The sequence below is a fragment of the Salminus brasiliensis genome, chromosome 17, assembly GCF_030463535.1.
Source record: "Salminus brasiliensis chromosome 17, fSalBra1.hap2, whole genome shotgun sequence".
Lineage (NCBI taxonomy): Eukaryota > Metazoa > Chordata > Actinopteri > Characiformes > Bryconidae > Salminus > Salminus brasiliensis.
In genome coordinates, this window is record NC_132894.1 from 4,954,414 (window position 1) to 5,011,913 (window position 57,500).

The following is a 57,500-nucleotide window of genomic DNA, read 5'->3' on the forward strand; positions in this document are numbered from 1 at the left end:
GGTGTAGAGAAACTTACATGAGCTGCACTTTTACTGTTGGAGCGTCCACTTACCGGACGAGCTAGGAATCCAGGGGGAAATCTGCTCTGCTCCTGCGCTGTGAAGCTCAGTGAAGACGGTCTGAGACACTGAGGCTTGGTCTGAAAGTAAGGGGGGCAGGTCAATCAAATGAGTAGGTAAATCTGGCTCCACCTCTGGTCTCTGCTGCAAAGATTCTGGCTCTGTTCAAAACCGACTTTATATTAATGCCTAGGAGTTTAGAATGGGGTGTCATAAAAGCTCCTGTAGAGGTAATATAAAGGTGTCCCAATACTTTTGTCCAAATATATATATTTGTGTGCGTGTAAACGTAAATGGGTCTATTTGTCTTTCAGAACTATCGCTTTAACTGGTGAGCACTCTGCTGTAGAGTGGAATAATGGATGGGACAGTGATGATAGGATGGTTAAAATGGTCAGTCTACTTTAATCTGTGACCGCTCAGAAGCCCTCGAGGCCTGTGTGTGGTCTGACCATTAGAAACGGGACAGCAGCTTTTCTTGGAAAAGGGCTTTTTCATGGTCTGGATTAAATCTTATTTGGAAACTGATTCACTGTGGCTCCAAGTGAATCAGTGCAGTTTCTACATGACTCAGGACGATGTTTATTTGTCAGTGAAAATGAAACGTCCTGGTGATTCTTGTTATTATAAAAGGAGCATTTAGTGCATATGTAGAAATTAGAAAAAATAATTAATAACAAACTGACATCAGGGTTTTTCAGTGGCTATAACTATTTATGTGGCCTTTGTGCATTTTATATGTATATTATGGGTGTAAATATAGAGCACACCTGACCCACACTACAGTACATTTACTTTTTGCAGTTTTATAGTTTAGTTAATGTGTTTTTTAATCTGTTAGAGCCGATTTCTGACCCCACTACTGACCTACTGAACACCTGGGATCACCTCAGCAGCCTCTGTCTTGAATGCAACTCAGGCCTGTACGTACAGGAGCCTTGTGGCCTTAAGGTTTCTTCCCAAAAAACAAAGCAACCAGCATATCTGAATATAATATGTCATAAAAGACTCTTCATTCCTTCATCGTCTCCATGCATACTCACTTATTTACCACTGAAGGAAACTGCAGCCTGCTCTTTGCGCTTTAGCCCAAACATGCTTTACACCTCTCTACAGCTGTGTCAGTTTTCCTCCGAGCGCCTCTCCACCTGCCCGAAAACCGCACTCCACACCCTCCGCCTTCCAGCACTGAATGTGCCAACCACAAACATCAGGCAGCTATGAGGAAGGAATCTGGCCTGCGGGCGAAGATTTACCCACCCTGCCCGCCTCTGCAGCCGCTGCCATCTGTGTGGGGAAGATATCAGGCCAGTGTGTCTCAACCCTGGTCCTGCAGTAACTAGCGCCGCTCGCTTCCAGACGTTTCCATCGATTCTCTCAAATTCATCACAAGGGTCGATTCTACACAGAGCAGTGTTCCCAATTTCACATGAAAATCACACACTTTCCACCATTAATCTGCTACATTGCTCGGTTTAGCTAAACATATAGGCCTACCACTGTACACATATACTGTCTTAGGAATGGTATGCTGGTCCAGCTAAAGCAGCACAAGACCAGCATGAAGACCAGCATGAAGTCCAGCATGAAGTCCAGCATGAAGTCCAGCATGAAGTCCAGCATGAAGACCAGCACAATACCAGCCAGAAGACCAGCATGAAGTCCAGCATGAAGTCCAGCATGAAGTCCAGCATGAAGACCAGCACAATACCAGCCAGAAGACCAGCATGGAGACCAGCATGGAGACCAGCACAAGACCAGCCAGAAGACCAGCATGGAGACCAGCATGGAGACCAGCACAAGACCAGCCAGAAGACCAGCATGGAGACCAGCATGGAGACCAGCACAAGACCAGCCAGAATAAGCCTAGCCTGTGCTAGCCTGAATCAAACCTGTTAGCTAAGGTTAGCCTGTGCTAACCTGAATCAAACCTGTTAGCTAAGGTTAGCCTGTGCTAGCCTGTGTTGCTAAGGTTAGAATGTGTTGCCCTGAATTAATTGTGTTAGCTAAGCTTAGCCTGTGCTAGCCTGAATTAAAACCTGTTAGCTAAGGTTATCCTGTGCTAGCCTGACTTAAACCTGTTAGCTAAGGTTAGCCTGTGCTAACCTGAATCAAATCTGTTAGCTAAGATCAGCCTGTGCTAGCCTGAATCAAACCTGTTAGCTAAGGTTAGCCTGTGCTAGCCTGTGTTGCTAAGGTTAGAATGTGTTGCCCTGAATTAATTGTGTTAGCTAAGCTTAGCCTGTGCTAGCCTGAATTAAAACCTGTTAGCTAAGGTTATCCTGTGCTAGCCTGACTTAAACCTGTTAGCTAAGGTTAGCATGTGCTAGCCTGAATTAAACCTGTTAGCTAAGGTTAGCCTGTGCTAGCCTGAATCAAACCTGTTAGCTAAGATCAGCCTGTGTTTGTTTGAAGGAACTCTTAGCCTGTTTTAGGCCGAATTGAAACCTGTGTTATTAAGGTTAGCCTGTGTTGTCCTGAATTTATCGTGTTAGTTTAGGTTATCCTGGACTGAGGACAGAGGTTTCAGGGGTCCTGCTACAGGGGTTTTACAGCTGTGTGATGCTCATTGGTCCAGTTTTTATTTTAGGTCAAGGTTTGATTTGTGGAATCTTATAAAGTCTGACATGCAATAAAGTAATGATGGCTGTTATCACTCACTTTGCAGCGAGCATTATTGGTTCCACTGACACTGAGGATCTGAGGCCGCAGGGATTTGACACCACACTACTGGGTGTGGCAGACATCTGCAGTAAGCTGCCAGCTCTGTGTGTCTCACATATTTGCAATACTTTAACCCATTAATCTCCCCTTATGTGAAATTCCCTTTGGTCCGCTTAGTCTATTCTCTGAGCACTGAGCCGAACACATGGATAAAAAGTTTTTTTAGTTAAAAAGATTTTAAATTACTTGATCATTTACATTTGAAAATAAAATGCTTATAATTAAATGTTTAAAATACATTTTTAAAAAATTATTTAAATTTTATATATTTTTTTTAATTTAAATTTTTTTTTAATTGTAACTTTTTTAATGTATAATATAGTAGCCTTTATTAGCATTGTTACAATTTTGACTCTCCACTTCATATAACACATTTACATACTATATATATATATATATATATATATATATATATATATATATATATATATATATATATATATATATATAACCAAATGACCATCATCAAGTTATAGTGTCTAAAATGCCAGATTCAGGCTCAGGACTCAGATTAAGACTAGATTAAAGCCTAACACTGAACAAACATCATTTACATATATCAGTCTTAAAGGGGCAGTTACAAAAAAAAAAAAATAATAATAATAATAAAAAAAAAGAGATGGAGGAAAATGGAAAAAAAGGAAAATGGTCAGCTAAAAAGATGAGGACTGATTTTGAACACAAATGTCATGACTGGATCTTTCAAAACAAATGTATTATTATCATAATGTCAAAATATTATAATAGTAAAATATAAACATAATAGTGAGTTAATTGTTTTTTCTTTTATCTGTAGTTATTTTTCTCCAATTTTAGCCAATTACTCAAACCCACTCATTAGTACATCACATTACATTTAATGCATTTAGCAGACACTCTTATCCAGAGTGACTTACAAAAGTGCTTTGCTATTTACTTAAGATAAGTTTAGACTCTAGTCAGTGAGGTGACCACTGTACTATTCGCCCAAGTATTTGCGGAATATGTGACGCTCCCAACACTGGAAGGGTAAGGACTGACACATGTGCAACCAGCCACCGCCCAAACTGCTGCCAATGCAACAAATGCACTCTGAGGAAAGCGTCAGGTACCCAGCATAGAGAGAGAGAGAGAGAGAGAGGGAGAGAGAGAGAGAGAGAGAGAGAGAGAGGGAGAGAGAGAGAGAGGGAGAGAGAGAGGGAGAGAGAGAGAGAGACAACTGTGCTCTCTCTTGCTCCGGCTGCTGATGGCAGGCAGCATGAACCCAATGCATCACTTTCCCTGTTCCCTCGTCATACAACATGTAATTAAACAGGTTAATTACAACACCATCGTGATGGTAAGGAAGCACTTCACATGATCTTTCTTTTCAAAAACATTTATTTACCCAAAAATCTAACAACACGGTTTAGATGGAAAGTTGGAATCAGTAACAATTCAGTGTGTGTGAGAGCAACAGAACCGGAAAGATCTACAGTAAGGCCGTACAATTAGTTTAATGTGACTCAAACAGCTCAGTGATTTACAAATTAGGGCATTTTTCCCAATATGTCTTATATCTGAGCATTAAGCTGACTCACAGATGGTGGAGTGGTGGTCAGGTGGTCACTGGCTGTGTGTACTGTGTGTATTTTGGCGTGGTGCACTGCTAAACCATAAGAATAAAAAAAAACAACATTGGAAATTAGAAAAACTACATCAAAATATACAAACTCTCTTTAGAAAACGTACAACATGGACAAAGTAGGAAGATGCTCAGATCCAGTTTATCTGCAAATATTCAGAACAACTCATCAGAAACAGTCAGAATCTGTTAAATAGCGCTCTAATAAAATGAATATACATCAGATGGTCTGAGCCCAGACGAGCCGCCTGTCTTACAGTCCAAAATAAACACAGACAGTGGTCAGGGCTGTTGAGAGGCTTATCAGACTGTAGAACATGGAAATATATACAACAGTCATTTTTACTTATCAGTCATTAGAAAAATGTAAATTAAGAAATGTCACATCATAAAGTCCTGCTGAGTTAAGAGGTAAAAACAAAACCCTGGCTGTGATTGAAATGGATTTACGCTTTAGACAGAGGAGGAGGAAGTACAGGGGAAGTCCCATACTTAAGTAAAAGTACTTAAAAAGTACAAAAAATACTTTGGTAAAAGTTGAAGTATGGTTTACATTTTTACTTAAGTATAAATAAAAGACATGCTGCAAAATTGACTTATGGCTAAAAAGGGAAAGGACTTTTTGACTGAATCGTAAAGTGGACCAATTGTCAATTTGAGCATGATCTCCCACAATGCACTGGTCATTTCTAGTGAACTCGGTAGCTCACTACATGAGCTGAAAGTGGACCAGAATGCATTGTAAGTCACTTTGTTTCTAAGCAACAACGACAACGTTTGCTAATAAAAGCAAGAGACCGGTATGAGCCACTGGATGCCGTACATTTCAGACATTTTCCCCTGTAGTTCTGTAACAGTAGGTTTAGGCTGCTCAGCAACACAGCAGTCAATGATGATTCCATGAACAGCAAAACATTTTTATTAACTTTAATTCAGAATTAATTTTGTGTGTGAGGTGTGTCCGAATTTATTTACTGCTGATTAGTAAACTAAATATCCTGTCCATCCCTGTATAACACAGCACTGTTGAGGGAGTAGGGATCCACTTCAGTCACAGCCACTGAATATGAGGGAAATATGGAGGGTGTTATTGTCTGTGAAACTGGCTTGTATGCAGTCCTGTGTTCTAACTGCAGTAGTAGAAATCAGATACAGTGCTCATACTGGACTCTCTGGGCCCAGGCTTTCGTATCTCTCTTCCATGCTGACTTCAGAAAGAGCCGCTCAGGGTGTGACGCTACAGCAGAGTTAATAAATCACCGATTTCCTCAAATGGAGCTGATGGACTATAATCTTTTAAACACCAGTCTCAGACTTTGCTTCCTCTTTCTGACAGCTGGGTGGTTCCAGACTAAAGCCAGCCTTCATAAACCCAGCCTTCCGCACTCCGCCGGAATAAGAGCTGGCATTAAAGTGATACTTCAGCGTTTTCCATCCTCATCTCGGCCTGCTGTATCCATGTCACAGTATCGATTACCACAGACAGTGGGTTGAGCGTGTTTCTGTGAGCTTAGAAAAGAACAGAAAGGTGTGGACACTAATAGAAGTCAATGGGCAGTTGCTGAACTGTGTGAATAGATGTTTGAAACATGGGTTTATAAGAATTTGTTAACAGTACAAGAACGAGGATGAACCGGACTGAGAGAAAAGTCGAATCGAAGATGCTCTCATGACGTTTGACAGGAACAACCTGGTGCTTTTCCTAAGGCTGGTAACCACAATGATCAGGCAGAAACTGTGAAAAGTCCAGTAAAAAATTATAAATTATTCTTCCCCATCTCACCAAAAAAACTAAATTACGAAGATTTAAAACTTATTTTGGATACAATATTTTAATAAATGAATAAATGCTGTAATAAATCTTAAGATTATTTATTAATATAAATTCTAGTATTTTTTTCTAGTATTTTTTATAATTGTGGTATATTTGTATTTGTCAATGCGTAATTCAAATACTTTGTACTCCTTATATTTTCATTTAGACATAAAAAATTAAAAGTTGAATTTCAATGTATTTAATTGGTTGTTTTATTTATTAATTATCCTACCAAATGTGAATTATGAAATTCATGTTAAAGAAACTTTGTTAGACCCAACCCCACAGATTAATCAAAGCCACACAAACTACCCAAAATAATGATTAATGATAAAAATGCGTATATATATATTATTTTCAATTCTTTATATGTTTTCAGCTTCTTACCTTCTCTTTGAGTTAGATTGTGGTACAGTACCCATACTTTCACTATAGTACCGTTTCTGCTCTTTTCCCACCCCTGCTTAATTAACAGACACTTGACTGACGAATTCATGAGTCCTCTAAGAAATTCAGCAACTGCCCAGTCACTTCTACTCCAACAGTGTTTTCTGTTCGACAGACTTTCTCCTCCTTTGAAGGAGGACAGTGAAATGACTGACGTAGCAGACAGACATCAGGTTGAAAACCACTGATGCTCCTTTCAAAAGGTCCACTACATTATTTCTGCATTGGTCGGTGAAAGAGTCTCAGATCCTCCGCAGATCAAAGGAGGAGCAGCAGGAGGAGGGGCAGTCTTTGGTTGCCATGGCGAGCTCTCTCTGTCTGACCTTCCGCTTTCTTTTCTTCATGTTGATCCAGCCTGTGTGAGCTGGCCAGTTGCGGACCCCCTCCTTCTCCCCTGCATTCCACACACTCCGCATTCCACACACACAGACACACACACACACACACACACACCGGTCATCTAGAGAGAAGAGAGAGAGAGAAAACAGTCAGATGAAATGTAAGAAAAGGATTCTGGATGAAACCACTGTAAAGACAAACTGTATATTTTTGCTACCAAAAAACTTGTAGCTCTAACTTTACAGTAAAAATAAAAATAATTACGCAAAGATTTTTGAAAATACAGTTAAACAGTGAAACAGTGATGATATTTTATGCTGTTTAGAACAACCTGCTTACTTTTAGGTAGGGTTTAAAGAGCAAAAGTGTGTGTGTGTGTGTTAGATAACCACTGAACTCTGAAAAAGTTCACTGCTGAAATCCATCACATTTCTATGAAAAGGTCCACATGACTCACCACCTCGCCCCCAGCGGGGAAAATATTTACGGTATTTAAGGTCTGATCTGAGGTCAGCTAAACTCAGAGCATTTTCCACTGACTGTGGCATTCATTTACCTGTGACACATACACACACACACACACACACACACACACACACACACACAGAAACTGTTGTAAAACTGCCTCCCTTTTAATCGTAATAAGATCAAATAAAATGTTCACTGTAAAATAAAGCAGCACATTCATTCAAAACTCAAGATCAAAAGTTACACCAGATGTCTAAATGTTTGTGGACACCCCTTGTAATAAATGCATTCAGCTACTTTCATTTGCACCCATTGTATAGTCCCCGTAGAGAAGTACTGCCAGTAGAATGGGACTCTCTGGCACAGATAAGCATGAACCTATCGGCACCATGCTGCCTAATGCCAGGCGTGGGCTAGAGGGGTATAAAGTCCCCCAGCACTGAGCTGTGGAGCAGTGGAAGAACTGTGTTCTCTGGTGCTCCATCCAATACTTTCGGGATGAGCTGGGGATTCCAACCTCATAAATACTTTTGTCGCTGTATGCAATCAAATCCTCACAGCAATGCTTCATAATCTAGTAGAAAGCCTTTTTCCCTGGACAGTGGAGACAGATACTCCAACAAAAGCAGGAGAAAATATTTTTTAATATCCTTCATTTCAGAAGAAACAATAAATGAGCAAGCGTCCCAATACTTTTGTCCATATATTAGTAAATTGCTCAAAATGTGCTAACGTCTGCTATCCAGCTATTTTTGCTTTTAGAAATTCTACTAGCCCACGCCTGGCATTGGGCAGCATGGTGCCAACAGGTTCAAGTCCATCTGCTCCAGAGAGTCCTATTCTATTGTATTCTATTGTTTGCATTTGCACATCTGTGTCAGCAATGGATGCAACCTAAAGTTGCTGAATCCATTCATGAGAAGCAGTGTCCACAAACATTTGGACATAAAGTGTATAATGTACACTGTGTCCAAAAGTATGTAGACACCTGCTCCTTCAGAGTTTATTATATTATATTAATAGGGAATCTGCCCCCTCCTCTCTCCCTTGTAGCAGTAACAGTCTCTACTTATTTGGGGGGTAGGCTTTACACTAGATGCTAGAACATTGTTGTGAGAAAAAATTCAATTGCATTCAGCCCCTACTGATGCTGAATGACTATACAAGCTTACACAAGCTGTGCATGCTCATCTGACACCTGTGTCAGTAATAAATACACCTGAAGCAGCTGAATTCGCTCATTACAAGGGCTGTCTGGATACTTTTGGACATGCAGTGAGTGTGATCTGCTGGCTGAAATGAAACAAGCGTTTTTGCAGGTGTTGTTCTTCTCATTATGCAATAAACTATTAGAGGAGTGCAGACAGACTCGGTGGGGTTGCGTCTTGCTGAGTCAGCAGCAGACAGCTGTAACTACAGTGTGTGTGAGTGGCACCAGCGGGAAGCGTTTAAGCGCTTAAATGAGGATTCATTAGCTGAGCTGTCAGACCTGGATAAGCCAGAGGCTATAATAAACCTGCAGAAGCTTCTAGAAGCGGCTCCCCCTGCTAATACAGCGGTGTGTTATTATCTGCCTGCGTGTAAACAGAGATGAGCCTGATCTCACAAAGGCCACAGAAATCTTTCTTTTATATCTTTCTTTAATCGCTGACACACACCTGATTTACCAGTGAACAGGTGAATCACTTGCAACACGAGACACCAAAGAACTACAGGAAAAGTTTCCGCTCCAATCCACTACACACAAACACACATAGCTAGCCCTAGTAGAGAAGTACTGCCAATAGAATAGGACTCCCTGGAGCAGATAAATAAACATGAGCCTATTGGCATCATGCTGCCTAATGCCACAGGTGGGCTAGAGGGGTATAAAGCCCTGCAGCAGCACTGCGCTGTGGCGCAGTGGAACTGTGCAATGATGGATAGTGGTGCTCCATCCAGTACTTTTGTGATGAGTTGGGGAGTTGGGGAGTTGGGGATGAGGTGGGGTGGTAATCATCCAACACCCTGATCTCACAAACGCTTTAATCACTGAATGCAAACAAATCCTCACAGCAATGCTGCTCCAAAATCTAGTAGAAAGCCTTCCTCCCTGGACAGTAGAGACATTTACTCCAGCAAAAGCAGGATACACTGTTTTTTTTTTTTTTTTGTGTAATACCCTTGATATCAGAAGAAACACGGGATGAGCAGGTGTCCCAATACTTTTGTCCATATAATGTATATGTAATACATGCCCCATATGTATTAAATATGTGTGTATGTGTGTGTGTGTGTGTGTGTAATATAGTATTTGCATCCTATTGTGTAATATTATTATTAACCATTTGTGCAATGGTATGCAATCATCACAATGCTATCGTCACAAGTATAAATACGCCACATCGTTACTGTTATTTAGGGATGAACTGATACCACTTTCCGATGCTGGTACCAGATTTTCACGTATCTGCCGATACAGAGTACCGATACAAACTCTGAATTAAACACTTATTAAATATCTTATTATATATTCACAGTGTTTCACTTTTTATAGGTTGTACTTTTTATATCTTATCATTTTATATCTATTTTATATCTTATAAATAAGAAATAAGCTTGAAAGAACAGCACTTATTAGTTAAGTAACATTAGAAAAGTTTCAGAACTATGAAAATAGAAAAACTGCCACAATGCAGAAACACGTGCAGGTAGGGAAGCCTAATCTTTCTAAGCTTCACAAAAATTCACATTCCAAGTGAAAAAAACATCAGAAAGTGTTTCTGCAGCAATTTCACATTCAGGTTCACGTCTCTGTGTAAAAAAAAAAAACTACTAAACTTCAGTACGTTTCCTTTAAACAAGCTGCTAAACTGCCAAAAAAATAACACCAGAGAAAGAAAAAGAGTTAATGTACATTTTAATATAATGTGTGTTTAATGGTAATAACTATGTATGTCTGGCTTTTACTGGTTGTTTAAATGTTTGGTTTCATAAAGTATGTATATAATAATAATAATAATAATAATAATAACAACAATAATAAGCTTTATGGTATCTGTGGTATTATACATGTATGGTATTTATGGTATTGCTGATATCGATACTGTGTGTAAGTGCCAGTATCCGCGCAGATTTGGATACAGTATTGCTTATTTACTGAATTGAACACACTGATCTGGTAGAGTACATCTGTCACTCAGTAACCAGATTTCTATCTGAATATACGATGTGCAGTTTTACTGTTGCTCAGCAACTTGACTATAAACTCGCCAAAGCCCGACACATGAAAGTCTGCAAACAAAAATGCTCTATGGATATAATAACAGTATCTAGAACGTTCAGAAAAACCTCTACATGTAAGTTTATTTTGATGATTTGATCACTTATTTACATTTAAAACATCAACAAGTCATCTGATCTCTATATGTAATAATATAACGCGTCATACAGGTATAAGTGTGGACAGTCTTCACACCACCAGCATTAAAAATAAAAGCTGAAGCCTATCAGTGTTACACCAGTGCAGCGGTTTCACATTAAGGGAGTATAAATATACTGCTGTATGGCATAGCTGTGGGCTTATTTTCAGCATCAGGACGAACTCCACTCACTTCACTGACCGTCTTAAATTAAGAAGCAGTGTGGAATGAAACCCAGGGTATTCTGGGAGCTTGTCCTATACTAGTGTTGTGTACTGGGGACTGGGGAAAGTGTGGTGAAAACCCAAATGAAAATCAAACAGCTTTAAAATGTAATTCTAATATCTAATAATTCTCTGTTTACGCTCAGTAATTAGCTTGGTTTTTAAAAGTGCCAGAGGAAGCTCTACTGCTGCTCTCGCCCTGCAAAACACACACCTGACAAGGCTCCATGTTTACACAGTTCATCTGAAAAGTAAACAAAAGGGCCGGAGATCATTTTATGTATTTTATGAATATATATATATATATATATATATATATATATATATATATATATATATATATATGAGCACAAGTCCTTGTATGAAAATGAAATACACCTGCTAATGTAATTAAAGTTTTTTGGATGTTATAAAAATATTCCACTGAGTGTTTACACTATCACCAGTAATACTATCATTATCAGATTTCAGCAGTTGTTCAAATGCTCATGTACACAGCATACCACAAATTCTAGACTGAATTAAAGCCAATAAATTGGATAAAGGGAGCTGAATTGTAGATCAGCAAACAGATTTTTTATTTTTCACTTGATTTCGTTCAATTTTCTACACACCGCATGAAACAGATCCAGAGAAAGAGGAGTTCCTTAGGAAGCAGAAAACTCCAAATGTAGCTAAAACCACAAAATAATGACTAATGACTGAATTTGAGCAATTTGGAGTAATATAAAAATAATGTGGGCCCACATTTCTGTCATTACAACCATACTTGCCAAAATGCTCTATGTATATAATAATAATAAAGAATTATAACAATAATAAGCTTTATGGTATCTGTGATATTATACATATATGGTATTTATGGTATTGCTGATAACGATACTGTGTGTAAGTGCCAGTATTGACACAGATATGGATAAAGTATTGCTCTTTTACTGAATTGAACACACTGGAACAATAATGACATTAAAAATTAAAAAATATGTAAAATATTTAACATATTAGGCCCACATTTCTGTCATTATAATCATACTTGCCATCAATTTCATAGGCCCTAAAATAGAACCCTGTGGCACTCCAAAATACAGTAAACTAAACAGCTACCAAATAGCAGAATAGTTAGGATTCATACCTGATTAATTAACCTAGGGTTTACAAGGTTAATAAAAAGGACTCAAGTTGCTGAGCAACGGTAAAGCTGAACGTCGTATATTTAGATAGAAATCTGGTTACTGAGTGACAGATGTACTCTTGTAATCAGATTACTGAAGTGCTTGTAAACAGTTGAAACCGTGTCGAACAGATTACTGCCAAAATTAGATTTTCTGCCGTTATCAGATTATGTGCATGTAAACACACTCACTAATAAACTAAGTATCAATATAATACATGTGGTGAAGAGTGTATTTGGGTTTTTGATATGTTTTAAGTATATTTTTATAATATTGATAAAGACTGATCAGTTTGGTCACAGAGATCCACAAAATCCACAATAACAAATCCTCATATCACCCAATCCCTCGCTTTCCTCTGGCAGATCTAAAGGTTTTCGGTCATATCCTCGGGACCCTCAGCCAGACAATGTTTGTTGCGCCTCAGGTGTGTTACAATATTAAACAGAGGACTGACCAAGTCTCTCTCCATGGACCGGACTGAAAAGTGCTGCTGCAGTCGACCTTTGGCCTGATTCAAGGCCTACAAACCAGAGGTTCCGGTTGTGCAGGTCACTGAGACGTACCTATGAGTGAAGCTACTGTGTCAGACAGCCTGAAGGCTTTCATTAGACTCTTACAGCCAGCAAATCGCCTCATCCAGACTACTGCACGCTGCCACAGCCACACACAAGCCAGACTGACTCGTTTTCAGCTCTCATGGCCAAAAACAAACAAAACAAAGTTTGGAGTTTCAGCATCAGTATTTTCACACAGCAGGAGTTCACACTGAAGCTGACAACCTAAAGCTGCCCTCGGTAAGACTTGCCTGAATCATAGAAAACCATATTTCCTCACTTTTTAAAATATAAAATGCTATTTTAAAAATGCTATTACCTTCTCAGAGTATATATATATATATATATATATATATATATATATATATATATATATATATATATATATATATATATATGATTATTGTTTTTTAATTTGTTTTAATTTAGGTATAACTTAGTAAGTCTTTTTGAGATGTAAATTGTCTTCGTTGAGATAGATGTGGCCTGCTGGAAGCAGATTTCCTCTTTCTGCCGTCCTGATGGACTGCTGGCCTCAGGGGAGGTCAGGAGGGTGTGGAGTGGGGACGGCTGTGTCAATAAACTCAATAAACGTCCAGTAACGGTTGTCATGCTGCTCATTTGAGCCACGTTGATCACATCTGCTCCCCAGCCCCACCTCTTCACACACTCACACACACACACACACACACACTCTTTTGTACCTTGCCTCTGGACAATATTACGTATATATAAAATGCACATGCTAATACATGTTTTATATGTATTATAGACATGTTAGTATTTTTATGTAATATGTCTCATACATGAGATCCGATCTTGCACCTGCATTATATACTACCTATAACTACCTATATGTAAACACACACACACAAATATATATATTACACACATACACATATACACACATGTAATATACATTGTAAGTACTTAGTACTTGCTATATATTACATAACATTTAAGTAATATCAATAATATATCAATAATATCTCCTATATGTTAATATTGTAATAATATTGTAATAATATTATATATATATATAATATTGTATATATATATATATATATATATATATATATATATATATATATATATATATATATATATATATATAAATAAATCACCTATATTTATTTATGTGCCTTATATACATGTATATGATTTTATATATTCACACACACACGCTCACACTGGTGACTAATGAGCAGGTATAATTATAACATGTAGTCTGGAGTAATCATATATATCACCTAAATATATATATATATATATATATATATATATATATATATATATATATATATATATATATGGAGCTTTTTTTTCCCTTCCTTTCTTTTTACAATTTTTTCACAAACACACAGACACTCACACTGGTGACTAATGAGCAGGTGTAATTATAACTTGGAGGCTGGAGTATCCATCACTCACTGACAGGCCTGCTACTTCAGTGAATACATGAATTTGCATTAGGTCAGATGTTTCTGCAGAACGCTGGAAGGCAGAAGTAGCTGTTCTAACTGAGCCTAAACACAAAGGAAGCTCGGCCTTTTCACCGCTTTAATGTGTGAATCACACATAATTGTGATTAATTAGGGCAGGTGATGGTGTACCGCCCACTTCTCTGCAGGGAAATCCGCTTCTGACTGGTGTTCAACAACAATAAGAGGGTTTTTCAGGGTGAAGCTCAGCGGTAATAAAATCTCTATTAGCTTTATGCAAATCAGCTTGTGCTGGAGGCCATTGCTGCTGGCAAGATTGAATATGAATGTGCACGTGTGAGTGTGTGTGTGTGTGTGTGTGCCTGGAGGCCCGCCTGCACACAGATGTGGGAATAATGGCTTCCTTTCAGTTGTCTTCCTCGAGTGGCTTTTAAAACACATTAATAAAACATAAGTATTGAGTAAGTGGGCAACGCAGCAGCCCCCTTAACAGCAGCTGAAACCAGCCATGTGACCTTTGCCCCGGTTCAGGTGTGCCATACACATTGTGCCTCCTTGCTGTTAAATAGCTCTTTTTCATTCAAGCCACACCTGCTCTGCTGGACCAGATGCCCGGTTCCTCATCTGTTGTTATCTTCTTTCCTGGACTTAAAGCAGTAGTTTAGCCAGAAATCTGTTTTGAACTATTTTTTCCTCAGTCTAAACAGTCCAGGCAAGTTTGGTGTCCTTTGGTGTCCTTGCTTCTTTATTTTCCTTGGGCTTGCTTATGTGGTTTCTGACACTGTAACTTACTGTTATTTATAAAAATGGACAAAATTACAGACAATATTCAAGATGCTTCCAGGCTGTTTTTAGCTCTTTTCTCCATATTTAAGTCCATGTTTGCAGATAACAGTACGTCAGGCAGTTTCAGAAACCACATAAGCGTCTTCCAACAACTCCACATGGTTTGAGGAGTGTGTGTGGTACGTGTCCAGTGTATCCAGTTTCCATCCAACAGATTTTATCTAATCAGTCCTTCATTAAAGCAAATCAGAGGAGCTGCTTTTTACAGATGAACACTCTTACTGACCAACTTTCTTTATTTGGGTTTAATTTTGTCCATTTTTATAATGTTATATAGAGTTTTACAGGTAGACGCTCTCACAGACCACTGGCTTTATGTTTATATGGGTTTATTCTAATGTTATATAGAGTTTTACAGATAGACACTCTCACTGACCACTGACTTTATATAACATTAGAATAAACCCAAATAAACAAAGTCAGTGGTCAGTGAGAGTGTCTACCTTTAAAACTCTATATAACATTAGAATAAACCCAAATAAACATAGAGTTAATTACAGGTAGACACTCTCTGAATTTGTTTATTTGGGTTTATTCTAATGTTATATAGAGTTAAACACAGGTAGACACTCTCACTGACCACTGAGTATGTTTATTTGGGTTTATTCTAATGTTATATAGAGTTAAACACAGGTAGACACTCTCACTGACCACTGACTATGTTTATTTGGGTTTATTCTAATGTTATATAGAGTTAATTACAGGTAGACACTCTCCCTGACCACTGACATTATGTTTATTTGGGTTTATCCTAATGTTATATAGAGTTTTAAAGGTAGAATCTTTAACTGACCACTGACTACCTTTATTTGGGTATATTCAAATGTGAGTTTTGCATGGTAAACACCTTCACTGCTAAAATAAATAGCTGTAAACAACTTGATTTGTTGATTTTGAGCACTGGGGGGCTTTTGCACAGCACTGTACCTGACTGTTATGTGTACAGATACAGCATTTCTAAATGATCTGAACGGACCTGAACTCGCTTTCTGTATTTCTCTCACCCTGTTTGGAAGCTTCTGAAGCGACTGGTATTTTTAGTTTGGATGTCTTGGCTGCCAAATACAGCAAAATATAGCTTCCTACTGCTCTGCATGCCTTTCCCTCAGGCTCTGGTATTATACGTAAGTATGATGTGCAAAAAATCAACACTAAATTAGCAGGCTTTGAAGAAACTGCACCAAAAAAAATGCAAACATGAGGCTAGTCAGCTGCAGGCTTGTAGATTTGAGGCCCCTCCAGTCCGTCCCCACCCAGACCATCTGTTTACAGCTGAGGAACAAACAGCCGCTCCAACCAGCGCCCAAAACCCTCGCTAACATGTTGAGCGTGTGTTGCAGTAAAGGCCGTTTTATGTCCAAACTAGTGGCTGTTTTTAAACTTACTACGAGTCTAAAGCCTTCATATTAAAGGAATAGTGGAAAACAATCAAACCCACACATATATGAACAATTTCCAACCTGAAAATAGCCACGTTTGTAGCTGATGTTTTAGCTAATTATGTTCTTTTAAGCCAAGTTAACAAAATCTTCCCATGTTTATAGATAATAGTGAGTCATTCACAGTCAGAAACAACACAAGTAAGTCTATTAGAGATTAATGAACACTTTCACACAGTTTGAGGAGAGCGTGTGAAGATTTCCGCCTCTGGGGCTAACTGGCTTCATGCTAATTGGTATAGCTATAGTAACTGTGTACATTTTATTTTTAACAGTTTATTTGGTGCAACATTACTTGTAGTTCTAGCGAAACACAGTTGATTAGCTATGATAATCAGGCTCAGTTTCAGGTTTAGGTTTATGTTTAGAGATTTAGCAGAAAGTTTCACAGAATCTAACAAATTCAAACTAACCTTCAGTTATATAACTATAGGCAAAACAGGCAGTTATTTTCTCTAAAACCTATTAAGAAAATATGTTCATATGAAATGAAGAACCCATATATTTAATTTTTCTGCATTGTATTTCTTTCTTCAAGGTCCATTTTTGTACCAAAAATGACGACAAATATGGTGTAAATAGACAGGGCAAACTTACTGGTGGACATATGCAAGTTATGCATTTTTGTGACCCTATGAAAAAAATAAATAACAGGCTGCAGCTTGGTTTCCATACATGAACTGAGGAGTGAACGGCATTTAAAAAAAAAAAAATAATAATAATAATAATAATAATAATGTTCATCAAACTCTTATTTACAAAAAGTGAGTGAGGTCAATTTGGGTTTCTAAAACATCTAGAAGAACCTAGTGCCCGAACTTGTCCCAAACACAGCGCTGTTTCTACTCTAACCCTGGACAGGACAGCCAGCACTACCCGGAGCTCGGCTCTGTGGTAACTCTGTGAAGGCCTGCGGGCCGAGACTGAGGATCCTGCTCTGTAATTAGGCCGCCTGCATTCCTGCTCAACTCCATTAACTGACTCCTCTCCTTTATTTGACACCCGACAGCACTCATTAGGACCAGGTTTCTTTCATTAACCTCCCAATTTATTCTCTGCTTGTGACATGAAGTGGTATCAACTCCCACGACTGATCTGGGAAAGAGTAAGAAGAAGTGTCTGACTGTGACTTCAGCCATTACTACGCATTACATCACCCTTCCTCAGGTAGCAGAGTTTAACACAGTTCTTCGACTTACCAACCAGCGCATCTCCTCTTCTTCAGGATGACAGATACTTCCATGTGCTGACGAACGCAGTAGGGATAAGGGAGTACGGGACGCTAGTTACACTGTCCCAAGAGTCTGTTGAAGGGTCGTAGCAGTCCAGCGTTTTGCACCTTTGTGCCCCGAAGTATCCCCCAACTACATACAGCCGGTTCCCAGAGGCCACAGCATGGCAGCTGATCCTCTTGGCCGTAACATCGCCAAACTTAGTCCACTGGTAGGTCTCGCTGTTGAAACGATAAGCAGAGCTGGCTGAGAATTCGGTATCGCCTCCAATGACCACAACCTGATTTCCCACCACGGCTGCGGCTGTATAGCGCCAAAGCTGAGGGCAGGTGGCCGGAACTGTCCATCTGTTCTCGCAGGGGTCAAAGCACTGCACCTTGGGGTACTTGTCTCTATTCACGCTAGTCCCACCAAAAGCAAAGAGCTTGTTCTTGGCTCCAACAACAGCAGCGTTGCTCACACCTTCTCGAAGAGGGGCTACCAACGTCCATTTGTTGGACTGTGGGTTATACTGTTCGACCTGTTTGAGCGACACAGACGGAGAGGCCGGAAAAGACCCTGCGAGAGAGGTGTGGCCACCTACCACGTACAAGACATGGTCCAATTCGGCTGAGCCATGGCCAAATCGGGCTACGAACATTGGTGCAGCTTTGGACCACTCGTCATGCAAGGTATCGTAGACCCAGACATCTTTGGAAGCTCCGTTTTCAGATCCTCTTCCTCCTGTAACATAAACCTTGCATCCAATGGCGCAGGCGCTGCACTCTTTACGAGGACTCGGGAGGTCTGTTTTGAGGGTAATCTCCTTTGTCTTGTGGTCAATCATGTAGACTTTATCACACATGAAGGTCTGGCCTCCCAGAAGCAAGAGTGCCTGGCTGATCTTTCTCGGCCTGGCACAGAAACCAGTGACTACGCCATCGTTCTGCAGGATTTTCATCTTGCACCTCACGGCATCTTCCACAATCTCTCGACCGACCTTGTCTCCCATCACCAGCTCTTCAGAAACTACATTCTTGAGAAGGTACGTCTCCGGAAGCAAGGCTAAACGCACACAGCGAAGAAGCACAGGTAAGTCGCCAAGCCTCCTTTCCATGTCTGCTTTCACCCAGTCTATAACAGCTTCGTACACTACGCTCTCGTCCTCCACCTCCAGCTCCTCGCTGAAGATCAAATCTTGGACCTTGTCTTTTGGCAAGCTAAGAAAGTCCTCGGTCCTGTAGAGGGTGGCGAAATTGGCCAGGCACATGCGCCAGGACAGCTCATACAGCCTCTGGCACTGATGGGCGTCTGAAAGTAGCATCATTCCGAGGCAGTTAGAAGGGTGTAGGTTCTTCTCCAGGAATTCGGCCGAGGCATCCCGGATATCGTGGAACTGGAGCATGTCGCCCGCCTCTAGAAGCGACTCTGCATTTTCCTCGTTTATGATGATTCGGGCGGAGTATGCATAGTCCAACAGAAGCTCCAGGACCTCTGGATGCAAAGAGTCATGGAAGTTTACCTCAGCGTCTCTGCTCTCCTTGAGGCCTCCGCTAAACATGGCCTCAAAGTAGCGGCTGCAGGAGGCCAGGACGGCCCGGTGGCACGGAAAGGCCCTGTTGCCAGCCCGCAAAACAACGTCCGTGAACACGCGGCGCTTGCGGAGAAGGTTGAGCTGCGTAAGCAGACTGTCTGCGTGGGATGTTTTGTGGAACAGGTGGATATTCATGGATCCAGAACTTGACCTGGACTTCCTGTTCTCATGGCTGCTTACAGACATCTTGGACCTACAGCTAGATAAAAACATGATAATGAGAATCAAGTTTTAGTGTTTAAGCGTTGACTCAAATAAAGACCCTGTGTATACCTGGTCACGTCATGCTTGAGAATCACTTGAGTATTAGGATTATAACTGGATTAGGCCAAACCACATAAAAATGCAAGTGTAAATGCTTCCGAGATACAAATCCCATCGCTCAGACCACATCAGGAGGAGGTCGGAGACACGTTTGAGCCACGTTGTAGCGGTGTAAACGCATCCATCTCTCCAAGACACGTTCAACAACCAAACCCCCCCTTAAAGTACAACCGAAACACCAGTAATAATTGCTGCACAACAAGCAAATTTGCATATTCTGTACCAAACAGCAATCTGATTTCAATCTAACTAACCGAAGATACATTAAACTACCACGTGTGTACATATACAGTAAAATAATGATAATAATAATAATAATAATAATAATAAAGCAACAAAATCTAAAGTCAAAAGTTTATAGACATCTACTTGTGTAGGTTTTGTCCCCCTACACCCCCAGTATCAGGAATCTCATCGTCTTTGATGGCAATGGTCAAAATGTCAATGGTCAAAAGCCGATCCGCACCAAGAGCCCTTCGAGCTTCAAGTACGACTCGGCTCGACCCGCCATCCAACGCTCCAAGTGCTGGAACGAGCTTCCCCTGGGTGTCCGAACAGCAGAGTCCAACGCTCGCTGTCTTCAAACGCAGACTGAAGACCCTACTGTATACTTGAGTACTTGGGTGAATAGTAGATTATTATGGTCTCCTCCTTGAGTCTAAGATTAGAGGTATCTTTTAATTATTAGTCTATTCAAACTAGCTGAGGTTTTTCTTGGGTAAATAGCAAAGCACTTTAGTAAGTCGCTCTGGAATAGAGTGCCATGTAAATATTTTTTGGGCTTGAGTGGATCGCAACACCCATACACTTGATAAGGTCTCCATATTTTCACCATTCCCCACATTTAGAATAACACTGAAGACATTACTGCAACAAAATACCACATACTAAACTTAATAAAGCCAATGGTTCTACACAGAACCACAGCACTGAAATGCAGCTCGCCTGGTTAACTGGATCTATACATACAAAGAAACCCCTCTTGCTGGTCGTTGCACTATTGTTGTGAGTCAACGAAGTCTTTCTATGTGCTACACAGAACCGCTTTTCTTAGAAAACACCTGCCACTCTTTCAAATAGCTTCTCGCTCAAGCAGCTGGGATGTTTTCCCAGTGCCTTATGCTGATTGAGCCACATATGCTGAGCAACTTTTCACTTCTTCGCTTTTAAAAACTTTGACTTTACTATCTGCATGTGTCTTAGAAAAAAAAACCAAGCCTTTAAGTAAAAGACTATATCTAATAAATGTCTTTATAATGATGAAACCCATTCAATAGTGTCCAAACTTTTGACTTTTCAAAAATTTTAAATAGTAGTAACAGAAATCTAGTATAAGAAATATAATATAATATTAAAACACACAGACTGGAAAGTGTGAGCTCTTCTACAGCCTTATGGATACCAGTGCTGTCTGGGTGTGCACCTGTAACTAATACAGCACCGTCCCCTTCCTGAACTGTCAAGGTTAATGATTTCTGCACTTTATGATTCATACATCCGCTCTAATCATATTATCATGCCAGAGCAAAAGTCTTGCAGCCAGATCCACATCTGGCTAACATTACAGTGCTATACAGGCCTATGGTCTTTTTATAATACTATGTAATGCAGCCTGGACTTTAAAGAGGAGTAGTGTGGGGTAGGGTAACACAACTAGAAAGAGCCAGGGGGGTTAAAAGCTGCACTTTTTTCTATTTTATTACCAATTATTATACCATTTCTGATGCTAGAATTGGTTTTTTTTTTTTTGATTAAACTGGTATATAATTGTATGCATTCTAGCTGGAATTGTGGAAGGGTTAAAACTCTGAATATTTATTATTATTCTGTTAAATAAGATGTAAAAATAAATTAGTAAGTAAATTAATTTATTAAAATGGCTCTAAAATGTAATAGCACAAATATAAGTTGTAAACTATTGGAAATTAGGCTGAATTAAGCTGCTCGTCCGAATTCCCCGTTCCACCTTAAATGGTGCAGCAGTTACATTCTGGCGCCTCAGGCGCCAGAATGTAACTGCTGCACCATTTAAGGTGGAACGGGGAGTTCGGATAAATTGTCAACTAATTCGAATAAAAAGCCAATTTTAACTTCACCAAAAGTGCTTAACAGCTTTAAAAACATATATATTCTACTTTTAACGCAATTTACCACTAACAAAACTTTTATAAAATATAGCTAGCAAAGTACTACAACGTGATTCCAACAACGTAAACACAAAACCTTACCTTGTACAGGTTTGAGTCCACTTTAAACGTCTAATTTCCTTAGATATCGTCTTCTGCAAACGTCCAGAAGTTACATGTCGTGGTTTTTAGCGTTAAAGCCCACTCGGGAGACATTTACTCCGGTGTACCGGCAGCGTGAGGCAGCGTGAGGCAGCGTGAGGCAGCGTGCACGGCGGCGGAGAGCGTGTGAGCGAGCCTTGCTTGGGTTCAGCGTTGAAGCGCCTGCTGTAAGCTCCGCCTCCTGGGCAGCTGTAGGGAGTTTTTTCATGAATATGCAAATATATGCCCTATCACGGTACAGGGAAGGGGCGTGGTCGTTTGGAAGGTCCTGGATTAGGAAACTGCTAAGAAAATACGTCTGTTTGTTTGTTTGTTTGTTTGTTTGTTTGTTTATTGATTGTTTGTTTGTATTAAATATTTGTGCTACAGTTTTTACTGTTTAATTATTATTTGACTGGAACATTTGTGAGATCTAGCACAAAAACATAATATAATAACATAATAATAATATATATATATTTTTTTGCTTATATTTCTATATTTCATATTTTTATATTCTATTCTTTAACTTAAATGTAACTTATTCTATTTTTATTTTCTTCATTTTTATTTTATTTTTCTTTTGCACTTTTGCACTTTACTTCATTAAGTTAAGGTTTAGTTAAGTTTAAATGTAGATTTTTATTGTATAGCTTGATGTGGGCAGACTGTCAAAAAAGCATTTCACTGCAAGTTATACTGTGTATGACTATGTATGTGACAAATAAAATTTGATTTGATTTTTGATTTGATTTTTATAAATATAGCTTTTCTCATTAAAATGATTTATTTATTGTTATTGGTTATTTATTAGTAACTGGTTGTTTGTTATTTTATTTTATTTTATTTATTATTATTACTATTATTATTATTATTATGCATTTGTGAGATCTAGCACAAAAACATAATATATAATAATATAGCTTTGCTTATTTCAATGATCCATTTATTGTTATTGTTATTGATTACTTATTATTATTAGTAGTAGTAGTAACTGCTGTTATATAAAAATGATGGATGCTTATATAGACACAATTTTGACCAAAATGAGCCAGACTTGAAAGGGTGTGCTCTTTTACAGCCACAGTAAACCAGTGCTGTCTGGGTGTGCATGTGTGCATTTGTTTGTTTTGTTAGTATTTTATATGCAATATTTGTGCTACAGTTTTTACTGCTTAGTTATTATTTGACTGGAACATTTGTGAGACAAAACATAAGCTAATAACATATTAATAATATAGAATAATATAGCTTTGCTTATTAAAAATATTTATTCATTATTATTTATTATGTATTAGTAACAGGTTATTTATTATTATTATTATTATTATTATTATTATTATTATTATTATTTGTAACTGCTGTGAGTCTTTTTATTTACATATAATAGTCATATACATATAATAGTTAATCAAATATCAAAATGATGGATGCTTATATACAGCCAATTTTGACCAAAATGGACCAAGCTCTTTTATAGCCATAAACCAGTGCTGTCTGGGTGTGCATGTGTGTATTTATTTGTTTTGTTAGTATTTCTAGTGTTTGTTAGTATTAACATTTGTGCTACAGTTTTTACTGCTTAGTTATTATTTGACTGGAACATTTGTGAGATTTAACACAAAAACATACATCTAAACAAATTAAGAAAAATTCACGATTTAAAGCTCTGCTTATTCAAATGATTTATTTATTGTTATTGGTTATTTATTATTAACTGGTTGTTTATTATTTTATATTATTGTTTGTAACTGCTGTGAGTCTTTATTCACATATCAAAGTCTTATTAATCAAATATCAAAATGATGGATGCTCATATAGACCACAATTAACCAAAATAAAACCAGACTTGAAAGTGAGTGCTCTTTTACAGCAGTAAAACCAGTGCTGTCTGGATGTGCATATGTGTATTTGTTTGTTTGTTTCGCCCCCTGGTGGATGACTATATTTTAACCCCATCCCTTTTCCTGATAATAATTACAGCTCACACATTTAACTATTTATTTATTTATTTATTTATTTAATTATATATATATATTTATTCGTGTATTTGGCAGCTGAGCTGATGTCATGACATGCTACTAAGCTACTATGTCCCCCCTAATATTTCTCTTCATGATTGGTGATATTTAAAGAGGTCTGAGAACAAAGTGATTGACAGCTTGGGAGTGCTTTCATCCTCCCAGCACCACAAGCTTGCTCATTATCAATCAATGCACAAATCAAGAGGGTCATCGGGTGGACTACACTGTCTTCAACATTCAGCATGTTTACATCATCAAGACTGGAAACTTCCCTGACTGCATGAGAACAGACCCAGAGCTGGAAAGACCTGATCCGAAAGAAAAGACCCCCTCTGGGCTGCTCCGCTGAGTGTGGGCTGGTGTATTTAAGTGTTCATGCTGCTTTAAATCCCACCCAGAAGTGCTGCTAGAGAACACACAGTACCGGCTGCAAGATCAGGATGCTGCTCGGTTAAGGCACAGCTTTCCCACTGAATGTCTTTTAAGACTGATGAATGTAGAGAAACTGAAACACATGATATCATACACTGATTTATTTGAACTTTTGATGTTCTGGTAGTCAAAGCTCGCCTCGGGAGTGACCTGTAATAAGAAAATGAAGAACAAGAGCATGTCATGTTGTTCCTGATTCTATTAAAAGAAATCAGTATTTGGGGAAATGTTTGGAAAGTATATTTAGTAATATTTGACTGGTCATTTTTGAATGTTGCTGCAAATCATTTATTCCCTAAAAAATTAAATGCATAAATGCCATATCAGACAACGTTGAAATGAGAAAAAAACACTGGGCCATATTTTCATGTTCAGTGTTTTAATGGTGATGCTGACACATGGTGTTGAGTGGCGTACTTCTCTAATTATTATTTGACTGGAACATTTGTGAGATTTAACACAAAAAACATACATCTAAACAAATTAGGAAAAAATAGTGATTTAAAGCTCTGCTTATTCAAATGATTTATTTATTGTTATTGGTTATTTATTGTTAACTGGTTGTTTATTATTTTATATTATTGTTTGTAACTGCTGTGAGTCTTTATTCACATATCAAAGTCTTATTAATCAAATATCAAAATGATGGATGCTCATATAGACCACAATTAACCAAAATAAAACCAAACTTGAAAGTGAGTGCTCTTTTACAGCTCACTTTTTATGTGTGTATTTGTTTGTTTGTATAAATTTTACCCATTCCATTTCCAGATAATAATTACAGCTCACACATTTAATTATTTATTTATGTTTATTTATTTATTTATTTATTGTATTATTCCCTGATTAAATTAATGCATAAATGCCATATCAGACAACACTGATAGAAAGAGAAAAAAACAATGGGCATATTTTCATGTTCAGTGTTTTACTGGTGACGCTGACACATGGTGTTGAGTGGCGTACTTCTCTAAATGCTGTGGGTTTCAAATGAATAGATTAACACCAACATAAGAGCAGCAATTCCCAACCTGAGTTGAAAAACATGGAGTTACACATTCATTACAATCTCTGACCTTTAAGGAACAATCAGAACAGTGCTTCACTAAAGCCCATACCACTTTCAGACCTACTTTACCAAAGGAGTGATAAGATTTCTGACAGAAATGTTCAGTAAAGTGAGAATTTACCAGCAGAGGAAAGCCTTATCATGGGGGGCTGTCGTTCTGAAACAGCTCCTGTCTGCAGTTGACCACTTCTTGGATGAGATCTGTAACAGAATGATAAAGACGACAGAATTAGTATTTTTAAAACAATTGTTTTCACTAAATAACACATACTATATCATAATTGTTGACGTAATATTAAATATATTGAATAAGACGCTTTTGAATAAGATTTTTTTATAATATATCCGAATTCTTTTTTAGGTTACTAGTTTTTTTTTTTTTTTTTGATTAAATAATTACTCAGTCAGTCATTTATTGGTTACATCATAACAAGCTTAGCAGGCCAATTCATAAAACATGTAATTTCATGTATTTCATTTCCATGTGTACATCAACAAATAATCTTCTCTACTTTTATTTGTTTGACAAACAAGTTTAAGTAATGCATTACCTATAAAGGGTTACACTTGTAATTATAAGTATGTTTTTAAGTACGAGGTTTTAAAGTATTGAGGTCTTATGAATGTTTTGGGAAACCCACCTCAGAATACAAATCTGAATACAACTTTACAACAGTAAACTCAGCTTAAACCATATTGTTTACGTAAAATGCAGCACTGAAAATATGAATTTCTGGTGTAATGTAAATTTCTTATTTACTTAAAATTTTGAAGCCAACCTGACTTTTAACTTTGTAAAGTCTATAAATACAATCTGCTTCGATATGAAGAAAAAAACAACCAATTGTAAACTCACTGTCGAGCACTGTGAGCACAATCTGCCGCTTCTCCAAAGTCTTGCTTACTTCTGCCATCAGCCAGGGAAGGAATCCTGTCTCTATATCTGAGACACAGGAGACAGAATATCAGACACTGATTTAAAAAATGTTACCTGACTCAGTGCTTAGCCTACAGGTGCCATATTTTAGACTTAAAGTAAGAAGAAGGAGGAGAAACACCTCTCTGCACTGGGTCGTAGAAATAGCCGTGGTCCCTCAGAGTAGTGTAGACGGAGGGCAGCAGGTCAGCCAGGTAATTCTGAGCGAACGCTCGAGCAGCTATTTTCTCTGCTGTCTCTTTCTCCTTCTCCAGAACTTCTCTCTGCTGCTTAAGTCTGTGATTCTACAAAATATTATTAGTATTATTATAAATTATTATGATTAACAATTATAGGAAAATTATTTATAGGACTTATCAGGGTCTATTTTTGGCCTCACGAGGCATCACAAAGCTGCTATAGCCAACACACTGCAACACTACAACACTGGGAGCATTAGAACAGTAGGTGCCTCTTGTGCCACCACAACACATCTGACCATTTGAGGTATGGACTCCTCAAGACCTCTGAAGGCGTCCTGTGGTGTCTGGCACCAAGACTAATGTTAATCTTTAAAACCTGTACGTTTTGAGGTGGGGCCTCCATGGTTGTCCTTTCTTGGAGGACTTTTGGTAGGTACTGACCACTGCATACCAGCATACCAGAAACCCACAAGACCTGCCTGATGTTTTGGAGATGTTCTGATCCAGTCTTCTAGAACATCACAGTTTGGTTCTTGTCCAAGTGTCTCAGATTCTTACGTTTCAACACATCACCTGACTGTTTTATTTGCTGCCTAAGATATCCACCTCTTGAGAGATGCCACTGTAGATGAAGATAATCAATGCTTTTCACTTCACCTGTCAGGTTCTAATGTTTTGGCTAATCGGTGTAAGTCCTCAATTGGTAGTTCTTTGCTAACTAACAGGAAACAGGCAGGACACTAGAAGATACCAGAAGTTTACCTTCTCCTCACGATGGCGCCTCTCCTGCTCCTCCAGTCGCTGCACCTCCACCATTTCAGCATTACGCAGCTCCTGGAAGGCGCGTTGTTGAGCCCTCAGGGATGCCAGCTCTTCTTCCTCCAAAACCTCCAGCAGAGCCTGCTCCATGGTCTTTCCTACCAGCACCTCTAACACAGGCTGCACCTCTGTGTCAAAGTGAAACAGCTGTAACAAGAAAGCGAACATTCGTTCACATGAACAGCTGTCTTACGCCTGTGCAGTCATTGTTTTAAAGGGCCTAAGAAAAGTATGGACAAAAGTATTGGGACACCTGCTCATTCATTGTTTCTTCACCCCACCTAATCCCCAACTCCCCAACCCATCCTTAAAGTAGTGGCTGGAGCACCACCATCCATCTCTCCAGAGAACACAGTTCCACTGCTCCACAGCTCAATGCTGGGGGGCTTTATACCCCTCTATAGCCCACGCCTGGCTTAAGGCAATAGTGTCAGCAGGTTCATGTTCATGTGCTCTAGAGAATTCTATTCTATTGGCAGTACTCTTCTCTACAGGGACTAGACAAGTTGTGTGTGCATGTTAGCAATGGGTGTAACTTAAAAGTAGCTGAATGCACTCTCTTTAGAAGGGGTGTCCACAAACATTTGGACATATATTGTTATGAAGCTTCCAGACGTGCAAAACAGTGCATCTGTACCTCTCCTTCCTCTATCTGTGTGGCTACATCTCTTCCAGACTTGGCAGGGATAAAGAGAGGAGTGGCTGGTTTGTCGAGGAATGCGTCCGTCTGACATCCCACGCTGGCATCCTCAGTGTGATCACTCAGCTCCTCCAAGTATAGCTCTGAGACACAAATCAAATGCAGAATCATCAGAATCAATTACAGGCTCATTTAGTATCACCAATATGATGAACATTCATAAGCAGCACCACAGTGGAAGCTCTTTCTGAAACAGGTATTGCTAACCAGTCTGCACATCAGTGTGTTTCCTCCCTTCGAGTGCGTCTGGGGTCCCTGAGTGGAACTGCTCTTTCGCCCTCTTTCTTGCCAGGGCTCTCCTTTTGGCCTCCTGCAGCCTTTGAATCTCGGCAGGGTCAGGCTGAGACGTCTGTTAAAGGCATATTGCCAAATCACTGATTTTAGATAAAGTGTGGTGAGGATTGATTGATCAATTCTGTATAAATTATAAAATTTTAGTGTCACCTTTTAGCCAGGCACATTTCACAGTACATTAATAACCGTACTTACATGTGGTAAAATGTGTTGTGCGTAGGTATTGCCTCTGACGATGCGCTGATCATACATAATGTTTCCATACACAACTGGACGTTCATTTCTGCAATATATAAAAAAAACACAATAAATGCAAATTATGCAATTTAATATCACCTAACTTTAATAAATTAAGTGTTAATGGGAAGTGAATAAGTAAATAAATAACAATAAGGCAATAAGGCCTATTTTCAGATCTCCAGGCAGGTCTCAGGCTTTCACATTGCTACCCATCATCTTAACATAGGGACTGTTTGATCGCTACGGCCAATTTAAACTCATAGCAAGACGTTTGAGCCTCAAATACAACCAGTTATACAAGCCGTAATCCAGTTTTCCTGTTAAAGCAGCAATATGCGAGAATTGACATTTCTTACTCCTGGGCTCCCCCTACAGTCTGAAAGTGTAATTCGCAGTTTGAGGCACTCCAAAAGGACACACTTTTCATATGCATTTCTAAGCAAGCTGAGAAACACAGGACTGGCATCTGAAGGTAAGGTATGAGGACTGAATAGGCAGCCGCATAATGAGCCAGGAGTGGCACTGATAGAGGCGTACTGGTGGATCACCACCATCCATCCTTACAGAGAACACAGCTACTCCACTGCTCCACAGCTCAATGCTGCTGGGGGGCTTTATACCCCTCTAGCCCACGCCTAGCTTCATGCTTATTCTACTGCTTATTCTACTGGCAGCATGTCTCTACCGGGACTTGGACTAGCTGTGCGTCTGTTAAAGTTAAAGTAGCTGAATGCATTCATTAGAAGAGGTGTCCACAAACATTTGGATATGCAGTGTCTCTTAAATTGAACTAGTAAAGACATAGATAAGACAATGAGAGCTGTCATGTATGTAATATAATGGTAATATATGACTAGAACCCCATCCTGGGGTGCTTCTTAGACCCAGTCCGGACGGGGGAGACAGGAGGATGACAGCCAAGCTGGCATCCGTGCTGGAGAACAGCTCCCACCCCATGCGTGCATGAGACTCTGGCAGCACTGGGCAGCTCCTTTAGTGACCGGCTGCTTCACCCCAAGTGTGTTCAGGAGGGGTATCGCAGGTCCTTCCCTCCTGCTGATGCCAGACTCCACAACCAGCACTGGACCACATACACACACACTTAACTACACACACATGCTCAGGGAACAGAGGTCCCTCATTGTAACAATACTATGTGCGTATTGCACACACACACACACACACACACACACACAATATTGCTATTGCTTTTTTAATTCTTATTTTTATTGTGCATATAGTGTGAATTATTTATCTACATTTTTTTTGTATCTGAGTGTCTTGCTATCCCTTTCTGCTGGGACACTGAGAATGTCCCACTGTGGGACCCTATGTAGGGGTATGGGGTCCAGACAGTATAACCAATGAGTTAGTCAGGATGGGTTATAGATCTGTATATCTGATATTATTACTAATAAAACTTTTATAGTTGATTTTTTTCTAAAACTAGAATTTCTAATAAGTAACATTACAGGTCTTACTGCATCACCGCAGGGTCTCTGTATTTGAGGCGGGTCGGAGCAGGTCTGGGACGACTTGAAAAAACGTAAGTCCCGTTTGGAGCATCGCTGTGAGGCTGTAAGGCCGAAGTCATTCTCACCCAATTAAATATTTAATATTTAAAAATAATAAAATGATTAATAATGAAGGAGAAGCGCGGCGGAGGAAACTCCCTGCTGCCGCTGTTGTTGTGGGTTTCCCTGGCGACTGTTGGTGGCTAGAGCGCCCCCTGCTGTTTGCACCGAAGACGACATCCTACAGACGGCTGCTGGCGTTCAAACGGGTGTAGCTAGCGTTTGTTGGGAAACAGCGCCACCTGCTGTACATGGCTGTCGGTTACATCACGGGTTACTCTCTAATGTGTCTCTAAACATTTATTTGGGGTTATTAATAAATAATCGTTCGTGATTAGTAAAAAATGGAAGAGATGAGAACTGGTTTTCTTACGTGTATTAAAAATGTATAAAAATAAATGGTCACTGAAAAAAGATATATACAGCTAAAGCTCCATCCTTCCTTACATTACATTAATGCTTTTATTTATTTATTTAAAATAAATGGCTATTTAAGATAGCACTAATATTTTTAATTAGTTGTTAAAATCAATGGCGTTAAATATTAATAAAAAAAGTATTAATAAAAAAAGATATATACAGCTAAAGCTACATCCTTCCTTACATTACATTAATGCTTTTATTTATTTATTTAAAATAAATGGCTATTTAAGATAGCACTAATATTTTTAATTAGTTGTTAAAATCAATGGCGTTAAATATTAATAAAAAAAGTATTAATAAAAAAAGATATATACAGCTAAAGCTCCATCCTTCCTTACATTACATTAATGCTTTTATTTATTTATTTAAAATAAATGGCTATTTAAGATAGCACTAATATTTTTAATTAGTTGTTAAAATCAATGGCGTTAAATATTAATAAAAAAAGTATTAATAAAAAAAGATATATACAGCTAAAGCTCCATCCTTCCTTACATTACATTAATGCTTTTATTTATTTATTTAAAATAAATGGCTATTTAAGATAGCACTAATATTTTTAATTAGTTGTTAAAATCAATGGCGTTAAATATTAATAAATAGAAACGGACGAAAATGCGTCGAAAAAAGCCACAAAGTATTTTTTTTTATTAATGTTTATTTTAAAAAATCAACACATTAAACATAAATATTTATACGTATGTCTAATAATGGCACCGTTACAGAAGGAGGAAACGTATCTTATCATATCTTCACAGAATTAAATATAAAATTATTTAATTATTATTATTTCAGATCATCTCAGAGCTGATATTTCTATTGATCAGTTCATCACGATTTCTGATAGATTTGTAATATTCAGATTATGCCACAAAATAATGAGATGCAGGGTTTAGCGTGACCGCGACGACGTTGCTGTTTGCGTAGCAAACTACATTTCCCATAATGCCGCTCTAGGAGGAAACAGGGCGAGCACTTCCTCCGGTGCATCTGAAGGGCATTAGGGGAAACAGCCCATGTGAGAGGTTTATAGAGCGAGCAAAGGGCAAAAAGTGCAGTTTCTGTGAGTTAGAATTTATTAATATCCACCGAAATATGGACAGCTTCGGTTCCGACTTCTCCTCCGCAGGGGGTTCTGGGAAAATGGACACCGGCACCATAATGGAGCAGGTGAAGGTGCAGATAGCCGTGGCGAACGCGCAGGAGCTCCTGCAGGTAACGTTGGCGAACAGCTCAGCTCACACAGCAATATGTATCTTAAATATGGTCACCAGGACATGACTACATCATTTAAGGTGGAACTGAGGGTTAAACTACAAATCCCAGCCATTACAGAGGAGTCGGTGATCACGCGAGCCCAGTGGGACGGAGGCTGGAGAGAGCTGCCGTGTTCACGGAGCAGCAGTTAAAGGGGCAATTCGCTCGATTCACCCTTTCAAACTGCATAGGAATAATTCACCCAGTCTTTCAGAGTGGGCCTGGGGTGAAAGGACTGTAGAGAGATCTACACCCTCAGATGAGTTCACAGTGCTGTGATTACAGCACAAGCATAACCGTGCATGTGCCATCCAAACCCACCAGTGGACCTCCATGTGTCTTCTGAGGTGTATGTGTTATGTGGGAGATGATAACATGGTGGGAAATCTAAATTAAAGCTAAATTCTTAAATCCTTACAACATCCTGCTTTTATCTTTATGCCATGATTAAAATAAATATATATATATATATATATATATATATATATATATATATATATATATATATATACAGTGTGTGTGTGTGTATGTGTGTATATATATATATATATATATAAATTATATGTACTATACATATTATATACTCTTTTCTGTCGCCACCACCAATTCTGACTCCAGGTTTCTCTTGAAAGTATAATTTCACACCAAACCACTAGTTTATTTCTTAAAATCTTGAGGATTTGATGTTGATTTGATGATGAAACTGGTGGTATTCCTATTTCATTACGATATAACATTACAGCACGCTGTAATATTTCCTTCCCCATGTGCAATCAAGGGTCAGTGTGCAATTATCCGTAAATAATATTGTTTTTGACTGTTTTTATTTATTTATTTATATTTGTGTGTATGTATATGTATGTGTGTGTATATATATATATATATATGTGTATGTATATGTGTGTGTGTGTGTGTGTGTGTGTGTAAATATATAATGTTATATATAACATTTCTTTATCTACTTTTTGTAACTGAGTGTGTTGCTATCCCTTTGCTGCTGTCACTGTGAAATTCCCCACTGTAGGACTAATAAAGGTTTATCCTATCTTCAGTAAACAGCTAATAAACAGTTTTGATGTTTTTAAAAATGCATTTTTTTCTTATTTTCTAAAAATATATGCTTCAAGACCAAGATCCAGCTTATTAAAGACCTTCCATTGCCTTCTTTTGGGCATAAGAAGAGTGATTGATTTATAATATTCTCCAAAAGTTATCTCCTCAGTCTGATGCTGGCACACTTGTAATTTTGAGGCCAATGTTGAGGAAACTGTCGACTCTTAAGTGTATGATTGTATGGACAGTGCTGAGTCCAGAGATATTAAATGTGTTTGCATTGTTTTCTCAGAGAATGACGGATAAGTGCTTTAAGAAGTGTATTGGCAAGCCAGGGAGCACGCTGGACAACACGGAACAGGTAGGACTTTAAGCAGAAAATAAATAAAAATATGTAAAAGTATGTACATGCATAAATGATAGATAAACTCTAGACTCTTTAGCATTATTTCCAGCCCCACAACCATTTTTTTTAATACTGTATAGTTTTGCATATGTGCACTTTACTCTCTCCTCCTTTCACACATATTTAATACAGCTGCAATTTTACAGGCATTGTCAGTTTTATGTTATTTAAATCAGCCAGAACATTAATATTGTCTGTTGCCCCTCATGCCACCTAAACAGCTCTCACTTGTCAAGGTATGACCTCCATAAGACCTCTGAAGGTGTCCTGTGGTATCTGCCACCAAGACGTTAGCAGTCAAGTCCTGTAAATTGTGAGGTGGTGAGGTGGAGCCTCCATGAGCATCAATCTGCCTTTAGTGCCCATAACTCTGTCTCTGGTTCTCTGGTTGTCCTTCTTTGGGGGACGTTTGGTAGGTACTGACCGCTGCATACAGAGAACACCCCACACAACCTGCCTGATGTTTTGGAGATGCTCTTACCCAGTTGTGTAGTCACAATTTGGCCCTTAACAAACCCCAAATCCTTATGCTTGTCCATTTTTCCTGCTTCCAACCCATCAACTTGCTGCCTAGTGTATTTCCACCCCTTTTTCAGTGTTTTATCCAGACAATTTTTCCTGAGTTTCTTATTGTTTTGTTTTTGTTTCTTTGCAGAAATGCATTGCCATGTGCATGGACCGGTATATGGATGCGTGGAACACAGTCTCTCGTGCCTATAACTCGAGACTTCAGAGGGAAAGGGCACGAATGTGATGCAGAATCCACCACAGCTGGACCTCAGTGTTGACCTGAATCCCTGGGTAAAGAGGCTTGGGCGTGCGAATGGCTCAGCCCTGCCCTTTTAACACCCAGCACTGGACAGCCATCCATGAGGAATCAGGAGGATCTGAGTTGTTTTAGAGCCAAAATATCTTTATGGACATTTTTTTTTTTTCCACCTCTCCCACTTAGGCATGTTAACAATGGATGGACAATTACACTCAATTCTAACTGTTAATGGAAGACATTTGATTACTATACTGTTGTACAGAGGCAGAATGCAGTAATTTCAGTTTTGGTTAAAATGAGGACTGAACCAGGTTCATCCTGTGACCGTTCTAGACAGTTCTGCTACATCAGAACTTTATTGTTCTCCATTGTACTGTTGCCACAGTTGCTGCTTTTTGGCTTAGTAGGGCAGTATATTGTTCAATCCATGTTTGCATAGGCGAGTGTTACATAGCAGCTGTTGCCAACTGTTGGACAAGCTTTATAGGACACTGCATTCAGTCTAAGGGGAAATATTATTTTTTGAAATGAATTAATTTCAGATATTTACTTTTTATATGTAAATTTCTCACAATGATTCACAACAATTGCTATAGCAGTTCAGAAGAGCAGTGTTCTGAAGAGCTTGTCCAGTCCTGCAACAGTTGCTATATAGGAGTGCGGTGTGTAGATGTCAGTTCCTGAGTCAAGCGCCTACCTTAACATGAAAAGACTGGAGTAGGTGTAATTGTGGATTAAACAGATGTGTCTACTATACGTCTTGTTCCCGTTCCATTTCTCAGTGTGGTCTTTAACTCCTTTAACTCCTTCAACTCCAGAGGTGGGTTTCCCAAGCAGAGACTAGAGCAGGGGTGGGCAACGGGGGGGCCAGAGTCTAGCACAGTTTGCTAATTCCCCAGCTCTTACGAGCTTACTAAACCTGGAAATCAACAGGAGAGTTATATCAGGTGTGTCTAAGCAGGGAAAGTACACAGCTGTGCAGGAATTCAGCCCTCCAGGACCGGAATTGCCCACCCTTGGACTAGAGACTAGTCCTGGACTCTATAGCCGTTTAAATTGAAAATATCTGGGACTAGGCTTTAAAAAGTGCTGTACAATAGTCAGTCACTACTTTGAGGCCCTGTCTGCACACATTCGGATATTTTAAAAAGCATGGGGTTTTGTGTTGTCTTCCATCCACACAAAAACGCTCTCCAGGGTGGAGATTTCTGAAAGCTCTTGTTTTCTTGTTTGTGTTGGATAGATGGGGAAAACAGAGCTTTATGGAAACGCTGACGTCAGAACATATGCATGTTTTTGCCTGAATCTCAAATACCTCATTACTATATAGTGAACTACATAAATCACTAAAGTTCAGTGTCACTAAAGTTTAGATTTCCACATCTGAATAAATGGAATTACTGTTCATAAATAAAATCATGAATATGTAATGAATGCTCTGTTAAGATTCAGAGTCTGTAATTTAGTGAATTGCGTAGTACGATAAGTAGGGAGTAGTGTGTAATTAGTTTTACGCATTAGTTTCTTCTTCGTGGTGTCACCCCATACGTGGCTGGCATGCTCATGCAAATGTTTACGTCTCTGGATGGAATTTCTTTCAAAAACGGAACGAGGGGAAATCTTAGTTTTTAAAAATATCCAGATACATGTGGACGGGAGCTGGTTCTACAGCTATGAGTGTAAGGAACTGAAGTCTGTGGCCTATATATATATATATACATGACCTCTTAGGGGTTTATAGGTAACAACAGGACAACATCTTCTATCCCCTCGTTTTGTGGTAATGGCAGTTTTCCACTGGTGCGACTGAGCCGACTCTGTTTCAGAAGGCCCGTCTGTGTGCCGTGTGTCTGTTCTTTTGTTTGTCTTGTCCTCATGGGAGCCCGGGATCGTCTCGTTTTTCTGTCCGCCGCTCCACAAACCTACTTCCTTTCACAAGGGAGAATTCAGCGGCATCTCCCTTTCCATAATTGTAGCCTCTTCAGCAGGACCAGGCCAAACAGTCCTACTTTATTTACCCCCAGAACAAAATGCATTTGTCAGAGCTGGATTCTCGTTTCTCCCAGTTACAGTAGGGGGTTTGTTTAAGCAGCGAATGCTCCACCACAGCACCTGCAAGAAAAGCGGCTGACATTGTGTACGAAGCCTGACAGATTTCTGGGAAAGTCTTTTTCTCTCCATCAGCCGTTTTCAAAAACATTTTGGGGGGGATGGTACAAGAAATGGTCCTCAGCTGCTGCAGAGAATGATGTTGCGGAGTATTCCGGCTAGCTGTGACTTTAATTGTTATTAAAAATAAAGAAATGTTTTCAGGTGTAGCAGGGAACACTATAGCCTTAGCTAACTGACTACATCATCATCTTCAAGTACAGCAGGCTTCGGGCCATCTTCTCGTATTTCAACAATAGACAACAACGTCATCTGTGAACTTTGATTGTATTCAGACAGATATTTTTCCCCCCTAAAGGCTGTTTCTGTACCATAGAAGTATCTTTTTCCATTGTAAGTGTGTTTATGGAGTAGTGTGTAAATGAACCAACACCTAGCACAAGCAGTGCTTCTGATGCTAGGAGGGTAAGGACTTGACGCATGTCTCCACCGAACACCAATTGCCAGGCCATGCTCTGAGGAAAGCGGTGGGTTCCCAGCTCCACCACACTGGCTAACAGAGGCCAGATGTTGTGCCAGCCAACATCGCTTAAGATTGATGAGGGGAGAGAGCAGGGCTAATTGTGCGCTCTCAGACTCCGGCCACTGATGGCAAAGTGGCAATACAAAATAGGGGCTATTTTGTTTCCCCTTATTTACGTTTTATGCGCAATTCACACAGACTCTGTGGCTCTTATTGTTTAGTAAGCATTGGAAATTAAACCCACAATTTTTTAATGGTAAGTGTGTTTATGGAGTTGTGTGTAACTAAACCAACACCTAGCACTAGCAGTGCTCCTGGCACTAAGAGGGTAAGGACTTGGCGCATGTCTCCACCTCTTTTCAAACTGCTGCCAATTCCGGCATCACCAGGCCAGGCAGCCAACACGCTCTGAGGAAAGCAGCAGGGCCTGAGCTTCGCACACTTCACACTAGCTAAAAGACGTCTGTACCAGCCAACATCACTCTTTAGCACTCTTTTATCGCTTGGATTTCAACTGAATTGTTCATAAACAGTAAGCATTGGAAATAAAATATTCATTTTTATTAGTAGCAGTGATGTCCAGAGTCATATATTTATTACCACAACTGTTTAAATAAACATTCTCCAAAAAGAAATGCAACTAAACAGCAGATCTCTAGCAAATATTACTTAGAAATGTTACCTTTTGAGCCAGAATTTCAGAATTCAAACACTACCTTGGAATTAAAACATATCATTTTTATATAGTCAACTACTGAAATAAATACAAAGCAAAAAAGGACAGTTTATCACTTTGGCAATCAATAAATACTGAAAATAAATAATTATTTTATTCATATAGCGCCTTTAACAAACTCAGTATTGCTTTAAAATAGAAAACAGTGTTTCAAGTAAATATTCACAAGTTATAACACATATAATAGTCCATATAAAGGTGGAAATGCCAGCTACAGTAAATACTCTTGGAAGACTCAGTGGTGGTGGTCTTTTAAAGGGCCCCTATAATAGAAAATCAAAATCAGTGTTCAATGTTGCGTGCAAACCTTGAACCTATAAGTGGTGCTGTTCCAGTTTACTCCCCAGTCCATAGCTGTGTTCCATTCCACAGGGCCCATAAGGATCCCTAAGTAGTACCCTTATATTCCCTACACACCAATACCTTCATTAGAAACGCTCTGCAATGTCATCATCATCATCAACACTACCAATGATGGGAAACTTTCCTGAAGTGATAAACTGCTGTCCACTCCCTGGGGCTTGGGATGCCTAAATACCAGGTGTAGTCCACTTCTTAGGGAACTATTAGGGCGATTGGATCGCACCTCATTTATTGAAATTAAATGGCAGTTTTGAATTTAATGTGTTTGTGACGCAGCCTAAAGCAGTGTAGCTCCGCCCATTCACACTGAAATTATATATGGTATTTTAGCCTGGATGGCTTTTAAACAAGTCACAACATGGGGCAGCCAATCAGAACATTGCTCTTTTACAGTACATACAGTCTTAGAGGCACATACAAGTCATGTAAAAGTCAATTACAACTCTTTGTGGTACATAAACCCACGGAAAGGGAAGCTGAAGTTCAAGAGAAAATGTAGGATGTGGGCCCTTTAAAAAGGGAGGTATTTTGATATCCATTCCCTGATGGCAGTGACGCGCATGTAAACCCCGGGAAAGCTGCTCCGCCCGCAGCCGTGACCCCAGCTGGTCACCCCAGCTAAAAACCAGCGGCCTTGGGGCTGCCGACACGCCAGAGGACCCCCGGAGTCTCCCTGTTTGGGAAAGAAAACCACACACCTGCAGTCAGCCGTGTGTTTGTCTGAGGCTATGACATTTAAACAGGGCTGCTGGTGGCTTAGAGCCACAGGTTTGAATTACACCGGACTGAATTACATAATCAGCTTAACAGGCAGTGCTGCAGTGTTCAGGCACAGAAAGAGCACTTTTAGACAGATAAAGATCACTTTAGTTAAGTGCAGCAGTATCTACGTGAGGATTCAAGAGGAAAACGTGTGTGACTGCTGCGTTTTCTGTCCACACCGGGTTTCCAGATTATTAGGTGCACCTATCTTGTATCTTCACATCTAGCCATTTGATCAGAAGCATGTACCTTAAAGGTGCACTACATAGATGCACAGTTACAGACCATCTGATACTACAGTCACCCCCACCTAATCCAATTAACCGACCACCACTGACTACATATTAATTGGAGGGTCCACCAATGGTCCAACAAAGGACTCATGTGGTGTTATTACAGAGGTTTTTTCATAAGGGTAATCATGATAACAGTACAATAATAAAGACGACACACTGCAGCTTAGCCTCAACTTTTATAGCAGCACAGAAACGCTAAGTAAAACCTCTTTACGATGTAAGAAATGTAAACAAAACGAAACAAATGAAATATGACAAAAACACCTCATAAATCATATATTTACATTTATGGCATTTAGCTGACACTCTTATCCAGAAGGACTTACAAGGTTACTGGTATTACAGAGAAGGACCAATGTAGTGTTAGGAGTCTAGCCCAAGTATACACCCAGACTGGGATTCGAACCCCAGTCTCCCACATTGTGTGGTACTTCACTGGCAAGTAGCGGTGTTATCTGTGGCCCCACACCAACCACTATATATTTTTCATGTAGTTCCACTAACTGACAGAGCTAGCCAACCTTTTAGCCCAGTATGCTAACCGGCAGTAATTGAGGTAAATGTGAATTAGTGAGCTAGCTAACTGTTCTAGCTAAGGTCCTAGCCCCAGGTTGATGTGTTAACCACAAGCTAAGGCCACCTAGCTCCAAGCTAACATTCCAACAGCAAGCTAATGTGGTAATTGTGTATTAATGAGTTGACTGCTAAGTTAACTGTTAACGAGTAAGCGCTTTTGCCACAAACTAATGTATTACACACCAGCTACTTTGGGTAATGTTAACTAATAAGGAAAAGCAACCAAAGGCCCCTGGCCCCAAACTAACACTCTAACTGCAAGCTAAGGCCCTATCTAGTCCAACGTTAATGTGCAAACTGGCAGCTAATGTGATAAACGTAAACGACTGTCCTAATTACAAAGTAGGACCCTGGCCCCAAGTACTACTGTACTACTGTACTACTGAGCTAACTGCAGGCCGAGGCTCCAGCCCTAAGCTAATGTGAACTAATGATCTAACCTCAAGTTAAGGCCCTAGCTCAAATCGAACCCTTTAACTGCAGGCTAATGTGATAAACATGTACGAATTAAAACAATTGCCTTGCCAGCTCAAGCTGGTTATGCTGGATGACCATCTTAGGTCTTGACCAGTATAGGGTATGTTTTAGGTTGAATTTGAAGGTTTAGATGGCATGACCAACCTACCAACCTATCTACACAACCAGTGTGACCAAGCCTGACCATGCTGGTTGACCAGCATGACCAAAATCAAATGCAAAGTACACTATGCTGGACATAAATGGTGTGGTGCTAGGGTTAGGGCTCTGAGAAGGCTAAAGAATGCCTAATACTAACTGCACCCTAGCAATGTGGAGCTACAAGAGAGAGAGGTTTCTGATAAAGTGGCCACTGTATGATAAAATAATGATAAGAGGTGCAGGAACTGATCAGCTAATCAAGGTTTCATTAATGGATTCTTACCAGACAGGTGTCTTTCCCACCCTCCATGGAGCCAGCACACACCATGTTGGCGGTTAGTCTCCTGCTGTAAGACTGCAGGCAATCTGACTGGTCAATTATACTGACCTGAGCTTTCTGCAACAGAGTGGTTAGCTTACCTGTGTGAGAAGGAGTGAGAGAGATTGAGTGGTAAAAGACACAAAAGGTCATTTCTTGTTGCAGTCTAGACCTTTTAGGACCACTGCCAGAGCAAGATTAGGTTTAATCCTGGGATAAGGTTTACTCTTAGTAGAAAAGAAGGGCTCGTTTTATGCTGACTTCATGTGCTACCTGAATTATCGTAAAATTCCCGACTAAAACATTGCGTGAGGTGCTCAGACCCAGTTGCCTAGCCATCACAATTTGGCCAATGTGGCTCAGGTTCTTATGCTTGACCATTTTCCCTGCTTTATATGATGATATGTATCATAAAAAAAGTCTGCAAGTATCATTATACTTATTCCGTAGGGGCCTTCCTTACTCACCATCTTCCCTTATTGCTCCCCATCCCATGATGTAGCACTCAGAGCTGTTGAAGAAGTGGTGGCTGGGGGAAGGTAAGCACACAGTCTGGATGGTGTATGAACTCGGTGCAGGGATTGAAAGCTCCACCAGAGCCACATCAAAATCCATAGTGCTGCTGGTGAAGTTAGGGTGTTGGATGACCCTCTGCACTGGAATGACCAGAGCACTGACTCCAGACCTGAGCACAGAGCCCAAACTGGCAGTCCATCCACTGGGGGTTGGCTCCCTTTAAATAAAACGCAGAGTGTATATTGAGTTACCAGTATATGTCAATTTTAAGGAAAATGGGAACAACCTTCTGGGCTTTAGAGAACGACATCATTAAGAAATTTGAGGTACCTCAGGGATCGATTCTAGGTCCACTTTGATGTTCTTTACGATTGCTTTTCTTGGCTGGATCGTTCATTAAAACAGCAATGTGTTTAATGTTAATGAACTCTATAACACAGTGCAGGCAAGAATGGATACCTGAGGAACCCCAAAGTCACTTAACATGGTTACCTAAAGCCTTAAAAAGTCAATTTAGCATAAATTGTTGGTTCCATACCTGCTAAAGCAGTGTGCAGCCGTCAGGAGCCATTTGCAGTGTATTAGCGTGGCTCCACAGCGATGCGAGCGCTGGAACTGCAGGCTAGCCACCCACGGCCATTCCCCTCTTCGGGCAGTTACACCTCCCACAATCCTCTGCCGGCCCACCGCTGGCCGTCGCCCACAGTCTGCAAAGTAGACACCAGGGTCACTAAGGGTTTATTCTCAGGATTTAGGAGATCTTCCTTACACAGTTATTGTAGTGGTATCTTTGTACTGGGTAAACTGGGTAAATGAATTGGACTCTGACCGCAGTTCTTCTCGTCAGCCTCGTTAGAGCAGTCGGCGATTTGGTCACACTCTGGATTTATCTTGCTGATACACTCCCCTGCTCCACAGCTGAAGTTCCCACTGCAGTTCACAGCTCCTGGAGATGAAGAAGATTTAGAGGATCAGCATCATTTCAGTTCATTCCATTAAATCAGTGGTTTCCAGTGGAGCTACACTAAATGGACAAAAGTATTGGGACACCTGCTCAATCACTGTTTCTTTCAAAGTCAGGGGTAATCAATAAAACTGTCTCTACTGTCCAGGTAAGACGTGCTACTAAATTGCAAAGCACTGCTGTGAGGTTTGATTGCATTTGGTGACAAGAGCGTTAGTGAGAAGCCCAATGACCCAAACATTAGGCCCAAGAAGACAAGATAAGATATTGTGGAGAATCTTTTTTTTTTTTTACCAAGAGTTGGCACCGACTTGATGGTACTCAATAATAATAATAGTAATAATAATAATAATAATAAGGCAATCAGGGGCATTGTAGTATATTCCTTACCAGGCAGGATAGAGGGTGGTGTAACCGCCTTAGTCAGATGGGCCCCAGACTTCATAGTACTGCGCACCAAAGAGCCACCACCGTAAACCCCACTGTGCTCTGTGTGGCTCAGGATCCAGTTGCGAAGTTTGGTGACACGTGAGTACACTCCAGGTTTGTTGACTTGGGCACAGCCCACCCCCCAGCTAACGATACCGGCCAAGAAGAAGCGCCCAGGAGCACCTTCACACACCAGAGGACCACCTGAGTCTCCCTGCAGGACAAAACCATGAGGTACTCCTCAGGTACTCCAGAACTGAAAGCAATAGAGCTGATGCTACTACAGGTGTAAACATGTGTGATTATGATTTGTTGCACTCTATGGAAAAAAGGTTCTGCATAATACTGAAAAGGGGTTCTTTGACATGATTGTTCTATGTAACACAGCTGCCTTTAGTAAAGAACCACTGAAGAACCTATTTTAAAGAGCATAGATAAGAATTTCATTATTTCTGAATGATTCAGGATCAGCATTTTCCAAAATACACTCAATTATATTACATAAATGTGACAATTTGCTCTTTATAATAGCCCAATAATCTTATTAATGGCCAAAAATGACTGCATACTTTATTGATTATTATTATAGTCAATCATATTTAATTCTACAATCTCAAAACGAATGCAATTGAATTTCCAGCGTCACACTAATGCATCGTGATGCATCGATGCATTTTTACACCCCTACCTGACAGACTTTGCATAGGTTAGTAGCCAGACTGTAGCTCTAGCTGTTATCCCAGAGGCATGTTTTATCCCGTTGTGGCAGTTTTATCACATACAATAACGGAGATGAGGTTGATAATGATGGGAACTGTCATGTGAACTCAGTGTAAGAGTTTATAACACACACATAAGTCAGCTCTGACCTGGCAGGAGTCGACTCGGCCCTGCAGAAAGCCGGCACACACCATATTACTGGTAATGGCTCCTCTGTAAACAGCTGATGAATTGCAGACGTCAGAGTCGATGACCTTCACCACAGCTTTCTGGAGTGTGGGAGGCACCTCCCCTGCTCACACAGACACACACACACACAACGCAACATGCAATAATTTAAATTACACAATAAATTATATACTAAACAAGTAAGCCATATTCATGTCAAATTACTGAAAAGTCAAACCAGTAAAGGACCACTTAAACTTAATCCGAGGCTAAAAAGGCTTCACTGGTGAATCATCATTATCAATATTACAGGAGTTTCATCCTAAAGCATTTTATTACACATAAATTGAATAAAACCTCATTAAACACAAAATAAAACTTTTGGAACTCCTCACATACCGTTGTGTGCAAAAGTTTGGGCACCCCTGGTAAAATTACATGTTGTCCTCATAGATACCGAACACATAGATATGTAAATATGGCATTTACTGACTTTAACACATAACACATTCATACATTTCATTTTTTTAATCAGCCAATTACTTAACCCACTCGTTAGTACTCTCTCCCTATCACATGTAACGCTCCTGACACTAGGAGGATGAGGACTGACACAGCTCTGATGCTTTGGCCAGTATCACACTGAAGTGATGTGGAGAGAGAGAGAGAGAGAGAGAGCGAGAGAGAGAGAGAGAGAGAGAGAGAGAGAGAGCGCCATCCACCCACTCGGAGAGAGAAAGACCAATTGTGCTCCTTCTGGCTCCGGCTGCTAAGGGCAGGTAGCATGACCTTAGCCTTATCCCCCTTAGTGTCCTGTTCTATAGCCCATTGCTTTTCTATGGAGATAATCCAAGCTGTGTGTGTGTGTGTGTGCACCCTGACCTGACTCATAAGAAACACTGTCTGGATACTTTTGGACATACAGTGTAAGAAGTGCAATAAGACGTCACTATTGTTAAATAACTCGTCTGCACTCACTGCTGTCCTGACTGAGGGCCCCCCAGCCGGAGACGATGCAGTTTTGTCCAGGAATGAAGGTGTGTGAGTATGATGGGATGCAGATGGGCTGGACATAGGCACTGAAGCTCAGGGGCTTCTCTAGCTCCAGCACGGTCACGTCACTGTCTGTTGTCATGGGGTTATAGTCCGGAGAAACAATCAGAGACTTGATGTTTACTGTGGTGGCTCCGTTCTCTGCTCCGCTCACCAGGCTGGACCCTACCAGGGCCCTCCAGTCCTTCGGGTTTTTATTACTGCAGAACATAAGACATACAACAATGACATACAGCACTGTCCACTCTTCTACTGATGCTGTATCCAACACTGACCCCCCCCCCCCCCCCCCCCCCACACACACACACACACACAGTCCAGGATGACCACTGTAGAGTGTACAGGATGCTTCAAGAGATATGATGGAAACCCTTAATCTAACCTGTTGCCCATCTTTAAATCTATAGGAGCTGAAATAGGCTCGAAAGATGTCCTGTTTGCCCACAGTGTGTCACAAAATGAACTAAACTGGACAAGGACACTTTCAGAAACTGAGGAAATCCTTACCTGACAGGACAGGTACTGTTATTAAGGCAAGGGGACACAGGAACCAAGTATGGAGTGCATGCAGTGCTTAGCCCTCACCTCTCGAAACAGTGGGCAGCGCTCACGATCCAGCGGCTGCTGATGATGGAGGCGCCGCAGGTGTGCCGGCCACGCAGTTTTAGACTCACCTGCCAGGGGAACTCACCATGACGGGCGTTTTGACCCCCAACCACCCGGCTGCCCATGGCTGGCCGCAGCCCACATGCTGCCCCGGAACAGCAGAGAAGAAACAAGATTTTAGAAACTGACAAGAATTACCCACAGCTAAAAACTATAAATAAACTATATGGACAAAAGTATTTGGACACACCTCCTAATCATTTAATTCAGGGGTTCCATTCAGTCCCATTGCCACAGATTTATAAAATCAAGCACCTAGCCATGCAGTCCATGAAACTCTGCTGACTCAATAACTGCAGAGCTCCAGACCTGCTGCTGTTAGAGCTGTAAAGGGGGACCAGCTCCATATTAACGCCTATGGGTTCAGAATGGGATGTCGGAAATGCTCCAGTAGTTGTAAAGTGTAGGTGTACCAATACTTTATAGTGTCCATATAGTGTAGGTGAAATGCTCCGTATTATAGAGTGGAAAGCTCACAGCAGTACGCCTCGTCTGATCCATCAGCGCAGTCGGATATGAAGTCACACTCTGGATTGGGTTTAGTGACACACTCCCCGCTGGCACAGGTGTAGGTGTTGACCGGACATTTACCTGGAGTTGAGAATACAGTGATTACGCTGCTGTTATAGTAATTGCACATTAAAGGGCTGCCGGACATAGTATAGTTTAATAGTTCTTAGGGCTTACTTCTGTCGGCCTCGATCGCGTAGAATGACTTTCCACTGGCTCCTGAGTGGAAAGAGACAAGTGGTTCAATTCAGTTCATTTCTACACAGCACTTTCTTTAACACACAGCGTCCCAAAGCAGTGAGTGTGAGTTCAGTAACTTGACCAAGGGAGAAATTATCAGGAGAACCTCCCTAAGAGCCAGGAACTGACTCAAATGAAGAACCTCCCTTAAAGCACAAGAAAGACCTCCTGAAAGGATTCATGACTCATGACTCATGATTCATGATTCAAAAAGAGGAAGAGTCAAAAAACGAATCACTGAGAGAAACCGAGACTCACAAGGAGAAACACAATGAAGGACCATTGAAAGTAAACAGGTTTAAAGTGAGAATTTTACTAAAAGTCCAAGTGAGATCTACTGAGAGAAACCAAGACTCAAGGTTCCACAAGTACAAACAACTGACACGACAGAGACTCTGAGAACATGAGGAAGGATCACTAATATGAACCAAGATTCAAAAGAAGAACTTTCCTAAAAGCACAGAGAAGAACCACTGAGATGAACCAACACTTACAAGGAAAACTCACCAAGAGCCCACTAGAGAACCGCTGAGAAGAACCAAGACTCCAAAGAAAACCTTACTAAGAGCCCAAGAAAGACCTAATGAGAGTAAGGACCATTAGGGCAACCAAGACTCACAAGGAGAAACTCTCTCAGAGCACATGCTGAGTGGAACCATAACTCAAAGGGAGAATTTTACAAAGAGCCTATAAGTGATCTATTACAAGGAACCAAGACTCAAGTAAAGAACCAAAAATCACAAGTACAAACCACTGACAGGGACCGAGACTCTCTGAGAACATAAGAACGAACCACTGAGAGGAACCAACACTCCCTAAGACAATCTCACTCAGAGCCCAAGAGTAATCTACTGAGAGGAACCAGGACTCAATGAAAGAACCTCCCAAAAATCACAAGTACAAACCACTGACAGAGACAGAAACTCGCTGAGAACATGAGGAAGGACCACTAAGAGGAACCAAGACTCAAAAGGAGAATCTCACTAAGAGCCCAAGAGGGATCCACTAAGAGGAACCAAGACTGAAAAGGAGAATCTCACTAAGAGGGATCTACTGAGAGGAACCAGGACTCAGTGAAAGAACCTCCCAAAAATCACAAGTACAAACCACCGACAGGGACCTAGACTCTCTGAAAACATGAGGAAGGACCACTAAGAGGAACCAAGACTGAAAAGGAGAATCTCACTAAGAGCCCAAGAGGGATCCACTAAGAGGAACCAAGACTGAAAAGGAGAATCTCACTAAGAGGGATCTACTGAGAGGAACCAGGACTCAGTGAAAGAACCTCCCAAAAATCACAAGTACAAACCACCGACAGGGACCTAGACTCTCTGAAAACATGAGGAAGGACCACTAAGAGGAACCAAGACTCAAACAAAGTGCTTTAGGGAACCTTCAAGAAGAAGTGGAAGTCCTATAACCAGTGTCTTTATCTGGCTCCTGTGGTTTTTCCCTTCCTGGTCTGTGTCTGGTTTTGCCCTCTGTTTGATTATTTCCGTGTCTCTGCCCTAGCCCCACCTTATCATTAGTGTCCCCACCTGTGTCTCCTTTGTAGCCCTGCCCTCCTGTCATCTTCTTCAGGTGTTTCTGCTGGTGTCTGATGCTCTTAAACCCCTGTGTTTTCTTTGTTGGTTGTCTAGCGTTGTCGATCTTGGTTTGGTTTACTTTTGGTTTTATTGTGGGTTTTGTTTTTGTGATTATGAATATTTTTTGGCACTTTTGGATTCTGAGACCTCTGTCAGGAATGATATTAAAAGGATTACTGAAGACCCATCGCACTTGCATCCTGCCTCAACCCCCCAAATATTACATCTTCGCAGTTTCAAATGAAAGAACCTCCAGACGTTCCTCAAGGATCTTGGACATTTAACAGTCAGGACACACCGTAAAAATGAGCTTAAATTAGCCATGCTGCTTTGTTTAAAATTAGCAACAAAAGATGCTGAATGTTACCCAGCAGTACGATGCTACTGATCTCCCCGAACTCTGGAATGGCGAGAGGTTTCTGACGGAGCAAGGCCACAAGTCCGTAGCGGAGATGCTCCTGGATGAAGCTGTCTGTGTATTTCTGGAATTTGGCCACCCTGAAGACCAAATGAAACGTGGTCATCACGTTTCCATTAACGTTCCTGAAACACAAACCCGCATATAAACACAGGGGATTTCTTTCACATTACATACACTACACGGACAAAAGTATTTGGACACATGCTAATTCATTGTTTCTTCCAAAATCAAGGGTACTAAAAAAAAAGAGTTGATCCTGCTTTTGTTGTAGTAACTGTCTCTACTGTCCAGAGAAGAAGGCTTTCTACTAGATTAACGCAAGAGCGTTAGTGAGGTCAGAATGATGGATTATCTCCACCGACCGCATCTCCAACTCCCCAACTCATATCAAAAGTATTGGATGGAGCACCATCCATCTTTCCAGAGAACACAGCTAGTTCCACTGCTTGATGGCTCAATGCTGGGAGGCTTTATACATCTCAGGCCCATGCCAGGCATTAGGCATCATCTTTCCAAATTCTTGAAGTAACACAGTATAATATTTAAGCCATATCACCCACCCGTAAATGTACCTACCCATATGCAACTATCTGGCAGGCAAGAAAATGACGTGCTATTGATGAAGCCACAAAGACATTTTGGATCTGTGAAAACAGTGAAGACAGATTAATGCCGAGCTGTTTTTAACGTTGCTTATTATACATTAAAGGGGCACTCCATCCAAAATGAGGGATTTAGTCATCAACACATCTGTTAAATATGTCCGCTCGCCTCTCAGAGCAGTGCTGCAGTAGTCCCACAAGGTTTTCTGGTTAAAGACAGGGACCGAGACTCTCTGAGAACATTAGGAAGGGCTAAGAGGGATCTACTGAGAGAAACCAAGACTCACTAAACAGAGCAACTGAGATCAGAAGGATCCAAGAGATACTTCAGTGACTAACATAAAAGTCTATCAAGAAAACTGAGTTGTTTCCTCTTAGAAAAGAAAACTGTTGGATTAATGAAACTTTAACTGGACAAAAGTGCATAGAAATGTGTTCAGCTATGGTTGAATCGTATGCTGAAACATCTGGAGGTTCTCCACTGTGGAGGAACCTCCTAAAGTGCTTTAAGGAACCTTCAAGAAAAAATGGCCTAAGAAAAGTCCTATAACCAATGTCTTTATCTGGCTTCTGTGGTTTTTCCCTTCCTGGTCTGTGTCTGGTTTTGCCCTCTGTTTGATTGTTTTCGTGTCTCCGCCCTAGCCCCGCCTTATCATGAGTGTCCCCACCTGTGTCTCCTTTGCAGCCCTGCCCTCCCGTTATCTTCCTCAGGTGTTTCTGCTGGTGTCTGATGCTCTTAAACACCTGTGTTTTCTTTGTTGGTTGTCTAGCGTTGTCTCCGCCCTAGCCCCGCCTTATCATTAGTGTCACTACCTGTGTCTCCTTTGTAGCCCTGCCCTCCTGTTATCTTCCTAAGGTGTTCCTGCTGGTCTCTGATGCTCTTAAACCCCTGTGTTTTCTTTGTTGGTTGTCTAGCGTTGTCGATCTTGGTTTGTTATTTTGGCTTTATTGTGGGTTTTGTTTCTTTGTGATTATGGATATTTTGGCACTTTTGGATTCTGAGACCGTCAGAAATGATATTAAAAGGATTATTGAAGACCCATCGCACTTGCATCCTGCCTCAACCCCCCAAATGTTACATCTCCGCAGTTTTAAATGAAAGAACCTCCAGACGTTCCTCAAGGATCTTGGACATTTAACAGTCACAGGCTGTGTAAGGTGAGACAGATAACACATGGTGGGACCCGCTATAGTTGTATGACATACTTGCGAAATGCATGCTGAGAACACTGATGTATGGAAATACAAGACGGATTCAAAATGGGCAATTCTGGCAAACTCATGATAAGTCTGCACTGTGGAATATGACATAATCCCACAAATAACTTATTGCGCACTATTTTGAGACCAGAATGCCCCTTTACTGAACATCCATGAGCCCAGTCCTTTAATTTGTTCTTACCTTTGTTTCCAAGGTGGCTGTGAGAATTAGGGAGAACGCTGAGCTTTTATCCTGGAGGTCAGGATTATATTTGAGGCCTTTTAACTCCACCGTCTCCATGAAATAATGCTCCTCCTGCACCAAGTATGCTAAGCATAATAAATTAAAAAATGAGTTTAATTTAATAAACTTTCAGAACTAATCTTTTATCATTATGAACATTTTTGGACATTTTTATTTTATTAACAGAAACGGTTGCATTATGGTATCTGTAGATCGTTCTTCGAAAGAACCTTTTCAGAATCACCAAACAAGTTCTACTATTGTTATGAGTCAAGGAACCGTTTGGTGCTAATAGTGTAGTTCATTCAAGAAGGACTGAGAACACTGCAGACGTTCTCAAACAACATTATCCAGAACTGCTCATGCTTGCAGTAATCAAGCGGTAAGAAATAGTCATAGTAGTCAGAAATGACTATGAACAGATATTTACTCTACATTAATGATCATTTATTAACGTCTCTGTGTTTCCAAATACTTTGAAATATTGAAAACACATAATAGTATTACAAACAACCCTGCATAAGTCGTTAATGAATAATAACTGCAACTTTTATTATGATGATTAATGTAATAGAAATAACTATTAAAAATATCAATGTCATGCTAATATTTACATGAGCAATGCCTTTCATTTTTCTTCTGTACAGAAATCTGAAATATTATTTTTTTTTATGTTTACGTACTACTCACCAATGCAGACGCCCACAAAAACACCGATAACGAGAAACATCAAGACGGTGGCCACTATAAAGCATCTGTATGCAAAAGAGGACTGAGCAAGTTCAGAATCAGCCTGAGGCGATGTGTCCAGTTGTTTCTTCATCTCTACAGTGGATTATTGTGGGCCTCCAAAATCTGCAACACAAACACATTCAGAGCATATCACTCTGCAGCCAGAGTCTGAGAGAGCTTTTCAGATGTTTTCCTCGTATTTGTGAAGAACCATTTAACCAGGCACAGAACCGTTCAGTCATGGCACTATACAGAACCGTTGCCTTACTGAGAAACCCTTGAAGAACCCCTTTTCTGAAGGATGTAAGTATAAAGAAAGATCAGTAAATGGTTTATTAATAAGTACATAAAACCATGCATACAAGATATGGACAAAAGTATTGGGACATCTGCTCATTCATTGTTTCTTCTCAAATCAAGGGCATTAGAAAATAGTTTATGCTGCTTTTGTTGGAATAACCATCTCTACTGTCCAGGCAATGCTGTCTACTAGATTTTAGAGGAGCACTGCTGTGAGAATTTGATTGCATACAGCGACAAGAGAATGTTAAATGATCATCACCTCACCTCATCCCCCAACTCCCTAGCTCAAATCAAACGTATTGGATGGAGCGCCATCATCCATCATCCATCCTGCACTCACTGCTCCACAGCTCAACGCTGGGGGGGTTATACCCCTCTAGCCCACACCTGGCATTAGGCAGCATGGTACCAATAGATTCATGTTGATCTGCATCAGAGAGTCCTATTCTATTGGCAGTACTTCTCTACAGGGACTAGTCAGGCTGGGTCTGCATCAGCAACGGGTGCAATCGAAGGTAGCTGAAGTGGTGTCCGCAAACATTTGGACATTAAGTGTAAGTACAAGCAACTACAGTACAAAGTATTATGATTTTGGACCTTTCATTAGACAGCATGCTAACGGATGCCTGCAAGCTTCCATTTATGGCTGCAAATATTAATACACATTATATGCTTGCACTATTGTAAGATCCTCACATCCATCATCATCACCATTGTTCGACCCCAAAACAGTATCAAATTCTCCCGCAGATACACATGTGGAGTGTAAACATGATCTTAGTGGGACAGTTTCTACGTCCTTGTATTGTCTGCTTACACTATTTACACTAATCATTATTAACATGTCTTACTGGGTATGAAGAGCCAGCTGAATGCTCAAATCAGCCAAACTGACTGAATGTTTATTGTTATATTATGTAAAAAAAAAAAAAAATACTACATATTATGATATTAATATGCATATAATACTATGATCAGACCTCTGAATAGTATCTTAGCAATGGATTAGGACAGCCAGTGTATTACATGTTAAACATCTTAATTAACAATGCTAATAGCCAGTAGAAGATGATCATTAAAAAGCTATATTAACTATTTAAAAAGCTAGATATACATTTTTTACACACTGGGACAATGTAATCAATGCGAACCCCTATGACTGAGCTATGCTTCCAGATATTTCCTAGTTCATTAGTTAAAAAAGAATGCTTTACAAAGCATGTAAAACAAGATTCAAGAATCCCAAGAATCATATTTCAGTTATCCAACATAAGCAGGCAATGATTTCTAGGCAAAGACTTCACATTTCATTCAATTGAAAGGTGAATAAATGAGAAAGTAGATACTTCAGCTTAGCTAAAGGAAGGTCACTCACCTTCTGGACAGCATTTGGTCTCTAAGGAGGCTAATGGTCCCAGTTCAGATGCATATATAGCTGGAAAAAAAGCTGGTGGACCACTAAAACAACTGCCCCCCTATTAGGCGTGTATGGAGTACAGTGCTACAGGCTAAGCTCACATTTCTAAGCAGGGGAATCCCCAAAGATTAGCTGATCAAACTGAGAATCAGTGGACTGTGTGAAAAAAGATCATTTGGTGTGTGCTAAAAAACACTGTCGCAGGTTAGAGGCTCAGTGTGTGTGTGTGTGTGTTAGCTATGGGAGGAGTTCAGCCACTCCCACAGTACTGCTTATACTACAATGCTTAATGGGGGGCTTGTGCTGTGTTATGTTTGTTAGGCCTACCTGCTCTTCTGCCATGTTAATGGAATACTACAGCTACTGTTTGACCTCGTCTCTGTCACCTGCATCTGTTGAACACTGAACACCAATTTCCACAGACTATCTTTTGTATTTTACTCGGGATGGATGCCAAGAAAGTAAGTAATAAAGACTTGGAAGCTTCAAAATTGACTCCAGACATTTTAGGAATGTCAAATTGTAATATTAAAATAGCTGCTTTAGTCATAAAGAGAATGTATGACTGTAGGACAGACGTAAAACAGTGCCAACACAGGTGGACGCAATATGTCACATTACCATTTCTGGAGGGTATCTGTAACCGCAGAGGTTAATGGACAGGTGCCCAAGCAACTGATATTATAAGTGTTTTGAGTGTTTTCAACCCTCTACTGGAAAACACATACTCTCTATTGAGCCGTATATCTGCTGTATGAAACACTGGTTTTGTGCATTTTGTAAATCCCTCAACAAACAGCGTGATATTTTTGTGGGGTAACACCTTCAGGTCCATTAATGTAACCACATGCTGGCCTTGGAGAACCACTGCACATGGTGGCGCTAGTTTCCCTGCTCCAATGAATCATCTCAATTAATAACTAATTCCCGGGTTCAAGGGGAGTGGGGAGGGTTAGAGCAGGGGTACTCCAGGACTAGGTCCTGTAACCACAGTCATTCTTCTTCAAGTCCGTCACATATTTGAGAGTGGAAAGTATCAGGGAGGGTGTCAGAGGCACCTGAGCGGTTTCTTTCCATGATAGGTCAGGGTGGTAGGATGTATTATTGGTTATTATATAACAGTTGGTTCCAGCCACGCAAGCTGATTGGTTGAGAAGCATTTTAAGCGTTTTATTCCCCCCCCCCCCACACAAACTGCATAAAGTAGTAGGTGTGTCCCAATTTAGGAGCTGGTATCCTTCAAAGGATCTGATCCACAAAGGTGGAGCCTTCAAAGGCAGCATAGGCCGAAATTAGATGGTCTACTCTATGGGGGATTTCCAGCTTGTCATAGCACAACTGTTCATGCACTTGCCAGTGTTACGAAACTAAACTCCTGATTTTGTAGTTTATCAGTCCTTGATTGTAATGCAATATGCATATATATATATATATATATATATATAAAATTATGAGACCATTGTGAGTTCAGCCTTGGCAGGGGGTACAGGACCTGAAAGGATATATATATATATATATATATATATATATATATATATATATATATATATATATATATATATATACACACACATACACACACAAATTAAAAACAGCAAAATTCAGCAAAGGTGTCCTCTCGGGATATGTCGGTTGGCAAAGAATCCACCCCTTGGATCCTTCGTTTAAGGATGCATTTCTCAGCCACATACAAAAGATCCTTCGAAATACATTTTAATTCAGCCTGCAAAGGGCGCGGCCCCTTAATTGGGACACACTAACAGTATCACTGTATCTTAACCATTGGTAAGAGCTGGAGAAGGAACTGCAGGTGGTGCAGTGAGTGGGTGGAGTTAGCTTCTGTGATGTAGCAACAAGCACTATAGAAGAACTGTATAAAGACCTATAATCTGGCAGAAGGAAATGCTAACATTAAAAATAGATTTTAATAAAACATCTATAGAACAGTCAAGGTCATACATTCTTGTGAAAGAACAGCACTTCTGCTTCATCCTAGCCATGCTGTCATTTCACAATAACACTCCCCCTCCTGTTCTACTGCTGGTGCACAGTGCTGTCATCAGAAAAGTATATTGTTTTAGAGGTGGCAAACGAAATCTTAAGATATTTTTTAAAGCATATGATAACACTTAATATGAGCAGGAACATGAACTAAATAAGTAATAACGGTCATAACGGTCAATCAAGTTGCTGGTAGATTATTTATGTAATTATTTGTACAATTTAAATAAATAAATAAAAAACCACAAAGATTAAAGAGAAATAGCAACTCCAAACATTTTATGAATGTCCAATTTTAATAATAAAATATTTACTAAAAAATATAACAGACATAAAGAGAACACGTGACTCTAAGCAGTTTAATCATTCAGATGCGTATTTAGAAACGACGCAACTAAAACAGCCGACAGCAGGCAAAACAAACCAACACATGGAAATACAATACGTTACATCTCTACACGCTTCTGAATGACGTCAGGATCCATGATCCTGGGTGTTACTGAAACCTAAAACTCAAAACATGTTTTCCTTAAACAAACTTTTCTTTAGAAAACAGATGCATAATCCCAGGGTTGTGTTTGGGGTCGTGTGTGTGTGTGTTTGTTAGCCGTCCTGTTGCTGTATAAAGGGGTTTGGAATGGCCTCCATGCCGTCCTGCGGGCAGATCAACACAACCGCCGTCCCCCGACAGACCACCAGGCCAAGCTGTCTGGTGTCCTCCGTCAGCTTGTACTGGTCATCAGGGTCTGTGATTCAGAAGTGAAAATAAATTAATAAATAAATAAAATGAGCGATTATTGACCCTATATGCGGTCAATCTGCCAAGACATGTTTGACATCTGATATGTACATCTTCAGTAGAAACTGAGAGATGCAAGGCTAATACTGCTAACAAACACTGGACTTGGAAGAATGCCAACCATCTCATTTCTCTAAACATACACCACAAAATAGTGCTCCATTCAAATCCAGATTTTCATTTGTTTGGCACAGAAAAATCATAATGAAACAATGACTTATTTTAGTCTGTAAAGACAAAATAAACATATTCCATGCTTAAATGTTTAAATATGGTATATCTGTGCTGTTTTACTAAACATACATACATTTAAACTTGTTTATAAAGCTTTGCGATATGTTATTGAAGCATATATGGGCATTTACTTACAGAGATGTCCAGTGTTTGTTCGCAACATTAGCCTATGGTATGACAATGCACACTGCATGTTACACTTTAACTGCTTTGCGATTTTCTTATTACATTTTCCTTCTGTTTTTGTGTATATATATATATATATATATATATATATATATATATATGGGTGGCTATTTTACCTGACTTTTCCTTCTGGGATTAATAAAGTTACCTATCCATCTAGCATCTCCAGCTGTAAATCAACTTCATTTGAGCTCTGTTTTTATTTTTTATTACAGGTCACTGCAACCAATAAAGCAAAAACCCCAATATTGTAATTCTCTCTTCATTTCCTTAAAAAAATGTAACACAATCCTCCCCCTTAATTTATAACTATGGCGAATTTTCACTCACTGGTTAGGCCTCTTCCTCTGTGATGCAAAAACTATGTTGCTTCCTTTCAAACCTCAGTAAAAATATTATTACAACCAGTCTAGGTCCATCATTGACCAATCTACCCACTTATAGAGCATGTGCACAGAGTGAATGAGGCAAAGAAGTGAATACACGGACATGTTCAGAAAAGCAGAAGCAGTCATGGAGAAAGACAAGATGTCGGTGGCTCCAAGTAACTGACAAATCACCAGCCTCTTTTAGGAACTTACCACGCATGTATTCAATTGTGCCATCCAGCACCAGGTTTAGCAGAGGATCAAAACCCTTTAGGACACCGCTGGCTGTGGAGCAGAAAAACACTACTCATAAAAATCTGTGGCATAGAAACTACTTCAACACACCACAAAAGCAATGCAAGAACAAGCTGACACGCTTTTATCTGATCAGATATTTGGCCATTAGTCTACACAGACAGTCCACACAGTTACTCACCCTCACGTCCACCCTGAAATTTTACTCTGATGGGTTTGTCAATGTACTTTGACAGGTCAAATATACTCTCCTTCTTCTTCTTCTCCTTATCCTGCAAAAGCAACAGAACAAAGGTTAGCAGGTTCATCATTACTCCATCACTGCTGTGATATTTAATGGCATATCAGGGTCACATGATGTTGACAGGTGTGGTGAGAACTAATACTACTTCTAGGTGTAAATCAGAGCTTTGCATTGTTTTGAAGGAACGGCTCAAACTCAGGCGTGGGCGATGTGGCAAAAATATGATATAGTCCTAATCACAATATTTAAAGGCATACACAGTATTTATCATGCCATTTAGACACGCAGACAACACAACTCAACATCATTTGTAGCAGATTTGAACACTGCCATCCAAACACCATCCCTTATACTACAAACTTAGTCTATTTAATTCAATATTTGCTGCATTAAGTTAAACAGGACTAATGAACCTCTTTGTAATAAAATGTAAGCACAGACAAAATCCACAATCAGAATCAGGACTTAATAATATAATAATATTAATATATTAATATTAATTATTAATTATTATTAATAATAATAATGCTAAAGATAGTTAGGTTATGGGAAGCTGTTTTGGTGCTCAGTGTTAAAGTTTCTTGATGCCAATTTCCCAATAATTTACAAAATAAAAGACATTTAACACCACAAATATACGTTCACGAGTCTACCACGATATTCGTGACTTTTCCCAGACAATTTCAACCTGATTAACCCATTTTATTAGTGCAAGAGGCTGAAAGTGGCTTTTTATTTTAATGGTCCGTTCCACCTTAAATCGTACAGCGATTACAATGGGTGCTGGAGAGGCGTCAACATGCAACTAACGCACCATTTAAGGTGGACCGGACAATTCCAAAAAGAAGCTGTTCATAGCCAACTAACTTCGTTACCACGATATTCGTGACTTTTCCCAGTCAATTTCAACCTGATTAACCCATTTTATTAGTGCAAGAGGCTGAAAGTGGCTTTTTATTTTAATGGTCCGTTCCACCTTAAATCGTGCAGCGATTACAATGGGTGCTGGAGAGGCGTCAACATGCAACTAACGCACCATTTAAGGTGGACCGGACAATTCCAAAAGGAAGCTGTTCATAGCCAACTAACTTCGCTGCCAGTGTAAATGCTCAAAGCTAATAAAGCATTTATCTGAGCATGTCACCTAAAATTGAAGTAAGAGCTCAGAGGAAATGGGTCAAGCAGATAGAAATGCTCCTGCAACGAACTAGAACTAGTGCTAGTGCT

The 57,500-nt window shown here is 39.9% G+C and overlaps 5 protein-coding genes across 7 annotated transcripts in view; 1 reads left to right on the plus strand and 4 right to left on the minus strand.

Annotated features, from left to right (window-relative positions):
- Positions 1–6,317: 6,317 nt before the first annotated feature.
- Positions 6,318–22,118, minus strand: enc3 (ectodermal-neural cortex 3). Its single transcript, XM_072660296.1, has 3 exons — positions 21,896–22,118; positions 17,738–19,542; positions 6,318–7,110 (listed from the first exon to the last, which is right to left on the minus strand). Exon 2 carries the CDS (start codon positions 19,527–19,529, stop codon positions 17,760–17,762), a length of 1,770 nt encoding a protein of 589 aa, XP_072516397.1. The 5' UTR covers positions 19,530–19,542; positions 21,896–22,118; the 3' UTR covers positions 6,318–7,110; positions 17,738–17,759.
- A 1,866-nt stretch (positions 22,119–23,984) lies between these two features.
- rsph3 (radial spoke head 3) lies at positions 23,985–30,326 on the minus strand. Of its 3 annotated transcripts, none has more exons than XM_072660565.1 (9): positions 30,113–30,326; positions 28,587–28,674; positions 28,305–28,446; positions 28,035–28,180; positions 27,341–27,544; positions 26,518–26,680; positions 26,316–26,402; positions 25,581–25,660; positions 23,985–24,540 (listed from the first exon to the last, which is right to left on the minus strand). In XM_072660565.1, exons 1-8 carry the CDS (start codon positions 30,223–30,225, stop codon positions 25,599–25,601), a joined length of 1,005 nt encoding a protein of 334 aa, XP_072516666.1. In that variant the 5' UTR covers positions 30,226–30,326; the 3' UTR covers positions 23,985–24,540; positions 25,581–25,598. The 3 variants fall into 3 exon arrangements, with proteins under 3 accessions (XP_072516666.1, XP_072516665.1, XP_072516667.1); XM_072660566.1 differs by lacking the exon at positions 23,985–24,540 and adding an exon at positions 25,349–25,367; XM_072660564.1 differs by lacking the exon at positions 23,985–24,540 and having other exon boundaries at positions 24,550–25,660.
- Positions 30,327–31,591: 1,265 nt separating this feature from the next.
- Positions 31,592–34,869, plus strand: timm13 (translocase of inner mitochondrial membrane 13 homolog (yeast)). Its single transcript, XM_072660513.1, has 3 exons — positions 31,592–31,843; positions 33,231–33,299; positions 34,000–34,869. Exons 1-3 carry the CDS (start codon positions 31,724–31,726, stop codon positions 34,096–34,098), a joined length of 288 nt encoding a protein of 95 aa, XP_072516614.1. The 5' UTR covers positions 31,592–31,723; the 3' UTR covers positions 34,099–34,869.
- Positions 34,870–38,355: 3,486 nt separating this feature from the next.
- On the minus strand, positions 38,356–50,557 carry tmprss9 (transmembrane serine protease 9). The gene is made up of 15 exons (XM_072660538.1): positions 50,425–50,557; positions 49,693–49,820; positions 48,265–48,332; positions 47,635–47,810; positions 45,619–45,660; positions 45,409–45,522; positions 44,851–45,016; positions 44,191–44,465; positions 43,194–43,336; positions 42,286–42,538; positions 41,761–41,874; positions 41,470–41,638; positions 40,883–41,148; positions 40,380–40,516; positions 38,356–38,517 (listed from the first exon to the last, which is right to left on the minus strand). The coding sequence occupies exons 1-15, from the start codon at positions 50,555–50,557 to the stop codon at positions 38,356–38,358; spliced, it is 2,346 nt and encodes a 781-aa protein (XP_072516639.1).
- A 3,907-nt stretch (positions 50,558–54,464) lies between these two features.
- The window catches only part of lsm7 (LSM7 homolog, U6 small nuclear RNA and mRNA degradation associated), a 3,267-nt gene continuing 231 nt past the window's right edge, over positions 54,465–57,500 (minus strand). Inside the window, exons 2-4 of the mRNA XM_072660825.1 lie at positions 56,211–56,301; positions 55,988–56,059; positions 54,465–54,933 (exon numbers count right to left, since the gene is read on the minus strand). Coding sequence (XP_072516926.1) covers positions 54,791–54,933; positions 55,988–56,059; positions 56,211–56,301 — 306 coding nt within the window. The 3' untranslated portion in view covers positions 54,465–54,790. The remainder of the gene's footprint in view (positions 54,934–55,987; positions 56,060–56,210; positions 56,302–57,500) is intronic.

Excerpts from the sequence above, each read along its gene's own strand:
- enc3 (XM_072660296.1), bottom strand. The coding sequence starts at position 19,529 with ATGTCTGTAAGCAGCCATGAGAACAGGAAGTCCAGGTCAAGTTCTGGA.
- timm13 (XM_072660513.1), top strand. The coding sequence starts at position 31,724 with ATGGACAGCTTCGGTTCCGACTTCTCCTCCGCAGGGGGTTCTGGGAAA. Across the intron at positions 31,844-33,230 it reads ACGCGCAGGAGCTCCTGCAG|AGAATGACGGATAAGTGCTT; the intron begins GTAACGTTGGCG and ends TTGTTTTCTCAG. Across the intron at positions 33,300-33,999 it reads CGCTGGACAACACGGAACAG|AAATGCATTGCCATGTGCAT; the intron begins GTAGGACTTTAA and ends GTTTCTTTGCAG.
- tmprss9 (XM_072660538.1), bottom strand. The coding sequence starts at position 50,557 with ATGAAGAAACAACTGGACACATCGCCTCAGGCTGATTCTGAACTTGCT. Across the intron at positions 45,523-45,618 it reads CGCGATCGAGGCCGACAGAA|GTAAATGTCCGGTCAACACC; the intron begins GTAAGCCCTAAG and ends TCTCAACTCCAG. Across the intron at positions 42,539-43,193 it reads GCCGAGTCGACTCCTGCCAG|GGAGACTCAGGTGGTCCTCT; the intron begins GTCAGAGCTGAC and ends TTTGTCCTGCAG.
- rsph3 (XM_072660565.1), bottom strand. The coding sequence starts at position 30,225 with ATGACTTCGGCCTTACAGCCTCACAGCGATGCTCCAAACGGGACTTAC. Across the intron at positions 28,181-28,304 it reads ACACACTGATGTGCAGACTG|AGCTATACTTGGAGGAGCTG; the intron begins GTTAGCAATACC and ends TTTGTGTCTCAG. Across the intron at positions 26,403-26,517 it reads CTACGACCCAGTGCAGAGAG|ATATAGAGACAGGATTCCTT; the intron begins GTGTTTCTCCTC and ends CCTGTGTCTCAG.